At 43.0% G+C, this 60,948-nt stretch overlaps 3 protein-coding genes across 4 annotated transcripts; all 3 read right to left on the bottom strand.

The window, feature by feature from the left end:
- Positions 1-2,383: 2,383 nt before the first annotated feature.
- On the bottom strand, positions 2,384-29,572 carry SYDE2 (synapse defective Rho GTPase homolog 2). The gene is made up of 7 exons (XM_041483158.1): positions 29,390-29,572; positions 25,179-25,880; positions 15,775-16,874; positions 12,860-12,986; positions 8,043-8,224; positions 6,947-7,178; positions 2,384-4,845 (listed from the first exon to the last, which is right to left on the bottom strand). Exons 1-7 carry the CDS (start codon positions 29,496-29,498, stop codon positions 4,340-4,342), a joined length of 2,958 nt encoding a protein of 985 aa, XP_041339092.1. The 5' UTR covers positions 29,499-29,572; the 3' UTR covers positions 2,384-4,339.
- An 18,659-nt stretch (positions 29,573-48,231) lies between these two features.
- On the bottom strand, positions 48,232-50,669 carry CUNH1orf52 (chromosome unknown C1orf52 homolog). Its single transcript, XM_041483536.1, has 3 exons — positions 50,343-50,669; positions 50,052-50,253; positions 48,232-48,907 (listed from the first exon to the last, which is right to left on the bottom strand). Exons 1-3 carry the CDS (start codon positions 50,598-50,600, stop codon positions 48,819-48,821), a joined length of 549 nt encoding a protein of 182 aa, XP_041339470.1. The 5' UTR covers positions 50,601-50,669; the 3' UTR covers positions 48,232-48,818.
- Positions 50,670-51,935: 1,266 nt separating this feature from the next.
- Positions 51,936-57,535, bottom strand: BCL10 (BCL10 immune signaling adaptor). Of its 2 annotated transcripts, XM_041483459.1 has the most exons (4): positions 56,638-57,535; positions 55,907-56,591; positions 55,284-55,572; positions 51,936-54,231 (listed from the first exon to the last, which is right to left on the bottom strand). In XM_041483459.1, exons 3-4 carry the CDS (start codon positions 55,558-55,560, stop codon positions 53,864-53,866), a joined length of 645 nt encoding a protein of 214 aa, XP_041339393.1. In that variant the 5' UTR covers positions 55,561-55,572; positions 55,907-56,591; positions 56,638-57,535; the 3' UTR covers positions 51,936-53,863. The 2 variants fall into 2 exon arrangements, with proteins under 2 accessions (XP_041339393.1, XP_041339391.1); XM_041483457.1 differs by having other exon boundaries at positions 55,284-56,591; positions 56,638-57,534.
- Positions 57,536-60,948: the final 3,413 nt, after the last annotated feature.

The raw sequence follows: 60,948 nt of genomic DNA, 5'->3' as shown, positions 1-60,948 counted from the left end.
CCCCCTCAGAGCATCTTCCATGGATTTCTTTTGATTAACAGGGCTGCAAACTACATATAAATCAGTCAATCAGATGGTCATGGCTTATCTGGAAAGCCCAGCCCCTCCACTGCAGCTCTGTCACTACACCCCAGGAGAGGCAGCAGCCTCAATGGGAGCCTTGTTCCCCACCACAGAGGCACTCTTAAGAGTTCTGATTAAGAAAATATCCCAAAAGACAGAGGGATTTCAGATGGGTTTTCCTAAAAGCACATCAGGGTTCTTCTTATCAGCTCCCCTCCCTCCTTAGAACAAAGTAGCTGGGGAGCTGCAGGAATGGGAGTAATCTTCCTGAAAGCCATTTTCCTCCCATCTCTGTTCCCAACTAACACAGGAGACATGAGATTATACCTCCCATGAGGATCCTTTAATCTGTCTAACACAATTCTAGATGTTCAAATACCTGTAGGGCCAGCTCTGCGTCATCTCATGTCGGGCCGTTGCAGTTTTGCCCTGAAGACGTTAAGAGACATTGCAGGTTTTCTTGCTTGGTTCTAAGAGACAAGCAGAATGAAAACAGTAAATTCATAATGTAGGATGACATTTTAAAGGAAATGTATCATAGTTACATGACAGTGCAACATCAGTCCTCCTCACACCCCAAACAGCCATCTTTCAGCTGCTTCCTATATCAAAATACACTTCTTGTCAAAAATCCCAGTATCCCCATCCTATTCCTTGGGATGGGGGCAAAGGGGAAGGGGTTAAGATCTGACAGTGGAAATACCAAGTGTTTCTCTGGTTTATCAGATCTATATTCTGTAAAAATCCTACATATCTGTTGGGGATGTTTCCCTCTGTTTTCAGAACATGTCTGAACAGCTGCAGATCAATTTCTTGATTGTCTGGTGCATTAACAAACATACATACAGGTTACACATTTGGGAAAGACAGATGTAAAAACCTGGTTTCTGAGCATGTAGGTCCCCAGTGGCTTAAGCCAGCTTGAGGTCATGCCACCCCACTATTCCACACTCCACACCATTCCCACCCACCTCTTGCATACTCCTGTAATGAGCACTTTGGGAAGCTAAAAGGGGAAGAAGCAAAAAGGTGGATCAGCCACACAGTACCAGCAGTGTTTGGAATGTGGAAAATCCTATTTAAACAAACAGGAAAGGATTAAAACTCTACAAATGGCCCTAGTCCACTCCTAAATCCACTGAAGTGTATCATATCCCTAACCCTTGGCAGCAAAGAAAGCACAGACCTACCTTTGCATTTCTGCTTTTCCCTGGGGACTACAAGCTACAATTCTTGGTTGTGACCCAGCCCTGGTCATCAGTGCCTTGTGCTTGGGTACAACCATTTCTATGTGACTTTGGTGCAAGCCCTGGAACTGCCTCTGTAAAAGCACCCACACCATTTTCTTTACCTGGAAGCAGAGGTCACACCTGAAGGAAGTCCACGGACTCCAAGGACAGTTTGCTCTCTGAACTCCACTGCAGGCTCTCCCTCTGCTGTTAACCCCTTCCAGTCCCTGGTGAACAGGAGCAGCTCCTGATGCCAAAGGAGTCTCACCCAGCAGACAACAGCACAGGTCAGCACAGCAAAGGAGGCTCCTGGCTGTGGCCACAGGGCTCGGAGGAGCTCTGCCCTGCATCCACACACAGCCAGAGGCTGCCCTTTTGTGTAAAAAACTTAATTACTGCTTTGGTTGTTTTAATCTCCCAATTTAGTGTTCCTAGATTAAGGTAATTCCCACAGTAATCCTGTTCCTTAAGAATCTGTAACAATCACAAAAAGAATGCAGCTTGACCAGATTATATAAATAACTGTATGAAATGCAACAGTCTCTATAAGAATATATATATGGGATAACATAACAAAAATACCACTTGGGAAATGTCTCATTAAAGGAGGATTTCTAAGATACAAAATATAAGTTGTTATAACTAAATTACCAGGAACTGTTTCAGTAATACAATATATCAATGCATTTTAATTACCTCATGATATTAATATGAATACAATTTATGGAGTCACTAATTTCCACTGTTGCAATATTAAAATATTAAAGCTGACAGAGTTACAGAGCCCTCCTGGAGGAAAAGCTCACGTGCATTCAAGAGGTGACCACTTACATCATCTGATTATTACAAGCAATGAAAGATTAATAAATAAATTTAAGTGCAAACATATTTCAAAGAGTGCTAATAGAGTAGTAGTTTGTTTTTAATTATCCAACTCAAACATTGAGTCAATCTGGACATGACAACAGAACAAAGCATCTGAAAAGTTAAATGTCTTTATATAATTAATTCATGTATGCAGCCAGTGCAAATGGATGACATCAGCTTAGACAGGTTTAAATAATCACAAGATAGGCACAGACAGATTTTACTCTTAATTCAAATTTTATTTAGAATTTAAATTTATAGTTTAAAAAGTATGCACATTCTGTAGGTATAAAAGTTTAAAAAAATACATCGATTTATTGATAAATGCTTCAGGTTAAATTTACATTTTCATTCATATCATTATATTGTAATAATTGTTTTGCATCTTTTAACACTTATAAAAATAAATTAGTGAGATTGAATAGCCCATTGGAATCATGCTAAAATAATTCCTTAGAAAAGAGGGATGAAGTTTGCCATAGCAATTCTTAATTCCTTGCTACTGTAAATAAATAACCTCAATTAAGCAGTATAAGGAAGTACAGGTTAGCAGAAAAGCACTTACCCACAGGGTGAATGGAAAGCCAAGGTGGGATGCCAAAAATCGTACCAGAAAGATGTAGAATTAATTTCTACCCTGCCAGCTGAAAGCAACTGTCCTCTGAAAACACCAAAACCTTCTCAGCCCCACCTGCCCAAATTCCCCCTTCCTTGGGGGTGCGTATGTGACCTGCAGAGGACAAGGAATGCTCTGTATGTCCTTTTGGTTAGAAGGGCTGTCAAAACACCTGTGTACAATAATTTGATGCCTATTTTTACCTGAATCAACAATGTGTTTCCTTAACATGAAACGTTTAATGGCTCACCACAAATGACTCGAGATAAAAGAGGCTCTGAGCAGATGGTGATAGCTGAATCTAATAAGGTCACAGTGAACTGCAATCCCACCCAAACTCCCCAGGAGTAATATCACTCCACCCATTCAACCTCATGTGACAACTCTGGTTTCCATTTTTGGGAGAGTAATTAAAAAAAAAAAAGGCAACTGGCTTTGTGCTGAACTTGTATCTTGCATCTCCAGAGCCACCACCCTTTAGAGAGGGCTCAAATCCATCTAATTACCAGCAGTAGCCAAGAGTACCACAAAAGGAATACATTAAACTCTGGAAAGAAAAAAACGTACCAAAACATCAAGAATGAAGCAAGAGGTTATAAAGGAAAAACAAAAAATATTTTTTGAAAAGTAAATACCTTCCAGGCCTTCTTTATATGTGAAAAAACCCACAGAGGAAGAAACAAACAAGAAAAAAAAAAAACAAAACCAAACAAACAGAAAAAGGGTGGTGTGTGTGTGTGTGTGTGAGAGTTAATAGTCAACACCTGCAAATGCTGTTCCTGCAATACACAAGGTCATTTACATTAATCATTCACCCTACCTTCTCTCTGGCCATGTTTCTGTGCATAAATCAAATGCTGTGTTACCCAAAGGGTAACCTTGTCCTGGCACCACTGAACACGTCTTCCTGGAAATGGGAACATTTCATAATTCTGAGACCTTTCCTTTACAAAGATAGCTACAGACACATGCACATTTATACATAGATATATACAAACAAGGTTAGAAAAATATTTATTTTTGCTTGTTTAAATAATTACTGAAAAGTGTTAATACAGTAATACGTTAATATTTGTACAATTAAAACTTTATATATAAATATTATATAAAGCATTTTTCATAGCAGCCATTGCATATATAGTAAAACAAGTCTATCTGAAGTCCCTGCTGCAAAACTCAGGCCAAGCAGCATTCCTCCTCTTCTGAGAGGAACATCTGTACCGGAGCCAGGAGTTCAGGAATGAGGAATTCTGCTGCCGCTGACAGCAGAGATGTTGCTTTATCTTCTATCAGGTACTGCCCAGGCCACCTAAGTGCATAGTGTTTTTAGGGAGAAATGCCACTATGTGGAATCACATCACAATCTAAGCCGGTCTCCAACACAAATCAGGACAATGCCTTCTAAGAGAAAGGCAGAAACATTACGGAATGGCTTCAAATGTGCTAACACAAGGTGGGCCATGGCCTTACCACAAGGCGCTCAGGGGCACCATCGCTCCTCACACAGCTAGGGAAGCCCAACGAGGGCCGTGGAGGCACAAGGAGATGTCGTGCAGGACAGGATTTAATAACTCATATTTAGTTTGTTTTTATTGAGTTCCCTTTCCAGGTTTCCTATGAGAGTGTCAATACTTTCCTGCAGGTCCTTGAGGTGTGCTGTGTGATCTGCTGCAGTGTCCACAGCTGGCACTGTCAGGCAGCTCCCAAAGGGCTGCTGCTCTCCGGGGCCGGGCTGCGGGCGGCTCGCGGGGCCGTCCAACTCCTCGGCTTTGCTGCTGTCATCCCCGCTCTCCGTGCCTTCCGAAGGGACGTCATCGTAGTCTGCCTCCCCCAGGCAGTCTCTGGGGGTCAGGAAGTAGTTCTCCCCACAGCTGCTCCAGTCCCCAGCATAGCGGTTGCTCGATGGGCTGTCTAGGCCCGCTGGCCTCGGTCTGAGCACCCCCGACATCTCGGTGCCGCTCAGATTCAGCACCTGAGGTCTCTGCCTCTTGGGCCTCAGGTAATTCAGGCAGGATGAGTGCTCAGGAAATGCATTCAGATGTGCTGGTTCTTTGGCAGGCGAGTGATGAACTAGGAGAGAGAAGTTAAACCAGTCAGAACTGAATCCATGCTGCAACAAAAAAGTCCACGGCAGATGCCCGCTGTCATCCCTGGATGTCCCACTAAGAGCATGCACGGACACACGCAATCTTACAGCCAACACACTGCACGTGTTTTGCCACTGTTTGATATAAAATAATTAGGAAAAACTACTTTTTTCCTATTTTGAAGATTCATGCTGGATTCAAATTGCAGCAGAGAAGCCTTTTAAAAGTAGAAACTCCCAGCACACCAATTAAATTCATTGTACAAGTTAATCACCATCCAGCTCTGGATCAAAAAAAGGACACAGCTCAGTTCACGCACTTCGTCCAGGCTAAGGAGTAACAGAAAGCAGGCACAGCAAAAGACATTAAAACTCAACAGAAACACCACCACTGAGAACACCTAGAGAAGCTGACAACACAGCGAGCTGGGCTCTCGTGCTTCTCCTTCTGCCCTAACGTTCCGTGCTATTGAAGAAGCTCCCTTGCAGTATTTTTCTGTGCAGCACAAGCAGATGTACGCTCACACAGGTTTGCTGGCAGTGTCACCTGAGCTCCCCATTGCACAGCACAAGTTACTAACAGGCTCCTCCGCTGTGACCCGCTGCCTGAGGCAAACAGCACAGCTCTGTTCACTCACCTGGCCTATTAAGTGTCTGAGCTGCAAAACTTCTGGTTTTACACAGACCACTGCTTCTTGTAATGAGCAGCAGAGACTTCCTATTCCCATTCACCACTGAAAAGGCAGTGCACACAAACCCATGCAGTTCACCATGTGAGCCCCTCTTGTTAGACTCCCCACACACAAGCACAAAGATTCAGTCCTGAAATGTGCCCAATCCTTCTCCTTCTGGATCTACAGCTCAGGTCTCTCCAGGGGATTTTATTTTATGCCTTGCACAGTAACATGCAATAACTCTCACTGCTTTCCCCCCCCAACTATAACAAACCCCTTCTGTTTAGACTATGCTCCATTAAGATGAAGGGCCATGGGTTAACAATAACTTGCCAGTGTTACACGGTCTGACCAAACAAGGCCTATTTGTTTTCGCTTGGAAATATACGGAAATTGAAGTATTGCACAACATATTGGTTATCAAGCTGTCTCAAACTACAGGAGATTAAATATAAGGGACCAGACTGTGATCCTTCCATTCAGTCCAAGTGTGCTGTTTACACTGCGTGGTGTTCACCTAGTCAAGTCTCTGCATTTGTGTTTTACCTCCCTTTTAACACAATATCCTGCACAGTTCTTGCAAGCTAAGAGATAGGACTCAGCTTTTTCTTCTAAGTGAAAGAAAACTCTACTGCTTACCCTACTCCTACCCCTTAGACCAATACACACTCCTGTGGGCAGAGCTGCATCCACTTGGTTTTGCAGTCCACAGCAGCCATGCCATAACCCATCCCGAGGTTTCAAGATTAGTTTCTGCACAGTATTTGCTGCCCAGATAGCTCTTGGTCTCCCTGTTCCTCCATCTACATGCCCAACTCTCCTGCACAGACTCACTCATCTGACAGAAAGCTTCTTTTCATTTTTGGTGATCAGCAGCTTTGGAGCTGCCCACCTGCAGCTGACAAATGAGCAGCAGCATCTGCAGTCACCTCAAACCCATCATGGAGTAGCAACATTTTTCCTTATGCAAAGCTCTGCAAAAACAAGTAGAAGCTGCAAACCTCTTACTCTAAGGATGTCTTCAACTCTGCCAAATTACAAGGGTGGAAATAAATTAACCCCATCAGGTCAAAGCTGGAGAGCAGGGGAAAAAAATCCCAGACCTCTCTAATTCAGATGTGGAAACTTAAATGTCACTGGGTTTGTGTTTTCCAGCGTCTTTACTCACATAAAGTCTTCACTATTTCTTTCATTATACTCAAACACTGCCATATGGTAAGAAAGCAATTAAACCAACAAATTTCCTATTTAGCAAAGTGCCCAAATAGAAACTGTCATAATTTCTTTAGATTAACAGGTGGTGCCATAGTACCTCATATTTTAAGAATTCTGTTGCTGCTCTAACGTAGTGTCACACAGTGCAAACACACAGCAATGGTTTGACTTTTTTTCCTTAATCAGATAAAAGTACCTGGCCACAACTGAAGTAAGTAGTGAAGAACCTCTATGTGCTTTTTGAAGTCCAGGGCACTAGCAAGCTCTTCCGAGTCTGTGAAGACTCTGTTGTTGTGGTTGGTGGTCTCCTGCCTCTGGCTCAGTAACACAGGGCCAAAACACACAGCTAAATTCTGGCACGTCATCTTATTTACTTCGTGGTAAGAAGCCACCAGTTTCAGGTGATCCAACAGCATCTTCAGGGTAGCCTAAAGAAACAAAATACTGCTCAGGAAACCAAACACTAGACAACAGTGGTGCTGGTAACAGCTCTAGAGACAAAATACCAAGGCTGATAGCTCTGGTTTTACTACCAACATCCATCAACAGAACATCCAAGTGGTCAATTAGAAAAGCTGTATTTGACTATGACAGGGCAGACCAATTAAGACAGACTTTCTGGTAAAACTCTGTTTCTTATCTGAACTCAGTTTCACATAGATGAGTTTTCTCACAGTAAAAAGGGTATACCAGGAAGGAAGGAGAGGCTGCAGAAAGCAGTACAGATGATCCAGGTACATTAGAAAATAAAGAAACCCTCGACATGATGTCAGCATCTGAACAAGGTTCCAGGTAATTCCAGGTACTGTGCAGGCCCCTCACTCCCTCCCCCCAGAAGGGGCTGTGGTTTGTGGTGCTACACAGGAATTTGGCAGGTAACAGTGCACAGCTCTCTTGCACTGCACAGCACGGGAAGGGAAGGCTTTATTGCACAGCCTTAAGAAAGGGGAATGGATTTGCCCAGGTAATTACAACACACAGATCAGAGAGCTCCGCAGACGTGGAGCAGGACAACACACAGGAATTATCATTTATCTGATCTTGTAAAAGTAGAGATAACAGCCTTTCCTTCAGTTTTAAAGAAACAATATAAAATGAAAACGAGCAAATCCAGCAATGCAGACCCTCTAATTCATTACAGCATGGAATTCTTTTCAAGTATGTGGAGCATCACAAATCCAAGGGAACCACTTGATCTGATAAACAGTTCTGAAACATTTTATATCCAGTGTGAAAATGTTACTTTAGTTTCTGAAACTTGTGATTTACTTGAACATGCTAACACTACTCACCTTCTCAACATCTGGCAGGCAATCCAGAAGGGCTGCTGTGTGCTCAGAGTCACTTGGGTCATTCTCACAACCGCTGGCTGTCATTTTCAAGGGATTTTTCACCATTGCATCCAACACTGCTTCATAGAGCTGCTTGGTTATCAGGGGAGAGGGCAGCTCTCGCAGATAATCCTTAAGGACACCTAAGGAGACACAAAAGCTGCCTTTAACAAGCTGCAGATTCTCTTTGCAGCAATTTTTGGGAGCATTAAAGCACATCAACTGCACTCATTCCACAAGAAAATCCTCTGTGTCAATGCCAAACCTTGGCACTCAGGAGTGAGGGATGGGAGGACACCAAAAGGCACAGCAAAGAGGGGCAGGAGCACAGGACTGTTGCATGTGCAGGAGTGAGGACACTGGGCACCAGGTGAACATCTCTCCAAGCTTCCCTCGTTCAGGCTGAGGGGAGGCAAGGAAAGGACTCAGAGCAGTCCACCTCCCATACAAGGAAAGGAGCTCCTACAAACATCAAAGTCCAGCTTGATAACCTGTCCTCTTTTATATAAGCCTATCAGCTAGTTTTTCTTTTCTGTTTATTTTCAGCTATAAAATTATGAGCAAACATCCCAGTGAGCAAAGCACATGGTGTCTTCTCACCCAGCCAAGCAAAAATCCAACATATCCTCACGAGAGAAAGCCACCAGCTCCCTGCTGGCCCTGGGTACCCTGCAGCCCCAGCTGTGACAGATGGATTCACACCCACGGGAGGCACTGCCCGAAGTGCCCAGGCACTGAGCCCTCCCTGGTGCACAGAAATACTGCAGCATTTCTGCAGCTGGGGTGTGCTGGGGCAGAGGCTGTTTCCAGGGACAGCAACAACCAGGCAAGCGCCTCATTAACACCTATTCTTTCCGAACAGGAATTGAGCGTTTGCTTTCTTGTAAGCTGGCTTTGGAACCTGGCTGATACTTCATTTTGAGAGGGTTTCAGTGACTGGAAGAACAATAACAAAAAAACCCAAACTATTAAGGCTTCTAACAGCAGCCTCTGGAAAGAACATAACAGGGTGCTATCCAGGAGCAACATCCAATACAACCAACAAAAAATTGAAGGAAACAAGCCTGCTTCCCAACAGTTTTCATTTTCCTTTAAAAATTGCTTTCTGTGCCACAAATATCTACTAATTTTAGCTAGATCACAGCTGCATTTAAATACTTTGTTAGGAAGAAATGCTGGACTAAAAGAAACTGTTCAAAAGCAGGTACTGCAGTTAACAAAGCAGCCTGTCCTCCAAACAGGTGAAGTTTGAAAGGCAGACTTTTTTAGCAGGCCCTCCTCACAACCTTGTAAAATCTCACATCACAGCAATTATCATCACACTCTGCTATTTAACAAAGCAACAGTTTTCATCAACTCGAGTCTGTGCAAGGAGCTGTACAATGAACTGAACGCTGTGGGCTTTGTAGTTTCTTTTGGTAGTTTCTAAGTTAACATTTTGCCGAATGCATTTTGCAGGATGCATGTAAGAGTTGTCTTCTACCTGTATAAATATTTTCATTTAAATAAGAATCCTGCATTGCAGCAGTGCAGCTACTGAAGCTGTGCTGCCCTGATCCTGAGCTGCCAAATCAGCTCCTGCTGCAGCAGGGGCATGGGGCAGCCAGGCAAAACCATCTCTGCAGACACCACACGGCCTCCAGGAGCTCACTCTGTGCTTCAAATGGGAACATCCCCTCAGGAATACAAAATATGAGAACAACCACTTTTTCCTGAAAAAATATTGCCCCTGGTGTTTTGGTGGGATTTTTTTGTTTGCTTTAAAAAGAATATGCACTTTTGGTACTTTGCCACTAAAGTGGCTCATTTTTGTTTAGTAACTTACTCATATTCCTCCCTTCCCACCAAATACTTTTTCTTCCCTGAATTTTAGAGGCTCATGTTCCCTATGTGGATTAGCTGGTTAAAATATTTATGAAACAAAGGTGGCAGATGCTGGTGCTGTACATCATGGTCTGGGATATTCTCCTTTTTTCTTAAGAAAAACATTAGCAAGAGACGCTGACTTCTATCAAGATCTCTGTTTCAGTTGTGCTTTTTTTGGAGGCAGAGGCTGAAATCAGAACCAGCTTACAGTAAGAAATTATATATTCTAATCCAATTAACCTATACTAAACACCCACAACTGTCTATTAATAATTATTTAAGTAGGAATTCCTGCAATAGCATCCACAATCATAGGACTACCACCTGCCAAAGGACTTTATCCTGTTCAGCTCCAGACAGCAGGATGGTTTGGGAGCCATGAATGCCCCTTGACCTTTCTAAATCCTTTTGCTATTCATTCAGCTAAATTAGCCCTCTAAGAGGCTGCTGTTATTTTTTTTCCATGGATCTATGCTTCCTGCCGCTGCCAGCCCACTAGCACATTCCTCTTGACACAACCACACACAACAAATTTAGACAGAGAGCAGAAATTGCCATCCACTTCATTAATTCCTCGTTTTTCTGACCCACTGAACTGTTAAGAGTATTGCAAGCTTTATCAGAGATATGAATTCACGTGGATGCCAACAGACACAATGCAATAACGTGGCTACAGGTCAGTTCCATGAACTGCCTGCACGCCTCAGTTGGGTCCATGAGCCCACTTCATTGTTGTCAGCCTGTGCCAATCCCAAGAGTATTTCTCAGTCAAGATTTAATCATTAAATGTTCATTCTTTAGTCTTTGGAGAGCTGTCAAAAAATATTATTCATCTTTTTGGAAAGGAGAGCTACTCAAATTTCAAAAAGGACATAAGGCAGCACTTCTCTTCAAATCAGCCAAGATTTATGCTGAGGATTCATATTCTGTGGAACACATGTTTTGGCTGATAGAAATATGAATCATGCACATCAGCCTCAGCATTAAGTAATCAGGGGAAACATTCCCCCTCAACCCAACTCCCTTGGCACATGCAGTAAGTTTTGTGGGCTCCTTTATTCCTAGCACTAGGCACAGTGGCTAACTCAGCTGTCCACAAAAACTGTAGTTTCCCCCATCAATCCACAGCAGGCAGCTTCCAATAACTGGAGTGGCTGCATTTGGTCAGTGGAAGCTCTGGATGCCAAGAGCCCTTCCCTCCCTGCTCCCCCAGCCCGCAGAGCCCCCGCAGTCAGTCCCTGCAGCACAACGCTGACACAGGCACTGCAGGCACCTGCACAGCACAGCTGCAGGGCTACCAGGGAAAAGAATCTGCTTTTCAGTGTAATTCCTTAAAACTCTTTTTCCCTTGTAAGGAAAGGAGCACGTAAGAGAATTGCAAGAGAATGCAAACTAAAAAGAATTCTCTCTTGCAAGAGAATGCAAACTAAAGGACATCCAACAGACTTTATGTAAGGCAGAAAACAAAGCTGCAGTCTTTTCACTCTTGCAATGCAAACTCTGGATGCAAAATAATTTCATGGAACAATCTGATATTAGAAGTTCTCACCATTTTTTCTCATTAATTTATTTGTAAAGAGAAGAAAATAACTCATTTTAAAAGATGATTTATACTTTTTACCTTTACTGTACACCTCATTTATAAAAGCTGTATAACATCAGAGTGAAACACTGGTAGGTTAATGGCTGGACTTGATGATCTTAAAGGTTTTTTTCAACCTAAACAATTCTATAAATACAAGTTTCTGATACTGAGAATGCTGGTACTTGTGAACAACATTGAACCCCACAGCAAAATGAGCCAAGGCAAGTAAGGCGAACTGACTGCTGCACAGTCTGAACCAAGAGGTTTATGTAACTCAGTAAATGTCATTGGGTAGTATCTTCTGATAACATGCTGTATCATTATAAAATGTAATTAATAAAATTAATTCCCAGTACACTGAAATGAAATAAACCTCCAAACAGGGAATAACTCTTCCATACAGCTGGATGTTGGATATTACAGAAAGGGCTTTGGCACAGAAAATATATACCCCAACTACTGTTACATTTTCCATCTCTTGATATACAGGCAGTGAATGCTTCTGACTAATTTCTCAGAGCAACTGGCTTACTCAGTGATGCCTGAAATTAGATCAACTTCAGCTTATATCAAGTATCAATAGTTATAAAACTGTTCCAGTTTTTAGCAAACCAGAAAAACTTCAACAACTTACTTCAGTTCTGCAGTGCAACTCCTGTGAAGAGAGCTATGTAAGGAGCTGATGCAGACAGGCTGCCCAGGACCTCCTAACCTGTGCCTGGAGCTTGCTGAGTGACACCAAGTGAAGGGCCACTCCAGGGAGGAGGAGAAAGCTCAGCAAGGTTTTTAAAAAAGCAGTGAACAAATGAAGGCACTTTCCTGCAGCTCTAACTAGCCTGCACAATACAACAGGAAATCTGTTTCCATAACTCCTGCAATCTCCAACATAAAGGGGAGAACAGCTGATCCAAAGCAGCCCTGGGCCACATGGTGAGGATCCACCAGCACAGCAGAGGTGCCTGATCACAACCAAGCTTTTCCAGATCTGCTCCAATGCAAACCAGTGGCAGAGGTTTAACCAGCTCCAAGACCCCAGCTCCTTTCAGACTCCCACTTCCCTCTGTACCTGGTGGAGTGGAGTAGTTACTGAAAACAGGTCCTTCCCTGTCCTCCCCTCCCTAAAAATCACTGCTGCTTCATCCATACTTACATCCCCAGAACAACTGCCCTCTTTCCCAGATTTCAGATTTCCAGCCAGATTTCAGGGGAAGTTAAAAGCTTGTTAAAATGACAACAGAAAGAGTTCAAAGCACAATTTTCCCCCTTTTAAAGGTACATGAGGAACATGGCACAACTCTGTTGGAAGAAAAACAAGTAAATGTGTTACCTGTTATGACATTAATATCTGGGTACTGGCTCTCACAGAGAGTAACAGCCATGCTGTCCCTCTCAAACGCCTCTCGAAGCTCTTTCTTCACCGCTGCCGAGCCACAGAGCCGGTACAGCCCCACCACCTGCAAGCACAAACAACAGCCCTCATCAGCACTGCCTGCCAGGGACCAGCGACTGCAGCCTGTGCTGTGCCACCAGAGCCCAGCAGAGCAGCTGTAACTGCAGCCTGTGCTGTGCCACCAGAGCCCAGCAGAGCAGCTGTAACTGCATCCTGTGCTGTGCCACCAGAGCCCAGCAGAGCAGCTGTAACTGCATCCTGTGCTGTGCCACCAGAGCCCAGCAGCAGCAGCTGTTTGGGAATGCAGCTCGGTTTGCTATATTCCCAAGTTAGGCTGTCCCATCACCCCACACAGGATCAGACACCTCTCAGGACTCGGGGGCTGGGAGCAGCCAGAGAAGGATGCTCCTGTTTTCTCAACAGTCAATGTGCTGAGCAGTGTTTTATTGACATAACACAAGTTCTAAACTGGAATTGCTTAATGTTTTGCTTTTATGCAGAATCAGTAAAGAAATACAGATTAAACATATATTTGCTTTTCACCCTACTTAGGTCATCATTATTTTTCCTGGCATAATTGTTTAATTATACAAAATAGAATTCAAACTTCAGCAAAAAGAAGTGAGAAGTGTTTAGAGCTTTATGTAAGCAAAACTGCAGTACAAATACAGTAATTAATCATTACCAGAAGAAAAAGTCATACAAACTGACTCCATACTAAAAATGAGGAAAGTTACAAATCAATTAACAAACCAACACAAACTGAAAATAAGTGAAAGCATTTTCCTACAGTATTACATTATGTAGTAAAAAAATAAAAATTTATTTTTATACCCTTAACCAGAGTTTCAAGAAAATTATTACTACTCCATTATTACACCTATAATATGTTGTTTTAAAGTTGAAAAGATGCTGACTTCCATGTGTTTCAAATTATATTGAAAGTTTTCTGCAAAACAGCTATTATTTAGCATGCTTAAGGTGATGGGAGTGAAACCCACACCATTCTTGAACTAAACAGCCAGTTAAATCGTGTGCTTTCATGTACTGAAATTTTCCATTTTATCCTTATTTTTAATTTTCATTAGCACCATTTATGCACCATTTTTCCATGATCTTACAAAACTAATTCTTAGAAATATTAATTTTATTTTAATTAGCATTATCGGTAGGTATGCAGTAAAAGACGAATTAATTTTATGAGCAGTAAAAGATTAATTCAAAACTACCATGGACTCAAGACAAAAAATTATCCAAAACCAAACCAAACAAAAGAACCCCACCTGTACTGTCTCAAGACCATGAGAATGAAGGTATGCAAGCAAAAGTATTTTTCTGGTCATATATGAATTGGAAAGTTACTCAATGGAATTTGTACTGCCCTGTTCTCAAGACAATTTCCCATTCTGCCTAAGACCATTTCTTTTAAAGTTTCCTAATGCCACATCTGAAATTCAGGTGGAGCTTATGCACCATCACAGTATTTGCACTCTATAGGAAAGTCAAAAATGTCAGACAAGCATGTGGTTAAAAGAAGAAGTTAACTGTATATTTTGCAGATTTGGTTCTCCCTGTGCAAATACAAAAATAGATTTCATGCTCAAAAGCATCGGGTACGTTCAGATAACTCAAATCCCAATTGCTTCATTACCAGTGTTGCCTTGATTACCCAATATCATTTGCATGACTAGGTACAAATAAGCCTATAATAAAGTGCTGAAACCATAGGACACATATACTAGAAAGAATAAAACTTCTTTTTTTCCAGTGACTGGATGTTAGGAGAAGTATCCACAAGAAAAATCACACAGCTAATACCAGCAATGACTTTCAGCAAAAGAGCCACATGGAAGTTCCATTTCCCTCTATAGTTCATGACCTGGGTTATAAACAGCAGAGCTAATCTCATCACACCTGCAAGCATATCCAACCTGTCAGCAATTTAAAATAGCAACACTGGTAGGTGTGACTACTTCTCAATTTCACCTGAGTGAGAACAGGTGCAAAAGACAAGGAGGGCTCACGTATGCTGTGGAACAGCAGGCAAGAGTCCTCCCACCAGTTTCAAACTAATTGCCATGGGGAACATCTGAGCTTAGGACTGTGCACAGTCCTTCTTAATAGACCTCTTGTCTAGCACCCATAACCAGTGATTTGTTTCCATACCTCATTTCTCATACATATTTTTGTTCATTAGATTACATCAACCAATAATGGCATGAAAAAAAGACACTGGGCACTTTTGCCTTGCAGCACTCCCAGCTGAAGAAAGACAAGGAGCAGTGGTGTGGGCAAAGAATTAATTCAGCCCCTCAGGGACTCATCCTCATCCTAATGCTGTGTACAAAGTGATCACAGAGATGGGTCTTAGGCACACTGGCTTCAGACTGCACAAAAAGATGGGCTCACTGTGTCCCAGCTTTGGGTTTGAGCAAACAGTGAACCATATCATTTTTGCATTTAGATGTGTGTTCCTACAGACTGACCCATGTCTCAGGGGTCAAACATTCTCAAGTTCTCAACTGATCTCTGCTTTCTGAGGGTGACTCTACACACTGGGGGCTGTAGGTTTGTTTCACTATCCCCACTCCTAAAGCTCTGCTGGGAGCAGCTCCTGTGAGCAAGTGTACTCCTCCTCTACAAAGGCCAAGCTGGAAGTGCTGATTGCACACAGCCCTGTTATTCCTCCCACATTACAACTGCCAGTGCTCACCACACACAAGCAGCAAAGGAAAAAAGACTTGTAAAGATGTTTTTAATTTCCCCCATTTTCACTCACTATTTCACTCACTGCAACAACAGCTATCTCAACACAGAAATATTGACAAAAGAGATTAAAATATACACAGTACCTGACAGCCTCTCTTTTCAATCTCCAGAATGCATTTCTGCAACAAAAGTGGCACCATCAAGCCTGCATTTTCCTTCTCTACAACTTTCCGAGCATCTACCCCAAACATCACAGGCTCACGGTCTGCGTCAAGGCCATCGAGAGAGTTCTCCCACTGCTCCATGAGTGACAACTTGACATAAATGAGCCCCCTGGGCTCCAGTTTGACAGCCAGCTGATGCGTTTTGGTGACCCGAAAGAGAGTGGGAAGAGCCACAGTTCCATGACAACACACTCTGTTTTTCCGTGGGGTGGGTTCCCAGCTGAACACCACCAGCTTTAAGTGCTGAGCATTTTCGATTTCTATGTTGAATGTGTGGTCCATGTCAAGAAATGTTGTCCTACATGTGAGCAGGGCAGTCCTTGCTTTGTTTACTGAGTCAACCTGTATTGCACAAAAGACATCTTTTGAGTCTATTCGTGGTGGCTTTAAGTCTTCAGCACCATAAAAGTGAATGCTCATGAGTCCAGAGATGTACTGAGAGCACTTGGGTTGATCAGAAAAGTTGTAGTGTCTGAAGGCATCGATATCTATTTCAGGTTTACCACTATTACTTGGAAGGCTCTCCTTTCCTTTCCCACACTTGGTGTCATGTCTGTGTTTACCTGATTTTGTTATAAGTTCAGGAGAATCACCATCACTGAGGTAACCACCTTTGTTGAAGGATTTGGAGCTCCTTGAGCTCTTCTTTTTGTAGGTGTGTTGTGAGGACACACTGCTGTCAAGATGGTAACGGCTTATCACATTCCTGCTGGCAGCTGTGGTTGAGTTTCCAGAAGAAGGCAAAGACACTGTATGGCTTGTATCCCGGCAGCTACTTTTCAGCAGGGAAGGAGGATTATCTGAACTACTATGGCTTGAACTTCCCTTCACACTCAGCTTTCTGCTCAGCTCTGGCAGCTTTTTCATTTTCATGGAAAGCTTCCTCACAGTCCTGGGAGATTTAATTCTATCAGGGAAAGGCCAGTTGATTGATCCGCTTTTTTTCAGGGGACTGGGACTTGGAGGAGAAACCTCTGTGGAGGGTATATCAGGCTTGCGTGCAAGAGCAGCTCCAAACCCTTTAGAAGAAAAGAGAATGAATATTCATTTTCAAACTGCAATTCTTGGCAATGAAAAAGTAAATCTTGAACTTGCGGAAAACATGTACCATTTGTCATAACCTGATAAGTACAATTCATTCAGACAAACATCACTCATTCAGTCAGATGTTCATAAGCGTTCAGAAAGCTGTGCCCTGCTGACTTGTTCAGCCAAACTTGGCAATTCATTGTCAAAAGCCAGATTTGTTCTGCTTTATGGAGATGAAAGGGCCAGAAACTACATATAAACAAATGAGCAATTGCACCCTCTGCATTCAGCTCGACCCATTTGTGCTGCATCCCCCACACGAACACACAGCCACATTCCTGGGGCACAAGTGCAAGGAAACCAGACTTACTGAAAAAATCCTGGAAATATGGCAAAGGCACCCTTGTCTACAGAGCAGTTAGCTACACAGCCAACACATCAGCATTGCCACTCCTCTTATGCCTAGAGGAAAGACACTTGTCTCGAGTAAAGAATGTGGCTCTTTGTGTCCCTCTATTACCTCAAAGAGCCCTAAATCTCTCCTGCGTAGATGCAGGCAGTCTCACACCTTTTCTTTCATTTCTCTCAGCTCCTCCTTTCTACAGCATGATGTAAGATTTATTCCTTCTAAAAGCTGCATCCTGCACTGCCTCATTTCACTGCCAGCCAGCAACCTTCCATGTTTCCTGGCACTAGCACCCCACAAGTGTTTAAAATTAGACAGTTCCCCAGTGACATCCTCAAAGGAAATCACCCCCCTTTCAAGGTACCAAAAAAAACCCCCAACAAGCACTGATGCTAAAAAGAGCAAAAGAAAAAAAACAAACCAACACCACTCCTTCAATTCAGCAGTAAAGAACAGCTAATTAAGGAACACAATTAGACATAAGCCAGTACTGCACACAGACAGGAACCTGTGGCTCACCTCATGCTCTAATACTCAAGGAAATGCAAATACCAAGTTTTGCTCAAGTAATTTTCACTTTTACCAGCATGAGGCAGTAATAATTGTAAGAAAATTGATCAATTTACCTGAGGTAGGAAACCATGCAGGAGGAAAGCTGAGGCCAGAATGACAGATAGTTATTAATAAAATTACATTATTACTTTCACTTAGAGTCACTTTTCCTCCCCTTAGAGTGCCTCTTGCTAGCAACTGCCATCCCAATCACCATTTCCAAATGTCAGCAGCTCCCAAGAGGACTGGGTAGCCTTGCCTGTGAGGCTGGGGTTCTATAGAGCCCCTAAACACACCAACCCTGTGTGAAGCAATTAGCCCAGGCAGCTCACAGAGACTCAAACACCTTTATCCATCCATCATTCCTCTTTACTAGCCATGGAAAAGGAGACTGTTTACAGCATATAAAAAGAAAGAAAGAAGAGTTGTTTTCACAAGATGCTTAGTAAACCATACTTTAAAGGGGTTTCTCCTTCAGATTTGCCAAGGACTTACTACATTAATTCTAAACAAATCACTCCAAGCCCACAGCAAGTGATTCTTACAAGTGCTTTGTGCATTCAAATTAATTTCCACCATTGGACTGTAATGTACTTTTTATACTTCACCAAGCCTTAACAGCTAAATCAGGCAATATGGTCTTTGACCAAAGTCATCTGCTGTGGTTTTGGTTCCCTTGCCCCCTTCCAAGAAAAACCCTACAAAGGCTAGTTCTAGTCTCAATAGAAGTTTGGATTAAGTAACTTTTGAAGACAGTTGCTTAAAAGAGTATCTTTATAAAAGGAAGTTTCAGTTACTAAGAATAATGCATAGAATCTGTTTTCCAGAGGAACAGAAGAAAATTCATTTAATCCTGCATCTCATGGAAGTACTTCCCTTGCAGGGGAAGGGCTATTTCTAGCACGCCTGCTGTGCTTTTCTGGCAAGCAGCTAGTTAGAAATGTGGTGTTTGATAAAGGCAGACAAAGCCTTCCCTTGTACTGCAAATCACCGCACGGTCCCACTGGTGGGCTGGCGTGGAGCGCTCTATAGCAATCACTGCCACACTGCAGCCTCTAACATTAATCTCCCCTTTCTGTCAAAACTCCTTGGCACAGGCTTGGAAAAGCAGGCCAGCAAATTAAACTTCCCCCCCAGCTCATTAAAACCAAAGAGTCAATCTAACACTATGACTTTTATGTGTCCAACTTCTGCTGCGTTCAGCACCAAACAGTTAAAGTGAAATATGCGGCTGGAGGAAACTTAACAGTCGAGTATTATGCAGGATGGTATTCCCATCAGCACTGAGCCACATGTTGTTCCACTAAAGCCAGCAATGTGCTGAGGTATGCACGCAATTTTAAAAGAGTGTACATGACAACTCTGAACAAGCTGCAGGAGGAGTTGCAGCACAGTCCAGTAACACTTCACTTCCCAGCCTTCTCACAAGGTTGACAGAGGAACCGAGGCGCGCCTCTTTTCTCAACCAAGTTACAAGATTGCGCTACAAACAGCAGTTAGACATTAAAAATATCCTTACAGAAGGGTGATAGGAGAAGACAAAACCTAAGAGGCACCTGTTGCACCAGGTCAGCACAGGGATGGTCAGTTTTATATACACAGCTGACCATTTGTATGTGTATGTAACATTTATCTTTTACAGTGACAACTCAACCTCTGGAACAGGGATGTGGAAGAGTCTTCACCCCTGCAGGTTTCCAAGCTGCAACTGCACGGGGTGGGGTAGGTGTCTCATTTAGGCCCCTGGTTCCACTGAAGGGTAAGATGATCATCTGATGCCCTCTCCAGCCTGGGCTGTTCTATTATACTGGCTTTAACACATTTACCTTGTGCCTTCTGACACTTCAGCAGTATGAATACAGAAAAAAAGGAACCTTTTGGAGGACAATGCAAACCAAGTCAAAACGAACTGACACCCTAAGTAACTGAGTGTAACATCAGCTGTGGGTTCAGCTTGAGTATAGAGCCAGCTTTTACTTTGCTCAGCACTGTGGCTGTGTGAAAGCATAAAGCCTTTCCACAGCCACAGAAACACGAGGAGCCCACAATGCCTCACAAACCAGGTCCCTCTGCAGCCCATCCACCCAGGTGTCCACAGGACAGTCACTAGTGTCCCCTCAGCCGAGCAGACCCCTACACAACACTGCCCCAAGGGAAGAGAGGGCTCAGACTCAAGCAGTTACAACACAGCCCCTGCCAGACATGTGCAGTGATTTAGCACAGTAAACATGCTTGTCTGACCCTGTTTAATGCTGTTTATATGTGTTTGGGCACATTTATCACTGCCACATCCATTGCCAGCAACACATGCTGTTTTACAGGCACATTTGACTACTCTGTTATATATGTCACATTCCTCATTGCTTAAGATAGGGTTTCTGAGTTATTTTGAAGTTACTCAGAAAACCTGCAATTTATTTTTGGGCAACAAGTTGAAGTGACTAAGTTGGTCAGAAAGCTATCAATTGCTTACTACACCAAGCTACTGAAGCATCAAACAGCCACTCTCACACCTAATGGAAATACTGAGCTAATGTATTAAAAATGAAAAAGCAGCAAATCAAAACAGAAGAGCACAAATACTTCAAAACTGTTCTTGTAGCAAACAACAGTTGAAAGAAGGCTACTGTTTTTCTGTGGTAGAATCCACAAGAGATACTGATCTGGATCCTCAATGACACACTGCACATCAGCTCTACTGATGTCACAGGTTGTTAAGTTTCTCAGGTGCAGGCACAGTTCTAGACCTGTTCTGATATAAAAATTCAGAGCAGAACTGTAAATGGCATTGAGAGAACAACTCATGATATATCAAATTGAAGCAGTCCCTATCTCACGTACTGCTTCAGAGTCAAGAAAGATAGAAATTATTAAAATGGTAAAAAAAAAAAATCTCAGAATTTTGTAAAGATAGTTTGCTTTCTTTGGTTACTATACACACTGATACTAATAAAATTGTGATTAATTCATTAACTTTTATAGGAGCAAAAGACAGAAAATACATTGCTTAAAACAGTGCACTAATTGAAACGGGAGGTGGTTACAGCACACCCCCCAAGGCTCAGGCACCAGAGGTGAAGGGGGTGACCAGTGCCTGCTCCTCACCCTGGTGGTGATCCTCAGAGCATCCACCATGGGCTATCTCACTGCAGACAGGAGCAAGCACGTCTAACAGCACTTTACTGACCAGATTTAAAGAGTTCAGCATCTCCAAAGCAGCGTGAGTTTGCTGCAGATATTTTAAACACTAATGATGCTGCACATGAAGCACAGGGGCTCTGCTCAGACGCTGGAGCTGCACCAAGGCACTCGCGGAGCACCGCGGCCATGCCAGGCACTGTCTGCTCAGGATGCTCTCACGAACATTTCCCCTCCTCACTGCATCTTTCACATGCATGAAAAGCAGCTTTGCCCCTATTTTCCCCATCAGAGGATACAGTTACTCAGGACAAAACAGAAACTGAAAAAGGCAATAGTTATTTTGACAGAAGTGCTCCCACTCCACAGTGTTACATCCTGTTGTTTCTTTCACCAGCAGGTCTTTATGGCATTGTCACCCCATGAAGCCAAGACAAATACATGAATAAGCCCCTGACCTCCAAAAGCATGTGCACAAACTCCCCAAAAAACCCCTAAAAACTGGATTCATCTCTGCAGGAGAGAGAGGGAACAGAGGGATCTTTCTGCCAAATCCCTAACCATTCTAGCATCTCACACATTGTGCAAGTTATTTCACATCAATGCACTTCTGTCCTGTGAAACCACAGCTCCTTGCACTTGAAAAACAGGTAAACCACAAAGCATCTTCCATCTGGGAAAAAAACAGTAAATTTCAAAAATAGTATTTGTAACATGTGGAAGGAAAGGTGTAGGTAGCATTTGCCCCCCAGTATACTCTATGTGTATTGCTGAAAGCTTGCCTGCAACACGCAAGCATGCAAAATATTTGCATACATTGGCCCCAAAAGATGTATTTGGAAACTAGGATAATGGTCACAGTCTAAGTGGAGAAAGAGCCCTGTAGTTTTAATAGGAATTAAGCCAAGCTCCAGTTGGCACATATCAAGGTTAAGTGGGAATATGGGATCCATCTTCACTTGCCATAACATTGGAAAGAAATTGTTTACAGTGATTCTTACCAGGATTTTCCACCCAGACAGCTAACTCAAGTACATTTTTAGTAACAACAGCACAATCCAGATCCTGGCAACCTTCAGTGCACCGGTCCTACCAGGATGTCTCTCAGCTACAGATACAGGAGATGATTCCACTCATTAGGTAGGCACTAATACCAACAGTTATCCTCCCAAAAGCAAAAATATTGCAAATTCTTCAGAAGGCACTATTGAGAGCTCTGTGGTGTAAATCTGCCTCAGGAGCCAACATTACAAAGGGATGCTTTTCTTCAACGATTTGCAGGTGATACACACATCTATAAAAACACACAGTTATGAGTTCAGTCCTAAAGAGTTATAAAGAAAATTTACTTCAACATTTTACAGAAAAAAAATGCATATCGCATTTGTAACAAAAAAAAAAAAATTCTGTTTTCCAATCATAACCATTTTGTCTGTGCAAGGAGACACATAATTAAATACAGCCTCCAGGGTTCTTTCCACCTAAATTCTTCTCCCACAGACCTAAAAGCCTAAGCTGGGCTGTTTCAACATTATTAACTTGGAACCAAGTCACCTTCTTTCTCCTACCTTTTGAATATGTGTTATAAAGAAAATACATTAATTTTTTTCCCAAGCTCTGCTATAAGGGTGCCTTATTTCTAATCAGTTTCTTTTTTAAAGCCAACAAGGCCAGAATTATTCAGGAAGGAATTACCTGACAAATCCTATTAACATAAATGGCCTTTACTGTAGAAAGCAACCAGATTAATACCAGGATCTAGCAGTGTAAATTAAGAGTATGGAACAAATTAGCACCTGTACAATTATGATCCATTGTACTAGTAACAGATACAGGAAATACCTCTTTGGTGCTCTGTTTGGAAAGACCCACAATAACAGAATTCTATCATTTATTCTTTTAATAAAAAAATCTCCTGTCTAATAAAGACTCAAAAAAGTAAGCAAAAAGAAAAAAAAAGCATTACTATTTTCTCTCTACAAAGCTGGAAATTCAAGTAAGGCAAAAATGTCTAAAATTTTAAAGGTAAAATTCCTTCCATTGTCCAAAGAAGAAAACAGCAAATGACAAAATAAACAAATATATATATTTTGTTGAATTTTGTACTGCCCCACTTTTTTCTGTCTGTGCTTCCCGAAATCTAACATTTAGGCTCCAATGCTAACCAATATCGACATATTATATATGACATCAATAAGAAAGGCAAGAAGACTTTTCCCCAAAGCTTTCATTTCTGATTTGACAGGAGTTACTGCTTAATGTACCCAGCTCTCTACAAACAGACACGTCCATTTCATACCAGCTGTATAATTCAAACAAGGCCCTAACACAAATAAAGTGAAATTGGCCATGGTGCCTTTCATGTAGTAATTTTATATGGATGAGCTGTCATTTTAAATTTGACTGGAAATAACTGTAGATACTTTAACTGGATTAAAAAGAACTAAGCCACTTCTCCATAATAAAGCCAATTACCAAGCAGCAGGGATCCACTTCATCATCAATTAATCTATTCAATGTGATCACCACCCAACACATGTAGAAGGAGAGCTGCATTTGAAGTACCTTAATTGACTAAATGCATAACAAACAATCAGGTGAAATTCGTAACTTTTCTCTCAGTTTCAGGAAACTCTTGAAATTGACAACTTTGCTTTCAGAAATAAGCGCATCTTCAGTATGAAAACAAGTTTGACATTTTTCTTCTTACAGGAAGGGACTAACTTCTTTTAAAAAATAAATAGTCACCCACGTATAGAGAGATTAACCAACTAAATGGAGGTCAAGCAGTTTGCAGGACACACATGGCCTTCCTAAATAACCACACTTAGTGACCTCTACAAAGCATCTAGAGCCCCAACAACGACAAAAATCTACCAAAGAACTTATTATCTCATCTGTCTTGCAAGCAAATAAAACTGGTCTAAGTATGTAAAAGAGCTATAAAGTGAGCTATTTGTAATAAATGCCCAAAAACTTTAACACACTTTGCAACTACAAATATGCTTGTATCCGCAGCATTTCCATGAAAAGAACAAAATGTGAGCCCCCAGAAGACTGAGTTTTTCCTTCTGCTGTTTACAGCAGTTGCTCTGGTGCCTTTGAAAACAAACCCTGTTCCCAGAAGTAGTATCTTTACACCAGGAATCCAGGCACAGCAGCTCCCAGTATACAGGGACATGGGGCCAGAGACTGCCAGGATGGTGAGGCTGGATGGGGAAAAAGAAGCCCAAAAAGAAGCCCCTCCAGAAGGCAATGCACACCTGGGCTTCCACATCAATGCTTCAGGTCCTTTGTGATGAACCAGGCAGAAATACAGGCTCTTAAATGCCAGTGTAAATTTTCTCCAAAGAAAGGAGCCCGGAATTCCGTGTCTCCTGAACTTTATGCTGTTTCTAACTTTGAACAGGACACTAGAGTTAAGGTCGAGATAATACGAGGCACGTAAGTAATTAAAAGTAATACCTTTTTGGAAAGGGTTGGGAGAGTTTTTTCTACTTATTTTTGTTTGGTGTGGTTTTATATTTGTTTGGGGTTTTTTAACAGACTGGGAAAAATCCTTAATATGATGCTGAATTCACACACTAATGGAATTATGGAAACGAGACTATCAAACACTCAGCCAAAGATAACAAGGAACAAAGAGGCTGCCTCCTGAAAGTGAAAACCACTCTTCTCCAGTCTATTAGATTAGCCTGAGACAGTCAACAAGGCAGTAATTACAGAAAGCGACGTGATGAATAGCACTTATATGGTCTACCAAAAAGTCTTTATTAAAAAGTCCCAGACAGCAAGTTAAAGAAACTTCTGCAGACATTAAGTAGCTTTGAGGCAGGAATCCAAGGCCAGGGCTAGACACCAGCTGACAAAGGAAACCCAGTGTGTCCTCACATTACCAGGCTTCAGCAAGCTCGTTTTGTAAAACCTTCGTCTTCAACGAGGTGGGGGCCCAAACAGACCCAGGCCAACCACACTTGGACACGCCATGAACAAACTGGGAAACAGCTGTGCACCTCTGCACTTAGCGGGCATCAGTCTCACAACCCGAGTCATTTCCAATGCACTTGACACACATTTCCACCAAAAGTTTACTTGATAACACAAGAGGTGGAGAAAGAGAAAAGAGACATAACAAAGTTTTATTATTCCTCTAAAATACAACAGAGGTGCAAACACTTATGTTCCTGGACACTCTTACCTGTGGAAGGACACTTGAAGGCAGGATTGTCCTCTGCTGTTGGCACAGCGGGAGCCTTGCAGGCCAGCTTCTGCAGGGGCTGCAGCGCGTGTTCCCCGGGCTGTGTGGCATCCGCCGGGCTGCCCTCGGCGGGCTGTGCCGCCCGGCCGCTCCCCGAGCTCTCCGCGGGGCGTGTGGGACCCTCATGGGGACTCGCGGCCATCCCAGAGTCACCCCCAGGGTGGGCTTTGTACCGAACTGACGGGGAGCCCACAGCAACAAGGCTATTCACAGCAGGAGGGTGGACCCCGGGCAAGTCGGGCTCATCATCTTCAGGGATGGGGTTGTACCATATTTCTCCTTCATCATCGGCGTCGCCCTCCTCGCCGCAGTCCGGGGCAGCGCTCCCCAGCAGGCCGCAGCTCCGCGCCCCGCGCTCCCGCCCCGCAGGGAGCCCACGGCACGGAGCCCACGGCACTGCGGGCTCAGGCAGCGGGACGGGAGACCTGGGTACCGGGACAACGGCCCCGGGCTCTTCCTTACAGGCATTTTCTTCTTCCAGAGGAGGAGGAGGCCGTCGGTGGGTGCTCTGCTGCAGCCAGCTGCGTTTCTTGGAAACGGTGATGCTGTTCACCTGCGGCCTGTGCTCGGGCACCTCGCTGGCCTGGGGGCACTCGGGCTCCTTCCTGCTTCTCGAAGCTATGTAAACATTTTCTATGAAATCTGTTCCCAGAAAGGAAGGCAAAAAAAAAGGGAAAGACAAATGTTTAGAATGTCGTTTCGCTTTTGACAGATAAACACATCTGCTGTCGTATAACACTTGCATCAGACCTCATCCAAAAGGACAAAAGGTGATATGAGCACAAAATTAGATTTCAGCCCATCAAAGCAGAATGTGCACATAGCTAATAATGAACCAGGCATGTTTGGCTGTATTTTTAACACCATGTAATTTAGATAAGTGGCAGTGAGATAGCTCTGCTGAAAGGTCATGCATACTTCCACAAAAATGGCTGCTTTTTTCTGCCAAGTTCAGGTGCAATCGGTTTGAAAAGTTACTACACAGTACTTCTCCAGTTCAGTTATGCCAGTGAAGAAACAGTCCCAATGTACTGTTTAAATGGCTACAAAGCCCGCTCATCTATTAATTTCTAGATTTCTATATAAATAAAAGTGATGATATGTCTTACACAAGAACCTCCAGAAAGGACTGTCCTTATCCTATAATTACGACAGAAGCATCCCCTGATTTGGGGGGAATAAAACAAAACACACCATCATGAAAATAAGGAAGGAGAAAGAAGAAATGTAGAGAAGTTTTTAAACAACAAAAATTTCACACAAGAAGTGAACAAATTCCACTGACTGTTCCCAGAACTTGAGAGTTTCACTGAAGCAACAGACAAACATTTAATTGTCCATGGAAAGTGCCACTCACACTTGAGCCCCCTGTCAGAGCACAGCCAAGCTCCACTCCGCAGCAGTGCCATAGCCCCTGGCTGCAGCACATCAGGGAGCTGCGACTCCTGCACTAGGACTGGAAGAAAAGCTGCAAACACATCCAAATTAAAATCAGGGAGCAGTCAGGTAACCCTCATGCTGCTCTGCACACCAGGACAACCCACATTGGGCTCGCTCAGCCTTTGAGGCTGAACAGGGATAACTGGGTTCACATAAAACAGACAACCTCTTTTCACATGAAGCCCTCTGCAATTGGAATTTCCAGATGGAAGCAGATATTCCTTACTGCTTGAACATTATTCTTAGCAAAGAATCATTTTCACACCAATAATGGATGTTAAAATATGGGCACCTTTCTGGAGGACTCATGGAGCAGCTCTGTAAATCCACCCAAGTTTGCTGTAGAAAGGGAGACATGAAAAAGACTCATCTGAACACCTTCCCTTTGACCCTCTTTTTAGGTTTGTACTTTAATGATAGAAGAGATCCTTGATAAGATCTGAAACACCACCATTTTATTTGATGAAAGATTCATCATTTGGTGATTTTTCAAAAGCATACAGTTTGCTTGTTCAGCTAAACTGCAGTATTATCACTGCTTGTGATTTGAAGAATTAACAAAATTAATCCTGCTCCTTTTGAAGCCTTTGCACACCTCCACTGAAGTGCTTTGCTACACTGGGGCCTAAGTCAGCCAGGTAACAAAATCTGAGGAAAATGTGAATGCAGATCTCTTGTCAAGGTTTCAGTGATTTGGCAGCAATCATACTCCTTCCCCCCCCACAGCCTGGACATGGAAGCATGCCGTTGTAATGGTTCCTCCTTACACACTGTCACACTACCATTTCAAGTAAGAACTCACCAAAAGGAGAGGAAACTAATCTGCAATGGGCTTAGGGCTATGCCTGTGTTTCCAAGAAGCCTGTTTGGGTCAGGGACTTCTCGGGTAGGCATCCTCCTGCCAGTGACAACTATCCCAAAGTCCTTGCTTCATTCCAAGGATGGTCCCTGCTCTGGTGACATAAATAGATGGAGCATCCGAGAACTGTATTTCCACAAACAAAAATATCTGCTACTTCCTGCTTTGCTGTAGAAACACGGGTCCTTCCGCACTGGTTAGGACAGGCTGCAATTCCCAAAACAACAGGCTCCAAAGCAGTACAGTGTGCCTAAACACACGCCCAGTGACACATCTGTGAGCCTCAGGCTGCCCTCCAGTCCTAGCAGCAGAAAACTTTGTTTTCAACATCCACCCAGGTATCTCCATAACGAGCCATCTGCAAAAGCTTAGTGCAGAACCATCAATAAGCATGAGCCTCCAGCATCCTCGACCAAGGCTGCTCGCAGGGACGCTCCTTCCACAGGAGTCAGGATGATCCCAACCGTCATTAGCCACCTGCTGCCAGAGGTCATTGATTGGAAATGCTCACTGAAACTCATCCAAGTCATACACTTACACAAACATCTCCCAACTGCAGTTTCTGCAATTGCTAGCAGTATTTGCAAGCACTGCTTCCCCTTTATTCGAACTTGGCCCTGATCCTGAAAGCCCTTATGCCTGTGTTTATTTTAGTAACAAACTGGTTCACATGCAAGTATCTGCACAACCAGTGGTTCAATATCACACAGCTAGTTTTCAGTGTTGTTAGCTGTTACAGGAGTGAGTCAATTTTAAATAAATACAAAGCTCTGAGAGACCTACAGGTCAGGAACGCACTTTTTGTTCTAGAGCAATGCTTCATTCAGAAGAATGCTGCCTACTATGAGCACTTTCACATACCTATTTAATATTACATTTAATATAGTTAAGACCATGTCTCCACACAAATACCAAACATGACAACAGTTCCTGTTCAAAAGACTTCAATATGGTGTTCAAGGAAAAAAAAAAAAAAAAACGCCGCGCGCGCCCGGCCCCGGCTCCGCCGCGCACATACTTGGCATAGCTGAGCGGGGTGAGAGGGCGCCCGCGCCGTGGTGTTCAAGGAAAAAAAAAAAAAAAAAAAAGTCAGGTATTTCCTTCACCTTTCACTCCATTGACAAAAAATTAAATAAATCAGTATTTCAAGTTAAGCTTGAATAATAATAGTAGCAACACGTGTATGCTCAGAAATAAAAGCTTCAATGTTTCAACTCAACTGCAGTCAAAACTGACCTGACGCCAACTCCGTGGGCACAGAAAATACTTCACCACGATACCATGCCTTGCTTTGCAGATTGCATGGAAGCAGGGCACAGCTTTATCCAGCCTCTCCATATATGGATCAAACAACTCTCAGTTCTTCTGGCTGATATTTAAACACGTTCTCTTTCACTAAGCTTCCTAACAAAAGTATAAGATACAACTACTATATATTCAAACGGAACAACGACAAAACTGAAAATTGATCTGTAAGATTTCGAGTGCATCTTTAAAAAGCGAGCAAACCACCCAACCCCAGCGGGCAAACAGCAGCCGAGGAGTGACAAGCAGATGTGGGAGACAAGACAACGAGCAGGGAGGCGCACACAGCGCTGCTCGAAGCCGCAGGAGCTCTCGCTTTCACGAGGAATTCCCGCTCCCAGAAGCGGCGCAGGTACGGACGGCTCGCTGCCGCCGCTGAGGACTGATCCGAGAGCCAAGCTCCCGCCCGCCCCGGCGCGGCGCTCCGGGCAGCGGGCACGGAGCATCCCGGTGCCGCGGGAGCCCCCGCCCGGCGCTGGCCGGCAGGTGGAGGAGCGGCCGCGGGCGGGCAGCCGGAGCCTCGCGGCCGAGCCCGGCGAGCACTTACCCTGCGGGGCGCAGACTCCGCCGTGGCGGTGCCCGGCGCCCGCCGCCGCGCCTCGCTGGGACCTTCTGCCCCGCAGCTTGGAGAGCGTCCTGCGCAGCGGGTCGGCCATGCCTGGCGCTGCCTCCGCGCCGCGCTCAGCGGGCGCTGCCCCCCGGCCCGCGGGAGCGCGCAGCGCCCCGCCCCGCCCGCGCGCGGGGTCGCCCCGGGGGAACCGGGCTGGGTGAGGGGAGGGCCGTGCCCGCCGGAGGGACCCGGGAGTGCCGTGCCCCCGGAGCCCGGCCGGGGCCCGGGCCGTGCCGTACCCCTGGAGCCGAGCCAGGGCCCGGGCCGTGCCGTACCCCCGGAGCCCAGCCGGGACCCGGGAGTGCCGTACTCCCGGAGCCCAGCCGGGGCCCGGACCGTGCCCGCCGGAGGGGCCCGGGAGTGCCGTACCCCCGGCCCCGGGCGCTGTGCGGGCACGGACTCCCCGTCGGTACCCCGTTCCCCACGGCGGCCCCGTGTCATCATCTCCTTCGGCTGCCATGTGCGCAGCGTTTCTTGACAAAGACCTAAGGAACCGCAGCAGATTTTAATCACTTACTTTCCCTTGATGCTGGCTCTCCCCGTGCCCAAAGAAACAAATCAATGGGCTGCAGACCTGTGTCTCCCCTGGGCTCAGGCTGTGCACGTGGCAGCTCTCACTTCCCGGCAGGTTCTCCGCAGGCCCTGGCGTGCGGGGATGGAGCTGGCCTCGCTCTTAGCAGCTGTGACTATCCCAGCCCAAATGCCACGCCGGTGGAAGGCAAACAGCATTAGGACAGGGCAAATAATGTGCTGAGGCTGCTCGAGTGGGCAAAAACCCAGCTCTGGTATACGTGCTGCTCAGCTGCATCCTGCATTGGTTTCATTAGCAAATGCACAGCCTTTCAAAACCGATCTTAGCAGATGATACAGCATTGATTTTTCACCAAGATAAAGTACTGAGATGGATTTGTTGGTTAATTTGTACCTGAGTCTACATCTCCTACATTTAATTTCATTATAAACAGCTTCAGGACTATGTTTTGCAGCTTTTTATGTGGCATAGCTCACAAACAATCTGCAGTACAGCTGTCTTGTGGTGGGTGAGAGCAGAGGACCCACTGCCATCTCCTACCCGTTGGCTGCAGGTTGGCTGTCACCGCGCTGTGGAAGGCAGCCAGGAGCAGACAGGCATTCCATGCATGCTGCATGCCCAGCACAGCACTCAAATCCTGGACCAAAGGAAGGGCTTGTTTGGTTCTAGAAAAAGCAACATACCACATATGAGCATCACACATATTCATAGATTTCCTCTCTTACCAAATTTTGAGCAAGGTCTAACAATTTGCTCATCTGAAATGAAATCTTCCTGAAGAACAAAATTAGATTAAATTTTTGAATCTTTATATGTGAGGCACCAACAGTAGTAACCCAATAATACCTGTATTTATACAAAGTAAAAACAACTTATTTCAGAGTGGTTGTGTTTTCTCTTAATCTAAAGTAAATCTCACAGTAGTTACCATATATCACAATGCAACAACTTGAAATGCTATTTTGCCATCCTGTCTTTTGAAACTATTTGCATTCCTTTAACTACACATATTGTGAAATAACTGTGTACAAGTTTCAGAGGAAGATGTAAAACCATTCCAGAATGCCTTTGGTTGGGAAAAATCCCAGAAGCAATGGTAGTGGTTGGAATGATCCCAATACTCACTGCTGTGCAGATGGGAAACTGTGAGTCCCAATGGATCTGTCCCCACGGCCTCAGAGCCTGCTCCTTCTGGTAGCTACATTGCAGCACCCATGGACTGGGTTTGGAACTGCATCTCAGGCAAATTAGAGAGCAAGAAATGCACAAACCCAAAACTGTCAATGCTTTTCTGACAGCACACTTGCTGTGTACAGTCCATGTCTGTCTCCAGCATGCATCTGTCTCCAGAAAATTCATCCACAATTACGTTTTCTTCATTATCCAAGGGTCCAGGTAAAGGAAGAGCCCAGCACCACCTCACAGCACCACCTGAGTTGATCTTAACTTTTTAGGTGGTTTTCTTTCCCAACAAAAATGTTTGATTTCTAGCTGGAATCACTATGTAAAGCTCAGCCTTTTACTATACCTCCCAGAACTGATCTGTAAGGATACAGTTGAAGAAGAAAAGTATAAACAAATTTGATATTGTTGTTGTGCATGTCATAATTAGATGCCAAAACAGGTTGCCCAGAAAAGCTGTGGGAATTCAATCCTGGAGACAGTGGATAGAACTTGTCTGGCCCTGGCCAAAGTCACCTGCATGGCTCCTGCTCTGTGTTGGGGCTGACTGGACAACCTCCAGAGGTTCCTCCTACCTAAATTACTCTCCTAACCATTAAGTTTTCCTCTACTGGAGCTGCCATGCTCTCTAGCTGAGACATGGCCTGGACAGAAGGAATGAAGTCCAGCCAAGCAGAACATCAGCAACAAAAACCCCGTTAAAATTCTGCATGGGCACCACAGCCTGACTGCCCTGACCTTACTGATGCCGTCAGGAGGTGAGATGTGCCACCAGCAAATGCATGTCTGAAGTGAAGGGCATGCATTTCAAGTCTGGGAGAGAAAACCTGCCCCACTGAAAAACACCGAAAAGATTCCAAACAGCTAGCCGCTGAATTCTGTGCTTTTTCTGCAAGAAACATTTGTTGCAACCATTTCAAACTGAGCAAACCAGTTAACATCTACCTTGACCCTTATCTTCAGACCTTCAGATTTTCCGCCTGTTCTAATGGGAAATCAGATTACTTCTGTTCATGTGTACATTTGATTGCCTGAATTATTTTACTAAGGAACAATAATTTGCTGCATTTAGAGCAACTATGTAACATTCAGCAAGTTTGTCTAATTTAGGAAGCATTTTTGAAAATGTTTGTTTGGATATTTCAGCAATTAAAACAATAGTAGAAAGTAAGTACTGGCCAGAATAAGGACCAAATCCTGCAAAGATCTGGAGTACTGGCATTTGGTGTGCAGTACTTACTGCCTTCTCCCATGAGCATTACCTATGGAAACAAAAGAAAATTCAACACCATTGTGTTTTTCATGCTGCTTCACACACTACTTCCTTCATGTTCTGTATGGTTTTAAATGTTAGTTTAAGCACTTAGATTATTCCTCTATGCAATAGGCACACAGGAAATAGCTTGGTGAAAAGCTGCCAATAGTTGAGTCTATAAACACAGTTTGATCTGTATCTTAGAAAATTGTTTCCATTCCAAACTGTGGTTACAAAGCACTTTTTCTTGTTGGCAGCTGGATTTTTTTTTTTAAATCCCTATTTGTATTTGGGCATCCTGTATTTGCCCAACAGTGTTGGCATTGATTGCATATAAAACCCCAAACCTGCAAATAAAGTAACATTAAGGACCTGGCTGGAGCTAACTTGAGCCAGTGGAGTAAGAGTCAAAGCTGAGCTTTTGTTTTCAGCTCAGCCTGTTTTGTTCAGGAGCTGCAAAGCACACAGTGCTGAATGTGAGTCCTTTTATTTGGCCTTTACAGAAAGTAAAAGCTACTTTAAGAGAAAGGGACTAGAGCTTGCATAGACTTGAAGAGGCTTCTTGTCAGGAGACAGGCAAATATTTAGGACTAGTTAAACAGTGTAACTTTTAGCAAAGAGAAAACAGTATTCTTCTGATGGTACAAACAGTAATGTTTTTAAAAGTTTTTTTCATTAACAGATTGAGATTTCACCAATTAATTTATTTTTTTCCAAACTGATAATGTAAGAACTGTAAATAACTGAACAGGCAAAAAGTCCAACTTAAGTTGGAAAAAAAAATGCATTTATCAGAAGGATATCCCTGGTGAAGATGCTGGTGCATAGGTAACAATGTTTGGGCACTGACATAGTTGAATAATGAAATAATGCAGCTAAATATTTCCTCTTGAAAGACTGAAAAATAACCTTTTCCAGCCTTGCTGACAGCACCAGAGATAAGCTCTGCCTCAGCAGATAGGTTGAAGAAGTTGTGCTTTCCTAAGTACACAGGTTTTCATTTCTGTACACACTTGGGGACTGGTTTTGAACTGCTCCGGTCTGACTTCAGAAAATTCCATCCCTCACAACATGCAAGATCCCCTCAGATGTATCTGAAATAATAGTTTCTTATTAATTTTGGATGTACCTGTGGAAAGATGTACTTTATTTTCCTTCAGTGGGATTCATTTGCGTGAGTAAAGCTGAAAGTGTCTGGAAACATGAATGAGTCTCCTTTTCATTAAAGCTTAACAAATCAGTATCTTTCTTCTCTCAAGACCTGTTGCAGACAGAGGGATAAAGTGACAACTATATGACTAAAGTGGAGCTGATGACAGCTGGGAACTGGAAGCATTTGAATGCCCCAATAAAATCTATGAGCGCTCTTTTTGTTGAAAGCGTCTGCCTTCCTGACATCAAAATGGACTGAAATAAGAGTCCCATGAAACTCTAGCAGGCAGCTAATAGCTGTGTGTCTTATCTCCAGCCTGCCAAATGACTGATCTCTCTCAGACCTAGACACCACTACAGTCATCCAGACCTTTGTTACCCCCACACCCTATTTTGAACTGGCCAGCCAAGGCACCCCAGAGGCCCAGAATACAGCTACTTATCTTAGGAAGACAAACTAATGGGAGAATAAAACATTTATATTCTAAACCTGAGGAGGTTGATAGACAACAGGCTGGACAAAGCTGAAGGTGCTGATTGCCAAAATGGGTCCACCATCTGCTCCCTGGTCACTGGAAATATTTGCAGTTGAAGTAGCCCTTTTGAAAAGCAGAATTCAGAGACTCCAAGAGCAGTGAAGTGTTTGGCTGAAACCACTGCCTCCTTTCAGAGAGCATCCTTGCCAGACACCTTCTTCAACCAGAACAGCTTTGAGGCACTGCAGTCAAGATCTTACACCGGGTGCGCTGCACATGTATTGCTGTTGCTTGGCCATGCCCAACAAAACGTGGGTGCCTTGTCACCCGGAGGTAACAGCTCTGAGAAGCCACTGCCACCGTCAGTCCTTCTCTGACTCCAGTGGCATGGGCCACCTGGGCTCTGGCAATGTGACCTACAGCATCAGGGTGGTTACCCTGTCTTTGTATGAAGTGCTGAGCCAATTACTTCCAGGGGTATAGTCTACCTGTCCTGTTAAGCTGTAATTACAATTAAACAGAAAAGGATTTGAACAGCCATGTAAGGTAAACCTAGAGTCAAATAAGCAATGTAATGGAAATTCTTCTGTTCACAGTTGTCAGCTAACTTAAGCAGCCAGAATGTTCACTGCTCTGCCTTCTGTGCTTTGCTTAAGAAGAAATAAGACAGTAATTCATGCTCTTTTTAGCATCTTCCATGTATTTTTTTAAGTTAGTATTTGACATTTTAGAAAATGCAAGTTAACATCTCCATGACTTTTTCAAAACATGTCACTGAACTTCAGGGCTGTCATTACCACTTCTGCCTGCAGTCTTACAGCATGCCAGTGCTATGGTAGGATGTCAGTCTCACTGAAGATATGCTAAAAATACAAAAGTATTTTGAGTATAAAGAAGCCAAAGCATGACCCATACGGTAAAAATAGTCTGTATCATGAGCATCAGCACAATTACCTTCTCCTAACATGGAGACAAAACCAGCAGATTGGTGGCACTCAACCTCGCTTAAGTGAAAGTAAATACCAGCAAATAGTGTAATATATTTGGTCAAAGGAAAACAGCTTCAAACTTTTGCTCAAAACGTCAGGAGGTTGTCTGTGATGGAAATGAAATCAGTAAATAAGCATTTGTCTGTTTTGTACTGTCTTTAGGCCAGGACCATATTCATGGTCCTGCCATTCCTGCCCCATGAGGACAGAGAAGAAGCAGAGCTCTCATCCATGTCCACCTGTGGTCCATCATTCTACTTGGCCTTGTGACTTCACAAAGTGTCCACCACCATTCAGGCTATCACAGGGTTTGGTTGTTAATCCAAATTTAGATTAAATATAACATTTGTGACTCTCACCCTCCACCTAGCTGGAGCTACAAGGTTTTCAAACTGTGTCCTTTAGCAGCCCCTGTTAATATTGAACAGGAGTTTGTAACACCTGCAGACCCCTTAGCACAGCTGGCTCTGCCAGGCCACCCAACACAGCCCAGGGGATGTTACAAGGCACATCTGTCACAAATCACATTATACACAGGGCCTTAAAACATGCAGCACATGCAAAATTTATTTATTAAAAAGCCTGCAAAACTTACAACCCTGTACAATTTTGAATGACCTCCAATTACCTACTATCAGCCAACAAAATGCCAGACTGGGGGAACACAGTTAATGAGCATCTTCTTAGGAACTTTCAGAAAGTAGATTCCCCTTTCTTCCACTTCTAACTTTAGAAACAGCAATTTTTCAAACCACCAACTTCCAAACTCTGAGTTTCACATATTATAAGAGACAAAGTTTCACAAAGTATAAGAGACTTCTGAATGTGCTATCAGGAAAAGCAATATATAAGAAAAAAAGTGGAAACATCCTTAAATTGGAAGACTGATCCTTTTAAAGAACTGTATGTAGTGTGCTGTGCTCAAAGTACTTGACTTAAGATAATCACAAGGATGCCTTAAAGATGTGTTTTCATAATCTTAAATGTTAAGTAACAGATATTTCTGTATGCAAAATCTGGCAATGACTTTTGCAAGCTGAAAGGACCTAGTCTATTTTTCTCTTTTATATAAGTTAAATAATTTTATTACTCAAAAAACTTTACAAGTGTGCATAAAGATAATTTCATTATATTTATCCTGTATGTTACAAAGCCAAAATAAATGGGGGGGGGGGGGGGGGGGGAAGCCAGAGAAACACAGCATATCACCTCAGGCTGCTGAGAGATCTATGGAATTTCATACATGAAATATTCTCTTCATTCTCTCTATTGTGTGTGCGTCAAATGGAGCCATCAGAGACATTAATGGTGAGGAACCATGGAGGGGTTTTTTTGCATGTCCTGGAGTGCACCTATCAAGTAAAACTGTGTTTCATCAGAGAAAAAGGTTTCCCTGCTTTGGACAGCCAGTACAGGATACATGTTGTGACCTGATGAGCTTTTTTGACTTGTAAAGAGCAGTGCAGCAAGGAGATTAATACTTGAGCCAGCTGGCTGCAGCGGGGAAAGTCCCTTATTTGCAAATTTGCCAGAGTTGCTGCCTACCGTCTGCTGACAGCACTCACTCACTGCTGTGATAACAAGGAATGGTAAAAGCACAGCAGCTCATGGCTATGGTCAAGATTCTTTTAATTACTGATGTCCATCATAACATTCAGTCCATCATAACAGAACAGAATCCACGAAAATGAAGGTGAAAAATAGAGTTAGAATCTCATTTGTGCTCCCTTAATCACACATGTCCTCCATTTGCTCATATTCAAATCAATCTGGGTTTAAATATCTCAAGTTATATGGTCCTATTATTATCCCAACGACCTCACCTCGTCCTGTGGTCATGTAGCTGGGAAGCATTTCCAAGTATTTAACCCAAATGTTAGTCAGCTGTTCTGTCTCATCATGTCTCATGATGTACTGGTGTAATTTCCTGCTGGTCTTTTGTGGCTGCTCAGACCATGGCACCCTTCCCTGCCCATCCTAGCAAACCACACCGCTGGGGACAGAGGTGACACCAGGCACTGGCACAGGGACCACCAGCCAGTCTTGCACGGGTTCCTCTGAGCTTCCAGGAATATTACCAGGACAATAATGTATATATTCAAATGCAATTTACTATTTTAAATAATTGAAAATCAATTTACTTTTCACTTTGAAATATTGTCTCCATGGGAGTGGAAAGTCAATGTGCCTCAGCTGATCAAGTATTCGGAAAAGGCTACAAAGCCTCCTGTGCTTTCTCTAGTGGGCACTCACAGTAAGGGCACTCTTCAGGTGAGACCTGTTAGAGAAGTGTGAGCTATTGAAAATATTCAAAATATTTACATTCTTTAGTGGATAGAAGCACTACTTTATCCTAATCTCTTCTCTAATTACTTGAGTTTCCAGCTATGTCCCAGCATAATCTGTGTAATGTTCACAACAGAGACCCACAGCATTTTAATACAACAAATTTCACATGGATATCACAATACTGGGGATTCTGAAAGACCATGTATATCTAATAGATTACATCAACTTTTCAATGTATATTTCTCCTTATTTAACCCCTCAGCTTTGCTTCTTAGTGCTAAAATTTGTTTCCTAAATGCCATATTCTCCAGAATAACAAGACTCACTGTATGTAAAAAACAATAATTTAAAGTTCAGCTTCTGGGTTTTTTACATTGAGCTCTGAGATCTAAAATGACGGATTCTAAAATCTATTTTTGGATGGGTTTAACTTTGTATGTTTCCAAGCACCAGTTTCTGCTCTGAAACATCATGTGCAAGGTCATTTTCAGTGTTCTTCCACTTTTGTCTGTCAAATTTCCCTGTTGCGTATTTATGAAAGAAACACATTTAAACCGGATACACTGAGTGTAAAACCAGAATTTGCATGGGAGGGACAAGGGCAGAGGAAAGCCTGAAACTAAAATTACTCCAAGTAGCTTATTCAAACTGTGTTTCCAAGGTGACAAAAACCCCTATATTGCAAGGTTGCTCATTTATGTTGTACGGTTGCCAGAATTTTGATCTAATTTTTAGTGCTGAAGAACTAAAATTATCCCACTTCTTCCCAAAATAAAACCCAACCAAACACAACAAAACAGATATTAACTGTGTAGTGGCTTCTGTCTTCAGGACTAGCAACAAAAAAAAATCAGGTCAAATTGTAAAGCTGCAAATTTTAGCATCCCTTTGGAAGATGTATCCCCAAATAGCATATTCTAATCGTGCATCCAGTTCATCAGGTGTCACAAGCTAAATTATGCACTGAGACCCCATTACCAGCTGACCTTTCTGAGCTGGCACATTTGCACCTGCAGGACATTGCGGACCCCACCTGGGCAGCTACTGGTGCAGCAAAGCAGGCTGAGAAAGGAAAACCCTGAGGAAATATACCCTGAACATGCTTCTTCAGATCTTCAAACATGTATTTTGGGGGAAAAAAGAACCCCAAGCAGACACCAGAGACTGCCTCCTGCACAGCTCTATGAGCAATCCCAGAAGTGACAGATCAGTTCAGCTGCACTACTGAGGCAGTAAAGTGGATGTTTTGTTAATTACTGTATTGAGTCTCAGAGCTTTAACACCTCAATATTATGAACACCTTGTCTCAGGAGTCAAAGCTCTCTTTTGCACAGCATGTTGTCCTTCTTTATGGACAAAAACTGGAATGTTCCTTTTTCTTCCCCAGTCCTGCCCCTTCCTCCTATCAACATCTTTCTCTCATAGAAAACACTCCAAAATTTGACTTCAGAGTCATCTTCCCTATCTACTTTGCCTGCTTCTGAAACACAAGAAATCAATTGATGCTCTAAGCTAGCATATTATTCCTTTCTAGAGAATAGAGGGGCTCAGTGAAGACCCTTAGATATTTACCTGCTTTACCTGAAAAACCCCAGAGAATCACACCCCCCTAATTTTACCTCCGGTCTTTCCATCTCTTACTCTGTCATAGCTGAGGTGTGGGATGTTGGGACAAGTGCCACAAGAAGATTCATTTCCTGAAGTGGACCTTCACCATCTCTAGACCTCACATCCATTGCAGTCCTCACACACCTGTTCCTTGGGCCTTCAGAGGGGCTTTGCCCCTAATGCTCCCGGGGCCCTGAGCTTTGCCCCTCACAGGGGCAGGCAGGTAAGAAAATGGGTTTATCAGTCTTTTGTCTGTCAATTACTTAAAACAGTCTTAGCAGTCAGCAACCTCTGAAAGCAGACAGGTTTACTGACCTTTCCAATGGAAACCTATTCCTTCAGGATTCAATGTGCACAAGGAGGCAACACGCAGGGCTGGTTCCACTGACTGCCCCCACCTCCTCTGTCTACCCAGTGAAAACCAGCTTGTGACTCATAAAGGCATCCTGGTCTCCAGTGGCATTTCTGGTTCCACACACCATTTGAGAAGGACAACAGTTGTGAGGAAGGACTGCTTCCCAAGGAGGCATTTCCTTTCCTGCTGACAGGCATGAGCTCCCTTACTTCTCATGCTCAGGCTGCTGTTGCCTTAGAGACCAGAACAAACTGAAGAAGACTCTGCACTTCCCAGGCATCAGGGTTTCCTACAGAACTGATTGATGCTTGTCTTTCACCACTAAGAAGTCCTCATTTGTAGCCACTGGAGATTACTGCAAGGCAAGACAGCCAGTACCAGAGTGAGCCTCCACTGTGCAGGGGGTAGGAACTGCAGGGGTGATGCTGGAGTGCTGCTCGTGTGCTGTGGGAAGCGAGAGGGACACACAGGGAGCTGCTCCATGGGCCTGCTGTCCTCCCAGGTGACATGTAGGATGTCACCCTGCTTTTCTAAGTTCTTCTAAGCCTTCTGATGTTTACATTCTTGTAACAAACTTTCTCACAAACTTTATGTAAATAATGAGTTGTTTTACATTCTTTTCTAGAAGAAGAAAACTTGACGGACTGTTGGTTTGTCCAGTGTCATTAGAGAGGTGGCACTGTTATCCTCCAATCCACTGTCACTTTTAAAAATCTACAAATGTTAAAGTCAGAATTAAACTTTCCCTCTTTTTTACCTTAGAGATTCCAGTGTCCGCATTGTTCTATTCCGTGTCCTACAATGACAGTAGGACACTGGCTCCCCCTGTTTTGCTAATCTGGGGTACTTTCAGAAGCTCGAAGTCAAACTACTTGTCATTCACTGAGCCAAGTCTTGCCAGAATTCAGTGTGCAATGTTTAGGAATCCCAGTATGAAATGTTCCTAAAACATCAAAGAAACAGTGAATTATCTGTTCTAATGTCTGATTCAGCAAACACCGTGGAGCCAAGTGTCTACCTCAAAGCACACTGCACATGGTGTTTCTGTCTGAAAAGCACATACATCTCCCCTGCCTGTCCATAGGAGATTACAGGGAGGGAAGTTCCCCAGGCTTTTAGCCCAGTCAGCAGGGGCAAGCCCTACCTTATTAATGCAGCTATGACACTGCAAATCTGTGCATCTCAGCCCCAGCTGCACTGGCTTGTGCTCTCCCTGGCAGATTTGTATACAAAATGTATATTTTTAAAGTACATTCACAAGCATTAACCTGAAGCAGAATTTTTCTTGCCTGTCAGCAAAGAACATCTGGAAATGATCAATCTCTCTTTCCACCTTGCCCAAATGTCTTCAGGGAGAAATTAATCTTTTAAGACATCTATATTAAAATGAAAAAATGCATTTGTAAGCTTGCAAAATTCAGTTATGTTTTCCTGAGAAGAAAGCATAGAAGTGTAAAGGAATCCATTCTTTCTAGGAGCAAAAAAAGCACAAATCCCTTTCCTTGCTCTGCTGCAAGGTGCACAACAAGGCATTAGCCCCCATCAAGAAACAGAGACTCACTGCTATTGTCCCAGCACTGTAAATTCACAGGTGCAATTAGCTCATAGACAGCACACTTTCCATTGCCTGTGATGGCAGTAATACATAGCTGAATTTCATCCATATGTGTAGATTCTTGCAGGAATGAATGCAGCATCTCTAAGCAGAAACATTACCATTCAGGGAACCCACAAGCAATGATCAGCGCTGCAATTTACTCTCCTCCACCACTCTTTGTAATATAAGAACCACTGAATCAATTAATATGAAAGAGACAACCTAAGGTGAGGAAAGAGCAGACTTTAGAGGGCGGTACTGGCGCGCTACCAAGAGCAGAAACATTGAAGAGAGCTGTTTTCCCAGCAGGGTGTATTTTGGGGGCAGAGGCGTGTCTGGAGGGGCTGGGGTGCTGAGCGAGCAGGGCCCTGGCACGGGCAGGGTGTGCCTGCCCAAGTATTTCGGTTTGGAGCAGGAGGCAGCTTTTGAAGTGACTCTCCCTATCAGCCTGGCAGACTCCACTTTGGTTTCCAGAGTGCACCAGCTGGATCCCTTTCAGATGAAGCTCAACTCAGAGGATGCACTCTAGGAGTGCACTGAATGCACTTGGACTGCTGCTGGGCATTGCTCCTGTGGCAGCAAAGCCGAGCGAGCCCACAGCATGGATGAGGTCACGTTACAGGCACTCTCCTGTGGGTGAATGACTTCCTAAGGCACGTGGAGCCCCAGATTAAAGAGCATCCTTTAGCGTCATATCAGGAACAGAACCAGTCACATAAGAGCTTCCCCAAAACCCTATTGCATTAACCAAGAGAGTCAGTACACCTTATTCTTATAAAACAGAAGAGCTACTAATTTAGCAAACAAAAGCCATATGTAATATAATTGAAAGAACAAACAAATGTTCAAGATGGAATGGATCACCTGAAATGGATTACTTCCCAAGTGCCAGGGGAGCAAATTTCCCAGCTGCTAGTATTTCTGGTTCTTAATGCTCAACTGTGTATGCACAATCTGGGATATAAACACAGTTCTGATAAAAAATCTGGGTGAGTTTCATGGGAATTAGTGCTGTTATTAAATGTGATAGTTTTTCAGGTTAACTTCAGCAGAAATGCTATTAAAATCGAAGGGATTTTTGCAGCATGAGAAGGAAAAGAAATAATCAGGGTCTACAATATATTCCCAATATAAACTAACTGATTCATTTAAGCCCCTTCACATTATTTATTAAACTCTGAATTTCAGAGCAGTCCATGAAGACAGCTGCATCACCCCCAGCATTATTGTCCTGCTGCAGCCAAAGCAGGCAAAGGTGAAGTTTCCTACCATATGGCATATCCAGCGCTGGAAGCATTTACCCCATAAGCAAATCACATTAGGTATTTTCAGTGAACAAGACCATTATCTTTCAGCTCCGTATGTTGTGAAAAATTAAATTAGGTCCTTTTAATTAAAACCCTAAACATATGCAGTGGGTTGATTCCATCTCTCGGATCCCCATTTCTTCTCTCAAGTATAATGGTATTTTCATTCCTTTTGAATAAGCTTGAGAAAAAAAAAGTTGGTTTTAAAGGCAAATTTAACTTCTGAGTGAACTGCAGAACCTTAGTGTTAAATGCTGTTCAGAGATACCTCAGTTCAGCAGCAACACAATCCTCAGCATAAGTCTGTCCCAAGGAAACTTGGCTGCAGTGCACTCTAGCAGGTTTTGTGACCAGACAAATTCACCCCAGAAATTGTCTTTTATTACAATTCTGTCATTTGGTCTAGAATTAGTTATTTTTTTAAAAATTGCATTAAATGTTTTTATATAGCCTTGGCTATGCCACAACCAAAGAACCAAGGCAAATCCTGAGGTAAATCACATTTTATAACCCTGAATATGTCATCCTGAGCCATGCACACCTGTGCTTACACAGGAGTCCTCGCTCTGTCTGAACACAAAACGACAGACCATGGAGTTGCTAGAGAGGGTTATATGCTTCCCCAAAATGAAGAAAAGTTAAACTCTCTTGTTTGTAAACTGCATGTTTTTGCTGGTTTGTACTGATTCACTAAAGCACCAAGCTGCCAGCCCTGGCAGAAGGGCTGCTGGGGCCCTTCTGAGCAGTCACTGTCACTGCATCACTGTCTCCCCTTCCAGCTCTGCTTTAAAGCCACGAGGTCTGACAGGGACTGGCTGGCCTGGGGCAGCCACTGGGCTGGGTCACCTTGGGAAGGCACATTCCAGCCTTATTTTTGTAACCTTCCATGAAAGAAGGTTAGAAGTCTATGCTATTATAGGAAAAATGCAAGTTTTCAAAGCCAATTCTTCTTCACTTTCTTATTTTACAGAAAGAAGAGTTTTTCTTGAGTATTCTTAAATTTAAACCAAGTATACCTTTTTCAAGCACAAGATCAAAAACCCCTTTTTAGGCTTTTCTAAGTTAGAAACTTTGAAATGCAGTAGTTTGTCTGAAATAGACATTTAGCATGACATTTAACCATTCATTATTTTCATATTGATTTTCACTGCTTTGTTGAGACAAACACATTGACTTAAATAGTGTGCCAAATATTTTTTTTTTCATCATGACCTATCAACATAAGATTTTTTTAAAGAGAAAGGATTATGGTAATCTCCCCACAGAGCCTTCAAAAATCATGTGAAATTTACAGAGCAAAAGCAGTTTAAAATGCCTTTGTATACAGCAAGATATCAAGAAAGTAAACAAAATAGATGTGTACTGTTTCAAGAGCCACTTAACCAAGCATTAGAAAGAAAATTAGAAGGGAATTGGGTTCTGTAGAGTGGAGCTGAGCTGCAGATGATTCAACAGGCTCTGTGCCAACAGTAACAAAAGCGCTCTCTGCTGGAGCAGCACAGCTGGAAAACCTGCAAACAGCCTTTATAGAGGTACTTAAGAAAGAGTAAGATTTCAAGGGGGAAGCAGTTTTTCATTACTATTGCCAAAGATCATGGTGACACAGCTGCCAGAGATACAGGTTCTTTACAAGGATCCAAGAGCCATGCATAAAGGTGCCTGTGAGAACAAGCCACTCATGGTAAGCAAACCCTAGACTTGTACAAACCCCAGTACTCCTAACTATTAAAACAGTATGCTTGGAACTAGTCCTTGCCATCACCAACCTTGTAATTGCATTAAATAATACAACTTCTGAAACATTTCAGACAACATATAAGCTCTTAGTCTCACAAAATACAATTTTATCAGTCCTAAGGAAGGGATTACCACAGAAAGTGATACATTTCTAGATCAGAAGCCTAACAGAGAAACTTTTTTGTGTGCGTAAAAAAACCCCTTCTTCAAGTCTTCATTAAGTAGTAGTGATCCTTTCTGCAACACAAGTGAAATTAATCTCTCACATTCCAGGCCTGTTCCTTAAAACATCCCTCAGCAGTGTCAGAGAGGTTACTTTTTTAACAAAGCTGGACCATGTTCTGCTTCCAACAGAAAGACTTCCCTGTGACTTTTGCTGTGAGCCTGTTGCTGGCAGGGTGGTTTGTTTGGTGGTTTGGATTGAGGAAAGTGTGTTAATCCTCCCCTGAGAAGTGCTGTGGTTTAGGTTTAAGTCCCCTTTACACCTTCCTGTATTAATCCTGTATTTGTTTTTGTATCAGTCCATCTGCAGCAAGAAACATATGGTGGGAGAAGTTATGGGAAGTGATGGAAAATCAGGGTTTGCTCCAGAGAACAAGTTCACTTTGTTAGAAGACAAGAAAATACAGAGTTCTTGTGCTGCTGCTCACAGCTACAGCAAAGCAAATATATCTTTGTCTTCTGAAGCTACCAAGACTAAAGCATTCTAAAGATGAAGACCATTTTATCTTCTAAATGAAGAGCCCCGATAAAATTATTTGATAAGGACTAAAAATGCTTATCTCCATTCATTGAATTCATTGCATTCTTACATCAATTGAGCTCCACAGGCACAGGCTTCCCTGAAAATTCCTGCTTTTTTCAGAAGTGCCCTGAAGAAAACAGTTCAAAGGAACCAGCAGCACAAACCCATTCCAGCCTCTGCTGTGACTCTGCCTTCCAGCCCCAAACAATCTTTGCACATTTCTAACAGTGACACAAATTCTGTGGATTCCTCTGAAGATGATGTTCCTTTTGGTCTGATACTCTCAGCATAAAGAACCAGCTCACTGCAATCTTTGTCTCTCCATTATTCCTGCTATTCATTGGTTCCTAATTATATGACTTTTAAACTTTTAAAAAGCAGCCCACTGCTACTCATATTTGTCCCAGAACTACTCCCTGAGATTCCCATGTCTCACAGAAGGCCTCCTGTGCAATGAAAACACAGTATTTCTTTTCAGCAGTTTTCTGTATTCTGCCAACTTTTTGTTGTACAGAAATCCTGCTTCTGCTTCAGTCTTGACATTCTGAGACAGCCACAGCCTGCCCAGCTAATCAGTGCCTCTTGATACATCATTTGCTGAACTTCACCTCAGTCAATGCAGCCAGAAAATGCCTTTGGCAGTAATGGAATCAGATTTCTTAGTAAGGTGCCTCTGTTTGCTCAAGGGTTTTCTAATCACATCTTATGCTAGTGTTTTTGAGAATTCTTTTCCTCTGTAACATTTGCCCTCCTGTCAATTACACAGGGGTTGGCATCTCCTCCTGAGCATGCCTGGACAGCCATTCCCACTCAGCTGCTGCAAGAGCAACTCATCTCTGTAGGGCACTGGTACCACTATGCTTGTGCCCAGGCCTGAGGGTCCTGGCATTTTTTCAGCTATTGGGAAAACAACCTTTCACATTTTTCCAGTCTAACAAGGAATTGTGGCTGTCCTTAAACAACATTTCTCAAAATGAAAATGCTGCACAGCTGTAGCCATTGCCAGGATCCTTTTCAACTGGTACAACCATTTATCCTACAAGAACACAGAGTTCAGCTGTAATCATCTTCCATGCTTTTAAGACAGTCCTGCTCTGTTTTCACACCCAATCCACACCCAAAGCAAAAGCACAAACATCTGTGACCAGTGGCCAAAGGGGCTTGGATAAATGAGCAAGCTAACACAAACAGGAACAAGAACCTTTCAAGCCTGAAAAGAAAAAGACTGAAAGCATTGCATCTTTTTGTCCTGATTCTCTAAGATTAGTAAGCTGGCAAAGGAGATTCCTGTCAACAGACTGAGGCAGCACTACACAGCTTCTCCTTCTCTCCAATGATAAAAACACCTCTCCCTGTGCTGACTCCAGGCTCAAAATAAATTGCTCTTTATGGAACACACTACATTTCTCTGGACTTACTTTCATACTGGCTGCACTAAGTTTATCACAAAATATTTGTAAAAGAATCAGCACTTCAAGAGCAGCAGTCTGCATGGAGAACAGAAACAGCACAGTAAGAGAGGGATGGCTTTGCCACAACCTCCCTGTCACCACTCTCAACATTACCTGCACTTTTATACTGACATGAATTCTTCTTTTCCAGATCATCCTGCATCTCCAGGAAAGCCAAGTACTGCAGCTGCTATTGTACCAGCACCTGAAGCAACGCAATGTGCTCACTGCAAATTAATTACATTCCAGACACTATTTCTCTGATTTTGACAAATTTTAAAGAGAATTTCCTCAAATCAAACCTGTATGCAGCTTTACTGCCTTTTTTTCCCCAATACACATAAAGATTGTAATCAAATTTGATTCATTATAGAAACTGTAGAATGATGAGTTAATAGAGCACTAACTTTCAGAGGCAATCTTCCCCATTTGTCAGCAAGGGTGTATGTTCACTGTCACTGTCTTCCCTTGCAAGACAATCCAGGATAAACTGTTCTACAGTCAGAGATTTTCTGAACATCTGAGCTATCAGTTTAAGTTTAGTTGGTGTTTACGCACATTTCACAGTGCCTGATGTGTCGACAAATTTTCATAATTAGCTGCCCAAACCTGAAGAAAACCTCTGTTTCTTGAAGTCTTTTGAGTTGCTTCAGAAGCTGCAGCATTGTACCACTTCTCTTATCATCTCCTTCTGAAGATGTACTGAAGCATCTCCACCAAAAAAAAACCTTACAGCTACAGAACCAATCTATCCAAGTAATTCAGCTTCACACAGGCTCTCACAGCCTTGCTTCAGATGTCTTCAGAAAAAGGTGAAGAGTTTTTTGTGCCATTTCTCCTGAACAGGGAAGCTGCCATGGTCTCTGCTTGCCATGAAGATTCCCTCGACCTGCAAAAAATACAATTGTTCTTCTCCCAGGCTAGATATGCTGGTTTTCTCCTTGGAAAGTGAGTATCAGATGGTGTTAACTTCAAGAAAACTGGACACTATGTATATCATATGGTCTGAAAACAAAAGGACCAACTGGCACAGTAACTTCCTGAGCTGCCCTGTGGAACAGCAAAAAATAAATGGACAGAAGCCTCCTTGGTCACAGCAGTCATGGGAATGCATCCTATTTCCAGAGCTGGTGACATTAGCCTTCAGCTGTAATACTCTTCAAGGAGCACTGCACTAGCAAACACAACTACTGTAAGACTCAAAAATGCAGATGGACTATTTGGAGAAACCCTAGAGAGCTGGCACTCCATAAGCTTTGCCATGACAGGATCCCTCATCCTGGAGCTTGCTAGGACAGTGGCTGGTGTCTGGGTTTGCACCAGGAAGCCCTCAGCTGTGTCAAGTATCACAGATTTGGCCCCACAGCCTGTGAAACAGGCAAGGAGCAGTTGCAGAGTCTGCAGGCAGACAAGGATCCAGAGTAAGAATTATCACACTGCCAAGGCTAGAATTGCATAACTTCTTAACAACTTCATATATTCACTGAAAATGAATACACTTTTCTATATATTGAGGTTAAAAAAAACCTCTTAAAATCACTTTAAAAATATTAACATTATATTAGCACATATGTATACAGAATCTGGTCTGCCAAAGTAAAGCTAGTCCAAGACAGAAGGAAAATAGAAAACACAAATTTTTTACATTAGCAATTTAATTACATGAACTTCTATTAGCAGGCACTAATCTCACTGCAGATTTTCTAAGGCACAGAATCTTTATCTGAAAATACACAGCAACCTTTTCTCCAATCCAGTACAAGCTGGTACCTTGTCATATACAGACCCAAAAACCCATTCAGCAGCATACCACAAATGCAACATATACTGGCTAGCACTTTGAGAAGACTGTTTGTACCAACTGTTTGTACTGAAATAAATACAATTTGGCAGCAAAGACTCTACCACAGCTTTGTCATAATTTTTGTCCACATAAATATCTTGATTCTATTTTCTGTTTCAGGAAGAACACATTACATGCTTCAATCCTCCCTCCATCAGTTGGTCTCATTTCACTGATGGAGATCCCGTAACATCAAAATAATGATGAAATATTAAACTCAATTTTAGGTACATTTTTTTTCAGTTCGTAGTTCTGTATTTATTTAAACAAAAAAACCCTGAGGAATCTGTTAAGTCACACATCAGTGAATGGCATATAATACAGAATTCATTGCTCCTATTCACCAAGCATGCAATGCAATATTTATACCACAGATGTTTTCAAATGTAGTTTTATTCCAGTGACTATTTGCAGTCTATACATATATTTAAAAACAACATTATGTGAACATATCACAGACCAGTACCTAAAAAAATCTTTAGTATATACTCCTTTATAAAAGGTTTTGACACAATGGAAAAGTCAGTCCAGAAAAATGCATGTTACCAGGTTTCTTGATAAACAAAATACTGTGAAGCCCTGTAACCTGCATGAGCACAAGTATCCATGGCAATGGATCTTTCATCTAAATCCTTGTTTCAAATAAACAGGTTTAAATTTTGTTCAGTAAACAAGTTCTACGACAACACTGTCCACTTAATTTTGTGCTTTCCAAAAGGCAAGCATACACAGAAATAAAATTCCCTACCCGAGAGAGAAATGCAGTAAACACTTATTTGTTTCCCATTCCAGCAGAGGAATCCAAGTTCCCTGAAATTCTCATTATGTCTAAATCCAAAATGCCCTGCTTATACCTTCTTCTTCTTCTTCTTTGCCTGTTCTCCAGACTCTACTTTACGTTTCTTAGCAGAAGCTGGTTCATCGTCTTTTTCACCATCTTTAAATAAAAGAAAGAGTTAATCAAAGTCAGCAAAGCCAATTTTTTGCTTAAACACCACCCTGTCTCAGAACAACTGACTTAACCACATCTGAGATGGCTGGAAAAAAGACACTGTAGCATCCTCATTTTTGGAATGCAGACAATATGTGGACAAAACAGGAAAGGTTACTTCTTATCACTGCCACAAACCACTGCAGGTAACTGAAAAGAGGCTTTATGCTACTGTACAGTACCTGTTCTAAACAAATTATTAAAAGCTAGAAAATGACATTTTTGAAGCAGGAAATAATGCCAATTAACGTTTTATCTTCTTCCTCTGGATGAAGGCTGACTAAGAGAAATGCATGGACGGGGAAACACATAGAACACATGGAGAAAGACATAAAAACTGCTACTGGGAAAGAACACCCAGAACCAAAAAAGAGGCAAGACAGCAAAAAAATCCTTCTTTTGGAAAAGCTTTGTTGGCAACTTTACCAATGAAAGAAAACATTATTGTGTGTTCTGAAAGACCAGAATTTCTTCTTCTGGTTCTCTTCTCTTGGTTATTGTTGGCTATTCTCTTTCTCCAACAATTAAAAAAAAAAAATCCTCCCACCTATCAAATATTTCTTTACTTCCTAAATTACTGTTACAGCTTGTACAATCATAGAAAGTGAAGAAGATAGTAACTATTTTCTTCAGTAATCTATCTCTTGGGCATCCTGTATGATTCCTCTTTTGGAAGCCAAGTTTTGCAAACGTTATAGAAATAATCTGACCTACATCTACAACTAAGGTCAACACCTCAGTGTAAAGCACCTGAAGCTTTTACACCACCTTCTGTTTTAGCAGCAGCGTGACTGAACCTGTTGATTTCACAGAACTACAGTGCCACCGACTCTAATGCTTCCCTGCTAATGCCAGCGGGGGAGAGGAGCAGAGGGGAGGCTCCGTGTTGAACCCAGAAAAGCCAAACCACGGGCACGGCAGCGCACCCAGCCCCGCAGCCGGAGCGCTCTGCCCCTGGGCAGCAGCGATGCAGGAGCAGCCCGCAGCGCCTGCTCCGGGCCCGGGGCACGGGCAGCCCGCCCGCCCCGCCGCGCTCCGGCAGCGCACACAGCCCCCGCCGAGGCACGGCCGCCTCACGCCAGGGCCTCACCCGACTCCAGGGCCTCCTGCTCCTCGTCCGGCAGGAACTTGGCTTTGCCGGCCTGCCGGGGCGCGTCGTCGCCATTGTCCTCGTAGATGTTGGACCACTTTATGGCCATGTCCAGGGCGGGGCCCGGCGGCTTCTCGGGCGGGCTGTAGGTCTCCGGCGGGGGCACGGCGTTGCTCCTCCACACCTTGAACTCCCTGGGGGGCTGCGGGAGAGAGCACAGCGCCCGTCACAGCGGCCCGGGGGGCCCGTGGCGGCCCCGGCGCCGCCCCGGTTCCCCCGCGCCCCACGCACCTCCTCGGGCGCCCGCAGGACGCGGCTCTCCCAGTCGATCTCCTTGTTGAGAGGGTTGTAGAGGAAGGCGGGCGGCTGCGACACCCGACGGAAGAGCTCGTCGGGCGGCGGCAGCCGCGGCCGCCCCGGGGTGCCCCCCGAGGCCGCGCCGGCTCCCGCCGGGCGCTCGTCGGGCTGCGGCTCTTCGGGCTCCGAGTCGGAGCTGGAGCTGCCGTAGGCCGCGAAATAGCCCAGCGGGTCCTCCCCCTCCGCCGCCATGGCGGGGCCGCGCCTCGCACCGCCCGCGGAAACCGCGCCCGCGCCGAGGGTTCCGGCCCGCGGCTGCCGCCGGCCCGGGGCCCGCGCGGGGCTGGAGCGCAGCCCGCGGAAGGCGGAGCCGGGGCCCTGCCCTCGAGGGACCGGACACCGAAAATCAGGCACGAAACCCAGCCAACCTTCATTGCTCCCTCTTCACACCTGCAGGCTAAGCGGAGGGAAAACACGTTTTCCTTAATGTCCGATCACCGGCTAACCTAGGGCAGAGACAGTGCTGATCATCACCTGTCCAGGAGGTATCTTTACCGAAACAGATTTTTCAAATTTGTTGGACCGAGTTTGTACTAGACCTCCCTCGTGATGGAGTCATACATACATTACTGCATCAGCTAAAATACTGGTGCTGTTCAGTGGGGATGGAGCTGAGTCAGGGCAGGTTGAGGATGGGTATCAGGAAAAGCTTTTTCACCCAGAGGGTGTTTGGGCACGGGACAGCTCCCCAGGGCAGTGCTCACAGCACCAGCCTGGCAGAGTTCAACAAGAGCTTGGACAACACTCCCACGGACAGGGTGTGACTCTTGGGGATGTCCTGTGCAGCGCTGGGAACTGGACTCGGGGGTCTTCATGAGTCCCTTCAAACTCAGCATACTTCATGATTCTATGTTCAGATTACTTATACTACCAGAACTACTTATACTACCAGAATAAGATCTGAGGAAGGGGTTTTGGTTACACTATGATCACTTCCTTCACTGTAAAGATACTAAACCATATCCAGCCGATCTCTCATCATCAATACCATGTCATTATTTTGAAGCCCTATACACAAAGTAGAATGAAAACAACCACTGAAGTGAGACACCACAGTGCCTGCAGTATTTGCAAATCCTTTTTTAAGTCATGCTTCTCAGCACTCAAAGTTTTTGTTTCTCCCCTGCTATTAATAAAAATCTTAATTTAAGAATGAAATCAAGATGTGGGTGGCTGGAAGCAACTCTTCTCACATCTGTAGGAAGTTGAGCAATAGAGTCATTTGAAAACAGCAAGAATCAGGTTAGTAATAGTAGTCATGAACTGCAGAAACTACTTAAGCAGCAGAGCTGTTGATTTCACATGCATGTTTTCCTTACAGACTGCTCGCTCTTCAGTGCAGTCCTACCGGCAGAGGCGTTTCACATTCAGTCAGTCTTTCCACCAGAGACAAATGTCTCTAAAAAGACAAGGAGAACAAAAGCCTCCCGCACACACAAAACCAAAACCACACATCAAGGTAATGGCATGAACAGCTCTTGCAACCTGTACATCTTAAAAATGAGAGGCAGACCAAAAACCAGCCAATTATACAAAAGAATTTATTCCAAAAGTTGTGATAAAAATATGTTTTAAAAACGCACATTATAGACATTTGAAAAGACAATACATTCACTCAAGGTCTCAGGTTTGTCGGCTCCACTGGGAGTGGTCCCTGCAGGCTGCACACTGCACGGGGCAGGATGGGGAGCAGCAAGGCAGCCTCCACCCTGGGCTGCTGCATTTTCTCTGTTAAGGCCAGCCCTGCTCACTCTCTTCTCTTTACAAGAACCCAGGAAGGGACTCAAGCCTAAGCACAGCTCTTTAAGTGATTACAGTGGGCATTTACACAAATCACTTTCTAGACGTCCCAAGTACATGCAACTACAATTCAAGTTAATGGAAGAGAGGGAGTTCATCCTATCCTTAATTTCATGTTAAAGAACAAAGTTTGGCTTGCATATTCAGGCACTTAATTTCCAGAATGCCATTTAATCGAAGCAGTTCCAGTGTTTGGACAGTATATGATGGTAGATGCAGACAAGAAAAACAAGGATTTTTATAAGCACATCTTTCTCACATGTAAGATGTTCATATACTCGGGATGGAGTGTAGTTGAACATGGCATTTTATTTTAATCTACTTCCAAAACCAGAATAATAGAGAAAAACTATTTATAGAGACTATACTGAGGTCCTGCAGGTGGCCTGCCTCCACAAAAGGAGAAGAGTTTAGCAATATTACCCCAGTGTGCATTGGAATGGCATTCCATGGCTATACACAGTACGAGAGCCAATATAATGTAGGACCTTTAATACAAACCTACCCTCTGATATACTGAAAACATCCCATCACTTTAAGGTGTAGTACTGCAGAACACAGCTGTACATGTCAAATTAAGAATCCACCAGGTCATTTTGAAATTATTATAGGCACCTGCACAAAAGGTAGGCTACAATTCCAGTATGAGAGGAATACAGTAAGTTACATTGTGGCAAGAAATGAGAACCTTCCCATGTTGAAACAGTTTAAAATGCATTTGACTCTAAACAATTGGAAATGTAAACCTGTCTGTCTGCTTGGAAGAGGAGGTATTTGAAGTGCCATATTTCCAAGAGTCCTTCAGGTGTCATACTTTGTGCCACACAGCTTCTCCTCCACTTCCCTAGAGGGACAAAAGCATACAAGCTTTGCTCCTTAATAGCATCCTGTAATGTTTTCTTGCAGCCCTCACAATGCCATTAGAGCAGTTTACATTCCTTTTCCAGTACTAAAGAGAATTTATATTTAAAGTGCATCTCAAATCAGGAATCTTTAACTAACATACAAGAAGAATACGCTGAGGCCTGCAGAAGTGTATTGGCAATACTGATGCCTTTTGATGTACCAGTAGGACAAAGTCCACTCAAGGAGGAAACTCCTTGCTAACAAGCACAGACTTGGCCATTTTTGGCAAATGGAGCAGCACACATATACATGGAGAGCAGAATTTGTCTTAGTGAGAAATATTTAACTTGGTAAATGAGTTTAAGCTTTTTGGTAAGTAAGCTTAAGGTTTTAGTTCAGATTTTTTCCATACTCAGTACTTTTCCTAACCATCTTTCCCAGTTCGCCCATCACAGAAACATTAAGAAAAGCTGATTTGTTAGTTTCTGCAGAAAGAAAAAACCCATTTGTTCTATAATCCCAGCTAAAGTATCCGCAACTAAATGTGAAATCTTATACACATTGGTTTAAAAACCAAATACTTGTTGGTATAACACCACAATATTTTGAAAAAAGCTCCCTAAAGAACAAAACAAACAAAACAAAAAAAGTCAAGCAGCTCCAGCATCACACAATTACAAAATTAAAACAGAAATTGCATAGATTATATCCTCCAATTTTCCTAACAGTTTGAAAACATTTTTTAGCCTTTATGAGACATCCCACAAAGTTTCAGTACCATTTGGATGAACAGATGAAAGTCACTGCACTCACTGTGGATGAACAGAACGTGATCTTAAAGGCAAAAAGCAATTGTCACTTGAACTGGTACATGGCTCTTGCTGCTCTTCCTGGAGCTCTGGGGGCAGCGGGGGTGCACCAGGGTCTCCAGGCCCTGGCAGGGTGGCTGAGAAAACACTGCACTGTGAATTGCCCATCTCTGCAATTGGTAAATTCATGGAATGAAGAGAGACAGCAGACACAAATGCAGCCGTGCTATAATCTTCTTCTGGGTGATGTATCTGGGTAGATTCTTTGTCTTTTGTTTTATCCAGAAAATTTGATTCATCGGAAAATGATCTAGAAAGATTATTTGTTCCTCCATACAGTGAGGTCATACAGGTGCTGCAGCTTAAACCTAAGACAAAAAACCAGATCCTGGATTTAATTACAGTATGGGGACATCTTAAACTGTGCTCCAATTTAATATCAGTAAGACTGTCAAAAATCAATTGTCCATATTTTTAACAGACTAACCCTTCATCTTACCTGTGACATCCAGAATTCCTGACAAATTAAAAAACAAACATGGTTTGTTAGGTTGTCGAGGCTGATGTGAATGGTTTCTCTGTACTCAGTACCAGATAGTACTTGACAAAGATGCACTGTAACTTAAAGTTCATCTTAAAAAGTCACTTTAGCCCTTCGGCCCAACTTTTTTTAGATTGTTCTCACTGTGCTCTTCAAACTTTTAAGAGCTTCACCTGCTGGTTCTGCTCCAAAGTGGACAGCATTTGAAGGCTATTTTACCTGAAGCCAGAGCAAACCTCAGGCCCTTAACCTCTATGGTTAAAACATACTTCTTCCTTCTTTATCTGCCTTCTGATGGGCGTGGAAGGGGAAGTAACACTTTGGTGTACAAAGCCTATACTTTCTTTCTCTGCCTTAAAATATGAGTACTCACAGTCCCTTCAAGGTTTGAGTGTCAACAAAACCTCTGAGCCTGTATGAAAAAACACACACATGTATTTACAGTGTCCACTTTAAAGCTGTGGCACCGAAGGCATACAGGGGAACTCCCCTCAAGCTGTATTTGCCAGCATACCTTCTGCTGAGGCACAAAGTTTAACCAAACTAGAGCATCCTGCCACTGCAGCAAATAGCTTGGAGAGAAATGCGAGATGGACGATAACCACCCATTTTTGAAAAGCAAAACTGAAATGTGAAGACAGATTTATCCATCATAGCAATACAACAGGGCTTTTTTTGCTACTTGTTATTTATGATGGATGTGTTCAGATAGTAAAAAGGCAAAGCCAGGATACATGCACTAGGATCTTAAACACAAACTGGTAATTTTCCAAACATGTTGTTCCAAATACCAGAGGAAGACTTTAGTTTTGGATTTTAATTTTGCAGACCTTCCAAATAAAACTTATGTTTTACACAACATTATTAAAAGTTTGTTACCTTTAAGAGCTTCAAGCTTTTCATTTTTGACTTTCAACACTACATCAGTTATCTTTTGTAACAGGAAGTTTTGTGTTCTTTCTCGTCTGATAGATTCAATCAAAGTATCTAGTCCCTTTGGATTTTCTGCTAAGTAGTCCAGTAACTTCCCAGTTTTTTTCCTACTGGAAGATCGAGCTGAAATTTCTTCTGTGTCCTCCCTAGTGAGTATTTTCTTAGAACGCAGGTAATCAAAGTGTCTCTCGGCTATGATCTTATCACACAGGTAAGGACGCATCCTTTCTAAAGCCTGAAAGACAAAACAAACTAGTATTAGCCAGCATTTCCAGTTATTTAGAGGCCTGTAACTGGAACCTACATGATTTTGGTACAGGTCAGCAAAATAACTTTTAAGGCTGCTGCTGTGTTACTTAGTTGAGATTTTTCTCAGTGTAAAAAATGTTTTAAAAAAACTGTTACATAATTATTGCTTTCATTAACTCTTTGACTGAACTCAGGAGTTCCAATGCTTGTTAAGAAATACGGTGACTACTTATAGAAAATGTGATTACATAAGGCCTGAGGTTAGCACATTTCAAAACAGTCAAGTAAAAATGAAATTGTACCAAACAGCACCTACTCACTTTGTCTACAAATACACCCCTTTTCACTGATCATCTGATTGCCACATTTCCATACCGTTGTATCTTGAGGCACAACTCCAAAATACTGCAGTTATTGATGTTTTCTGTACATTGAGCAAAAGCAGTCTCAAAGCAACAGCACAAACATACTCACAGTTCAAAAGGTTTGTAAATAAACTTATTTATTTACAAAATTCAAACCTATTTATTTACACTATCGACAAGTTCAACAAATTACTGACATCCAAAATACATGCACTTTCATCCATAAATGTATGTAATCTCAACAACATGAGTGGCTGCTTCTTGTCTTTTGCAGCCCTACTCCACTGTATGAATGATTTTATATGGCTCACCCCCATCCTTCTCAGCTCTTACCTGCAAGACTCCAAACCTTATAAATCCTCCTCAAGACAACCTTGCCCAGACCAAGCTGTCCTTACCAGTTTTAGCTTCCTGAGCTGTGCTGTCCCCTGTCACACACAGTGCCTCTGCTAGCACAGCACCCTGGCTTGCAGAGAGCCCATCAAAGTTACCCAAAGAACAGCCCTGAGAGAGCCAAGCCGGTTGTGAAGCCACATTTAAAATCTGAGTGCAGAAGCTCTAAAGCCAGCTTTATGGGACTGCATTTTGATGATAAAATGATTGTTATTTGTTTCTACCTAAGATTGTTATTTGTTTCTACCTAAGATTGTTATTTGTTTCTACCTAAGATTGTTATTTGTTTCTACCTACTTCCATCCTCTCTGCTCCAATGGAAGGACCTGTAAGGACAAGGGCTAAAGTGACAATCATGCACTTGTGGGAGATGCAGCCCTGGGCTCAGTCACTGACCCAGACTAACATACCTGTCCTGTTACACCTACAGTGTCTGACTCAAGGAGCTTTTATCCTTTTTTGGTGTAACTACCCAATGGCACCTGTTGCAGTATTAGCCTGTGGAAACGAGTACTAGCTTGAAAAACATGTCTCACAGAACTATGACAAAGCATTTAAAGGAAATCACTTAAGCATGAAGCTAGAAAGAAACAAAAAACAAACTGCAAGAAGTCTTCACTGCACTTTAAAAGAACATAAAAAAAACCCCAATTAATCAAACATAAGACACTGTAAATTACAAACAGGACCATGGATAGGCAATGAATAAGTGATAAACTGTGATTTTACTTTTTTTTTAAATTAAGCAATCACTTGTTGAGGTTGGTTAGTGCATTGCTTCCCAGCCTCATGCTAAGATAAATTAATGCAGAATGAATCAGGATGAAGTCTTCCCTCAGATTTCAGACATCAGTGAATAAGTACAGGGGAAAACCCAAAAAAAAAGAAAAAATAGAACAATAAGCCTCAATAAAAAAATATCTAAGTACACTTAACGAAGATATGCACGCTTTCTAAGAAGGAGTCCTACTGGCACCCGGAGCAGCAGACCCATTTTCAGCCAGGTTTGGGTACCGCGTTACCCCTCCCGCCTGCCGCGCTTCACCGCCAGGGACGCCGGGCCGGGGCTCTGCCCCCGCGCACCGGGCACGGCCCGGGCCCCGCCACACGCGCTCGCGAGCCGTGACCAGCCCCAGCCGGGGCACCCCGGGGGCAGAGCCGTGCTCGAGATTCCCCGCCGCCCTCCCGTGCGCGCCGCCGGGCCCGGCCCGTCCCCCCGCCCCGGTGCATTATTCCCACCCCAAGAAGCCTTTCTTTGCTGTACCGCATTTGAGTTTCTCAAAGCTGTGTGTCTCTGCAAAGTAACCTATTTATCTCCCATTTTCCTGCTCAGAGAGCTGCAGGGCTGACCATTTTTTCCCAAGTGCCTACATTGATCCTCCCTGTGGAGGATCTGTGCTATGCACCCAAAATACATGGAAAGCTTTCAGCTTCCCTGATGCTTCCAAGAGGTTGTGGTACTTCTGAAACAGAGCCAGGCGTCTTCCCAGCCCCTGACTCCCACCCTTGTTTATTATATCACATGCCTTTCAGCTCTTCCTCTTCAAGGTGAATTATATTGTGGGCTTTGCTGGCTCCATACAACACTGCTGATAAAAACATCTATCATGCACTCTGGATTTAGAGCATTTGTTAATAACCTTGCTCAGCAAGAGGTGCAGTTCAAAGCCGTGTGATGTCTGGAGGGCTAGGCTGCTGATTCCGGAGCCGTGTAGGAGACAAACTGGAATGATTTAACTTCAGCAGTCAGGATGGGAGCGTGGGTTAGTGAGTACAAGAACAGAATATATTTTAGCAGACATAATGCCTAAACACCCTACCAGGATTTAATGGTGCAGGCAGCAGGAAGAAGGCTACTCTCTGCACAAAACTCATTTCAGGAGAGTCACAGCCACTCGATAGTCAGAAGTGAGCCAGGGATCATTTCCTTCAAGGCAGCTGGAAAGATTTTGGACATTGCATTGCTGTATGAATGTATACATATGTAGTGTCCATCTAGTATAAATTTCTAGACAAAATTTCCAAAATAAATTTTGAAAACTGTTTACAACCCAGAGGTTTCTACAAAACTCGCTGTGAAGATGAAGACAATGTTGCAACACTGTCACAGTTCCTAAGAGGTCAGTCAGCTTTTCAGAGCTGTGACCAGCTCCAGGCTTTCTTTCCCCCTCTGCCCTCACTGATGAAGCCCTCTCCAGGCAGCATGTCCTTACTGCTGAGCAGGGGCCTCTCCCTGGAAGTTTCACGTGCTCCCATCCCATTCTCCTGATCCTTGCTCAGGGCTCTGGTCTGGGTTCTCAGGACAAGCCCCTTCTGGAGCTGGCAGGACAGCCCAGCCCCTGTGGGAGCTGTGGGACTCTGAGCTCAGTTCCTCTGGGAGGAGGAGGAGGAAGCTGCCAGACAGAGAGAAGGGAAGGAGTTTGGTTTAGTTACAGGTCGAGGGCCCTTCCCAAACTCAACAGATACCTGCAGCAATCAATGGCATGTTTCTGCTACTAAACCACAGCAATAAACCTACAGGTCATGAATTTTGGGGGTGAGGTTGTTGAGAGCACCAGAATGTCTGGGCTTTATGATGCAGCAGACAGTGACTGATTTTTTGGAGCAGCATGTACTTAGAGTGGGGACTGACTCTGTACACTCAAAGGCAGAAATCTCTACTTGAAGTAATATCCTACAACTAAGTTTTGCAAAGAACACTCCTTGTTAAATTACTACGATTTTGCTTTTTTCAGGTTTGATATTCCATGAGAAACTTCTTCTAATTTTTAATCACTGCCATTAAGAAACAAATTCAAGTAAATTGGTACCAACTCTCTCCTGTAGACACAGGTACACATGTAAATGAAGTAGTTAAAATATTAATTGCATCACACTAAATGTATTCACATTAGGCACAGCACTGATTTAAATATATTAGTTAAAAATAATACTTTTAACCAACGTTGTAAAATCAGTATAAAGGCTGTATTTAGATCCTTGGTCCCTACTTCTCTGGCAAGGAGAATAATAGATTATGGTTTATTTAAAGTCCTATTATACTAGCAAAATACAGTTTGAAAGTGATGTAATTATTTTGCTACAGTTTATTAAGAAATTCCTACTCTGTTAAATTATCTTAGGTTTCTTAAAAAGCTGAAAGAACAACACTGAGGCCTTGGAGCACTGACCCCTGGGCTCCAGGAGATGGCACTGATGGCCCACGAGCCCTGGCACACACTGCAGGGGCTCCCAGCTCCTGGATCCCAGTGCTGAAACCTCGGGCATCAGAGCCAAGGGTGCAAGCACAGAGCAGCCCCAGGAGCAGGCTGCAGACTCAGCAGAAGTGCTTAGATGTAACGCATGCAATTATCTGTCAGGTTACCTCAAAGCAGTGCCTGCAGTGCAGTCGCCTCTCCTGAGATTGTGGGGGAGAAAAGACACAGGAGCTGTGTGAATAATTTAACCATAATGGGAATGCCACCAAACCTTTGTAGTTTCACCTTCTGTAAGTTACAGTAAGTGCAGGCAGCACAGAGAAACATACTGTACTATGCTAACATCTGTTTTGTTACCTTGGACAGCAATAAAATGAACCATGACCACTCACAGGCAGTATCTCCTCTCTACACATTACTCTTAAATGTAGGGTCTAAAATTATAATTTGTTTTTAAAGAGTCAAGATTTTCCCCTAACAGAATTAAGGGTTTTAGTGCTAGTGTCTATAATTGGCTTTACATCTAGGTATGTAATAAGCTTGGAAATAAAAAGACAGCATGAAACAGTACTAAATTAAATACATATACTTTCAGTTCCAAAACAAGAAGCACAAACTAAACAGGGTAGGGTATGGTACAACTGACACTTTATTCCTTCGTGATGGAGATATATAGTATTGAAACTGCAAGAGTCACAAAAAAAAAAGTTAAATCAAAGTGCAAACCTCTATTAGAACTGATTATGGAATGTATTAATGTTTTTGGCACAAAAAGTGGGGAATTATATACTGCAACAAGATTAAGTTTAATGAATGTAATGCTTCTGTGCTCAGTAGTCACATTTGTGCACTGCAGAACAATACAATGTAAAACAGTGACTAACACATTCACATACAACTCCATACAATTTACATCACACGTCCAGTTAAAACTTCTCTGAAAATACATGAGGTCCACTGATACTTTGTTCACAATCACTTAACAAATACCATTGTTTAAGCAGGCTTATCTTTTCAGCTTCCTTATTGATAAAAGCAAAAATAGACAATCTTAAATAGTAAATTATTTTCCTCAAATGGCTCCATGTGGATGTTGATGTTTTCTATTAATTTGGCTCTGACTTCATTGATAAAACATGTATGAAGCTGAACAAAATCAAAAGCTCTTTTTTTCTGTATTTTCCAATTTGCTGTGAACAAACAGCATTCTGTATACTGGCTTTTTGTTTTCAAAACTGGACATAGTGTTGCCTATGAGCTCTATTCCTATCACATGGAAATCACCAAAAAAATCAAGAGCATAGCTTTACACAGTGGCATCTATTTAAAACTGAATATTAGCATGGTAAACACAAAAATACATAAATGGAAGAGTTCAAGTTTATCTCATAAGGTACAGTATGCATT

The sequence above is a fragment of the Pyrgilauda ruficollis genome, unplaced genomic scaffold (assembly GCF_017590135.1).
Source record: "Pyrgilauda ruficollis isolate IOZ18807 unplaced genomic scaffold, ASM1759013v1 scaffold6, whole genome shotgun sequence".
NCBI classification, from domain to species: domain Eukaryota; kingdom Metazoa; phylum Chordata; class Aves; order Passeriformes; family Passeridae; genus Pyrgilauda; species Pyrgilauda ruficollis.
The sequence above is the reverse complement of the archived record's forward strand: the minus strand, read 5'-3'. Positions and strand labels throughout refer to the sequence as shown.

Excerpts from the sequence above, each read along its gene's own strand:
- SYDE2 (XM_041483158.1), bottom strand. The coding sequence starts at position 29,498 with ATGGCCGACCCGCTGCGCAGGACGCTCTCCAAGCTGCGGGGCAGAAGG. Across the intron at positions 12,987-15,774 it reads TTGAAAAGAGAGGCTGTCAG|GTGGTGGGGCTGTACCGGCT; the intron begins GTACTGTGTATA and ends TTGTGCTTGCAG. Across the intron at positions 4,846-6,946 it reads CTTACTTCAGTTGTGGCCAG|TTCATCACTCGCCTGCCAAA; the intron begins GTACTTTTATCT and ends TCTCTCTCCTAG.
- CUNH1orf52 (XM_041483536.1), bottom strand. The coding sequence starts at position 50,600 with ATGGCGGCGGAGGGGGAGGACCCGCTGGGCTATTTCGCGGCCTACGGC. Across the intron at positions 50,254-50,342 it reads TCCTGCGGGCGCCCGAGGAG|CCCCCCAGGGAGTTCAAGGT; the intron begins GTGCGTGGGGCG and ends TCTCTCCCGCAG. Across the intron at positions 48,908-50,051 it reads GCAGGAGGCCCTGGAGTCGG|ATGGTGAAAAAGACGATGAA; the intron begins GTGAGGCCCTGG and ends TTTTATTTAAAG.
- BCL10 (XM_041483459.1), bottom strand. The coding sequence starts at position 55,560 with ATGCGTCCTTACCTGTGTGATAAGATCATAGCCGAGAGACACTTTGAT. Across the intron at positions 54,232-55,283 it reads AAAGCTTGAAGCTCTTAAAG|GTTTAAGCTGCAGCACCTGT; the intron begins GTAACAAACTTT and ends TTTTTGTCTTAG.